General features: G+C 42.9%; 1 protein-coding gene across 1 annotated transcript; it reads right to left on the reverse strand.

Moving 5' to 3' along the window:
• Window positions 1–31,429: 31,429 nt before the first annotated feature.
• ANXA5 (annexin A5) lies at window positions 31,430–60,480 on the reverse strand (the record flags this gene model as incomplete). Its single annotated transcript, XM_034771057.1, is given in 12 exon segments — window positions 31,430–32,030; window positions 33,255–33,377; window positions 35,956–36,014; window positions 36,912–37,007; window positions 38,083–38,176; window positions 43,389–43,445; window positions 44,028–44,107; window positions 45,209–45,299; window positions 49,876–49,989; window positions 52,020–52,114; window positions 53,611–53,695; window positions 60,399–60,480. Coding segments are annotated over 12 exon segments (966 nt in total). The 3' UTR covers window positions 31,430–31,967.
• Between the last annotated feature and the right edge of the window lie 1,088 nt (window positions 60,481–61,568).

A 61,568-nucleotide genomic window follows, 5' to 3' on the forward strand; every position in this document is an offset into this window, starting at 1 on the left:
GAACAGCAATTTTGCAACTGGCTCCTGTTTACTCCATCTCACGGTCTTCTAGTTGGTAAGTACCCTTAGTTCCTGGTATGTGTTTCAGAGCTTTCCTTTATTATTTTTATTTTATATTATTTTCTGTTCCGATGGTAGTAGCCCCTGCTAATTCTCCTCCTCCTTCAGTTTCACTGAGTATTCCTAAATGGCACCCAGGGAACTCCAGCCAAGAGAAACAGCACTAGTTAGTAGACTTATGCCTACTCCCACACCATGCAATAAGTGCGTGCTCCTAGCAGAGACCATCCCTCCCACCCACCTTATTCCAATACAAACCCAAAAAAGGGGGATGGAGGAGGGCAACTTGGGCTGAATTTAGTGTTCACAGTCAAGAGGAGTAGAACCACTGTAGAATCAAAATGCACTTCATAATTCATTCAAAGGTCTATGTTCCCAAGACCTGCAGAAGAGCTCGCTGTAAGCTCAAAAGCTGGTATCTTTTATTGATCCAACTTCTGTTGGTTCTCTCACCAACAGAAGTTGGTTCAATAAAAGATACCACCTCACCCACCTTGTCTCTCTAATATCCGGGGACTGACACAGCTACAACAACACTGCATACAAGTCCCTAAATGGGCATTTTTTAAAGCCTTGCAAATTACCACAAGCAGTTCCAGTGGAGGAAGTTTGGGATCACAATAGCTTCAAGATTCCCTGCAGACAACATTTCTAATTGCCTTCTTTGGGGTCAGTGCCCTTCTCTTTGTGCCTCAGTCTGACACCAGGGCCTGAAGGAGTACCTATAGGCCCCAGGACAAGAAGCAGAGGTGTGGTATTTCATCCAACCAGTGTGTTTTTCAGTCATTGTTTCCTACTTGCTTTGTTTTTTACATTAAATCCACATCTCTGTTTTGTTATGGATTTCACTGTTTTGTTTTCTACAAAAAAGAAACTGCTTTTTGCAACATTTTCTCACACCCAAATGATACACCTCCTTTTATGTACTGTATTTTAGCAGTTTGCTATTACAAATAGTTTTTAAATTAATTTACTGAGTTTGCCCTCTCTCTCCTATTTCCCAATATAGCTTTAATTTGTTTTTCTCCATAACTTTCCTATAATAATGCTTAGTAATTACCTCTTTCCCTTCCCCTTATTGGTTTTCTTTCCACCTTTCTCCTAGTTTTTAATCTCTTTTCTCCCCTTACACTTTCTCTCTCTACTTTTCCCATTCTCACTCTATTCTTTCCTTATCACAGTCTGTCTTCACTTTCCTCTATCACTCTCTCCTTCTCCCCTTTTCCATGTCATATTTTCTCTTGCCCTCCCCATGTTTCCATGATCATATTCTCCCCTCCTGTTTTCTGTTACTCTCTTCTTCTCTCCCCACCCTTCTTCCTGGAAGATTTTTGTCACTCTTTTCATAGATGGAGTGGAATGCAGAGAGAAAAAAGGAATTAGCACAGACCTTATATGAAAGAAGCCTGTTTCTGTCTTGTCTCTCCCTCAGCACTGGACAGGAACTTTTGCCTAATCCTTCCCTACACACCAGGGGTAAGCTCTTCCTCCCCCACTCCCTGCCCATAGATGGTAGAGGCCTAATACTTCATCATAGTGGCTTAGATCACTAGGCAAGTTGCATTTGTTGTTAGCCCCTCCATATGTCTGTCTCTATCCCAGAGGGAGACAAGGTAGTTGACGAAATATCTTTTATTGGATCAACTTATACTGATGGAAAAGCCAAGCTTTTGAGCTTCACAGAGCTCTTCTTCAGGTCTGCAGAAGGTAACCAGAGTGTTACTATCTATCCCACAGGCCAGTTCAACCTCCATGGCCTGACTTTTGCTACTGAGGGATTTCCTAAATATTATACTGCACAGATGATAAACATTGGCCAAAGGCTCGTGACTTTGTCATTGTGCTTGCTTGCTTTTTGTTGTTTATCTATATTTTATATTTGTTGTAGTTTTATATAATTTTCTCAAATCAATTATGTGATTTACTGTTAAAACATTAAAACAACAGACTAACATGGCTACCCCTCTGATACTTGTTAAAACATTGTATGTTATAGATGGGAAAAGTGATTAACCCATATTCCACAATAACAACTAAGCACCAATCTTTGCCCTTTTAAAAATGTATTTACAGTGAATCTTCTTTTGAGTTATGCAAGGGCAAGAAAGATTTATACAAATGGTCTTGTAATATATAGGCCTAGGAGTAGAAAATTATTTGTAGTGTTTGTTCTACCACAGATGTCCTAGGTGACCCTAGACAAGTTATTCAACTGTGCTTCTATTTCCCTGTCTGTAAATGGGAGGTCCTGACTGGTTCTGAAGGATGTCACATAAATTCTTTAGCCTTCCTGAAAGCTGCAACATGCATCCTGGAGCAGAGGGTGGAATGTTTGAAATGAGACCTATAACACATCACATGTGCAAAAACACAACAAATATATTCCTTGTGTCTGGTTCTATGGGCTAGATTATGAACCCTTTCTCACACTAGTGGGCACTAGCTCACACAAGCAGTTCTACTGAAGTCAATGAGATTATTCATATAAGTGCTCACGTGGTTAGTAAGGGCTATAATGAAATGGTAAAAATTTCAGTTGACAATTACCTATCGGAGAGTAAATCGGACACTAGAAAATAAACACACAAATTCTTTATACAGCTGAGTCCCAACTTCTTGCTAGAATCATGGTCTATTATATACTGCCCTAATCCTATGAATCTTTGCTGCATTTGAATTTCTAATCTGTTTTAAATTACCCTTGCAATATTAAGTGTGACAGTCTCATGGCATTTTTGTTTATTGAAAAAACACCCTAGTCTCCTTGATTTGAATCAAACGCCTATGAACGTCATTGGACAATCTTCCGATGACTTCAGTGGGCTTTAGATCAGGCCCTGAATGACACTCCCTTCTCTTAATGATTTAAAAATGTGTGAGAGCTAAGACAGAAAACAAGGTAAGTAAAGGGACTAAAAGGAACTGCAGACAAAGTGGAGGAGCAGGCCTTGGCATTTTTGGGCAGGCATCTGGAATTATTTTTCCTCTTCTTTTGCCCAACATAAACCAAGTCTTGCCCATGCAAGCCCAGCCTAAGGATTCTAGTTAGGGTTAGTGGGTGTCTTCTTTGGGATACACTCCTATCCTAACTGATTCATTTTACATCAAAAGTGGCTCTGTCTGAGGGATACTTGGGTTCCCCTCCCTGGCTCATGCTGCAGATGTGGATCCCAGCAGCTTGTTCCTTTCATTTCTAACTGGTTTATTCTGGTTACATTTGAAAAGCTATCCTTGGCAGAAAAGGGGCTAGAAACTTAGACCCTAAGGGGAGGGAGTTTTGCTGAGACCAAGGTGAGGAGAGCAGATGAAGAAAAGAATGTGCCAACCTCAGTGAAGGGAATTGCAGCTGGGAGCAAAAGTGAGACAAAGTAATTCCATTTGAAAAGGAGACCATAATTCACAGCCTCCCCCTTCACTGTATAGGGAGCAGCCACAGCTGAGTCAGACTGAACAATGGTGGTGGGAGAGGCCATGCCTGCCCCTTCCAGCCATGAAGGTCTGGAACTATGAGCTTCCCAATCACATCGCACTTTATGTGAGGAAGAGGAGCTGGAGAGCCCTGACATTCACATATAGAGGTCTTCCCTATCCCTCCCCAACCTCATAGTGAGCATGTAGGCTGCAAGGAGGTCATATTGGAGAAGCAAATGCTGAGCAGGTTGGCAAGACACCTGGCCCGAGAGAAGGGTGGATAAAGGGAGGTGATCGAAGAGTACAAGAAAAGTAATGAGCTAAGAGGAGATGTACTTAACATCACATAAAACATTGTGCATGAGTTCTGTCTGGTCAATTTGCATGTCAAGCTCTTTCTGTGTGTTTGTATAGTGAGTAGGACATTTTAGGTGCTATCATAATATAAATAATAAAACTTCAGAGAGTGGCTTGCTTAACCCAGCAAAATAAAAAGTGCTAAATCACCCTAAAAAACAATCTAGCCCTCCCATTTAAGGCAGCAACATTACAATGCAATAAAGGAATTACTCTTCAGCACAACAGATACTTTATTACTTGCAGAGTCACACTAACACAAATTGACCAGCAGGTGAATGTGAAAATGTGTATTGTTTTCTCACATTGTCTATAGCCCAGAAGAATACAGCATTTCAAGCAAAGCAGCAACACAAAGACTGTTCTACAAATCCTCAGGGAACCCCAGATTATTACAGCTCTGCAACTGTACCAGACTTTAAACCAATTGGTCATCAATTAATATCTGTAAAATGCTTTGAGATCCCCAGAAGAAAGGAGACACCATAGTCCAATGATTGTGGCACTGGACTTGGAGACAGCTCTGTCATTGACTCATTGGATGACCTGGGGCAAGCTACTTTGCCTCTTCCCTCCATTTCCTCATCTGTAAAACAGAGAAAATAATGTTCCCCTTTGTACACAGTTATAGGCTATATGGATGAAAAGTATTGTGTAAATTTTCAAAGGGCAAAGTATTAGTATCCTAAATTCTTAACATACAATAACAAGCTTCTAAAACAGTGGTCCTCAAAACTGTAGTTTGTAACTTCTAGGGGATCCATAACAATTATCCAAGGAAGGAGCATCGGGCAGGTTGCAAAGGGCCCGCATTTTTCCTGTAAAATTTGTACATCTGATGTATGTATCTCTGCAACTGTATGACTTAATTATCTCTGTACTGCACTTCTAAATTTCTAAGTAGTCTGGCCATTTGCGAGTCAGAATTGATCCAGCTTGCTAAAGAGAAGATCCACGTTGTACTCTCTCCTAAGGTACGTGTACACTTTGAGCTGGGAGTTTGGTTCCCAGCTCAGGAAAACATACCCGACACTAGCTCTCATCAAGTAAACTTGATAAAAATAGAGTGTAGCTGTGGTGGCAGGAGAGACATGCCCTCCTGAGTACATACAAGTCAAAGTCACTAGGCATACATGTGGGGTGGCTAGCCCCTCCCATTGCTTGCACTGCTGCAGCTACATTTCTATTTTTAGCATGCTGGCTCTAACAGAGCTGGCACAAGTATGAGTCTTCAAGCTATGACACAAACTCCTTTCTTGTGTTGTTGTCCTGCTAATCTAGAATAAAAGTCATTCAGACTGAAAGGCCAACGCTGCTCTTTGTGTATGAAAAAAAATAGTGCATTTATATGAAGTTAAGATCAATTACAAGTCTGGCACATCCTGATACTTTTAACTAGAAAGGAGTCCTCAGCTTCTGAAATCCTAAGAAGTATTGCATTAGCTATAGTATGTAGACTTTGATAAGGTAAGCGTCAGGTCCGTAGATGGGGTTTATATCAGACACTTAGAAACAATGTTCCTTTAATGGGCAGAAGGAGGGAAACTTAGGCAGGCACACCTGAGATGCTGCAGCTTCTTGCAGGCGGAGGTCACCTTACCACAGCCTGATTTTCTCGTTGACACCAGGATAACACCAATGACTAGAGTGGAATCACTGCTGACTATAGTGGAGTAAATAAGAGCAGAACCTGATCCAAAAAGCAGCTGCCATGCAACCGGCAACTTTCTCCGCCAAACCCAGTTCACTCTTTCACTTAAGAACATGAAGAAACAGTACCCAGTCTGTTTTACAAACTCAAAATGAGCCTGGTTACATCTCCTCCACAGTGATAATTCTCTTTTCTTCCTTCAATTCTGCCCTTTCCCAGCCCATCCAAAGACCCCTCACACTGGCCATGCTTCTCCAACTCTCCTTGGTTGTGCAGCAGCCGGAGCATGGTTACCCAGTACTAACAGACTTCTGGTTAGTACAATCTGAAGGTCAGGGATTGATAAGGTAGCACTTTAGCACTTGCTTATGCGATTAGGGCATGCAATTTGTTTCTGATTCATGGGAGAAGGTTAAGCTCCATTTTGTAAGTGTTAAACGACTTCAGTAAATTTTTGTCCTTCTCAATAAGTGACAATTGAGAGAGCCCTACCCCCACCCCCCACTCCCAAGTTCCTATACCACATATTCTGAATGAATTCAACATGCTTGCTGGAAAAGCAGTGTAAGCAGTGGGATCAGTCAGTGTCACAATCCACAATCTTGCAGGTCAACATTTTATTTCTCCCAGGATTTTATTTTGAGGACCAGAGAGAGCAACACTTATATACCACACTCTGATTTTACAGTGCCAGGAAATCCTAAGCTAGGCATCACCTCAGTCCTATGGGATGTGCCCCCAACACAACATTTAGCAGAGTTTGTAACTATTTACTGGCATGGTTAACTCTAAACACACCTATCTTCCTGTAGCTAGTTCACAGTGCTTTTTCCAGCGCTGACAAGTCAAGTTTATGGAACCTGTGTTCTCCTTCCTCCCAGCATCCGGACATCCCCAAACACACTGCCCAGCATACTCTCAACCTCTGCTGAAGCAGTATGGGATATCTGCCCAGATTCTCCCTGAAAATACAAAAACATTGAAGCAGCTGTGGCAGGCAGATGCCAGTACACAAACCCATGTGGGAATAATAAAGCTGCCAGTCTCCATATTAAATATTTGGGTACGTCTATACTTACCTCCGGGTCTGGCGGTAAGCAATCGATCTTCTGGGATCGATTTATCGCGTCTTGTCTAGACACGATAAATCAATCCTGGAAGTGCTCGCCGTCGACGCCAGTACTTCTGCTCTGCGAGAGGAGTACGCGGAGTCGACGGGGGAGCCTGCCTGCCACGTGTGGACCCGCGGTAGGTTCGAACTAAGATACTTTGACTTCAGCTATGTTAGTCACGTAGCTGAAGTTGCGTATCTTAGTTCGAAGTGGGGGGTTAGTGTGGACCAGCCCTAAGTCTCCAAAACTCAGATCTTCTTTAGGGGAAAACAGCAGGATCCAAGTTTTAAGGAACTAAAAGCAGACACGTATGAAGCAATTGACTTCTGTGGGAGCTGTGTGCATGTCTGAGGGAAAAATTTGTTCATGAATTAATAAGTTCTTAGTAGGAAGACAACTTACTAATAGTGTCCTAAGGTTTTAAAGCACAGATTATATTATGAGGTTCCTAAACTCCTTACATTGTCTGAAATTCTTGGTATACTGTATAAATAAAGCAGGTTAATTCTGTGTGCCTGTAGCTTCTAGTTTATTTATCAACCAGCATTTGCAAATATTCTCAATGTGCTGATTAACTAGGAAAAATAACTGCAACTAGTAAAATGTGCAATGAATCCTTGAAAGATTTCACTCAGATGTACAACCAAAGATTTTATTTTTTCAGGGCCAGAGTGCAATTTGGGCTGAATGCCCATGCAAGAAAATAAGGTCACACACCCCAAACACACACACTTTACACTCGTATATAGGCTACCCAGACTGTGGGTCTGCATGCATGAGCATAAACAAGTGCTGCATGCCCACTTGCTCCCCCCACACCTGAAGAAGGTATCTGGGTTGGGCAGAGCCTTGGCTCTACCCCGACCTGTTGCCCAGCACAATCCGTGCTGAGGGCTGTCATAATTTGCTGCTAGAATCAAATTATTACAACTCTCCTCAGAGCAAAAAGGAAGGAGGAGAGGAATTGAGACTTAGAGGTATCACTGAATCACAATGTTTCCCAGGGCTGCTCCTGGAATGGTGTTGTTTATACATCAGCCTTTGCTCAGAGCAGTGCCTGAAGTCACAATCTAGTGATTTATAGGATTTCTGATTCTATATTTAATCTGTGTTTTTTGGATTGTTCCTGCATATTTACCCTAGCAGATTTAGCATTAATAGTTCATGTTAATTATTAGTTCTGAGTCCAATCCTGCATTCCTTTTGCCCTCCAAAAAAACTCCCATTGTCTCCTCGGGAATTTTGGATGCACACAGTGTACACTTAAACAAGTACAGCTGGCCCTGTTGTCAGCAATGGGTAATTTTCATAGTGTGGAGAAGCTTAAGTGAATTTTGCAAAATCAGAAAAGAACAAGACAGTCAAAAAATTGAACTTCCAGTGCCTCCACAAGCACTTGAAAATAGTAAAGTAATGAAGTTTGTCCTTGTCGTTGTATACAGTAATGTGAAAGACAAATATAATTGTACTTCAGCGAATGTGGCTACTGATTTACTCTGATAAACTATAGCTGCTTGTGCTCTTTTGTAAAAACAAAAGATGCCCAACACTTTTTTAAAAGGTTAACATAACTGTCATAGACCTGGCTGGGTCCGCTTAAGTGAACGGGCACCAGTCTGTTGCAGCTGGACCCAACCTTTGGATCCCACATATTTCCACACCAGCATGGTCTGGGCAGAATGCAGCCACTGGTTCTAGCTCTGGGCCTCTAAGATGTACACCTAGGTGCAGACCCCCAGTCTGGCACCTTGGGGAATGGGACTCCACACTACAACTGTCCTGTGCCCCAAGACCAGTGGTGACTCCCTCTACATCTCCCCAGTTGCTTATGTATGCAGTGTTCACCTCTTTGGCTGTTCCGCTTTAAAGTTTAATTCCTCAGAGACAACATGCCAGGTAGAGTAAGGAACCCAGGCTGTGCCCAGGAGTTTCTAAACCCATGATAACTCTTACTCGCAGAGCATACCAGAGCTATACATCTATAGAAAAAACAATAAAAGCCCTGAGCCTGTGCTCAGCCCTTTTTTTGTGAGTTTTTAGTCCCAGTCCATACATCAGGTGGGTATGCCTCCTGTTTGCCTTTTCTTGTTAGGTGATGGTCAGCCATTGAGAGAGGGAGATCCTGCCCTTAAAAAGTGTTCTTGTCTGTCATGTCACCACCTGATCAGCTGCTGAACCCCGTCGGGTGGTTAGCTGGGAGGTCCCAGCCCCCCTCAAGTCCCAATTGCAAAAAAACTGTTTCCTTGAGTCTGGCCACTCCCTGTAGCAAGACCATTGTCTTAGGGAATGGACCCCTTTGGCTGGAAGATAATCACAGTTGATTATACTTGTGTTAGCTTTGAGATCTACTAATGAAAAGTGCTATATGAGAAGTAGGTATTATTATTGACCACTTATCACTTGGTCTGCCCTTATCATCTCTAAGCTATTAGTGACAGTCAAAATGTTGCACACATTCTTCAAAATGTCAGTTATAATATCAATTGAAGGCCACAATTTGATACTGGCATGTACAGACATTTTACCAATAGTAACATTTTAGGTGCTAGCAATAATGATCTTCGTGACAGAGGAGCAAACTGCTTTTACAGCTGGCTAAACACTAAAGAAATCAAAAATGATACTTTGTAGATGCCAGTGCCATAAATGTTCTTCTTATAGCACAATGAGTAAAAAGTCTTAACAGCCACTAGTTTAAATAAAAGAAAAGAAGAAGAAAACATTTCTCTCACCTCAGGAGGTTTAAAAGCTTTGTGCTGCTGCTTTCTTGGCCTTTGCCTTGATGTCGCTGCGGGATCTGGACTTAGCTGACTAACTCTTGGAACGGGAGTTCAAAAAACTCACTCTTCAATGGTGATGTTTTAGAAAGTAAATAAATTAAATGAGCCACCTGCATGGGAACAGGGGCAGGTGACTAGAGAAGAACATTGAGTTTTCTAGCCTGTGCATGGCTGAAATAAAATCCTGAGCTTTGTCTTAGAATTTCAAATAAAATTGATCCATGAAACATTCCTGTCGTCATTTATTGAGAGCCAGTCCCTGACAGGTGCCTTTGTTTTCTGTGAGAGTTGTGGGGGCTTTGAAAGCTTTTGACAGAAAGCAGAAAGGCTGCTGATTTCAGATCCTTGTTTTCTGGCAGTGTTTGACATATTTGCAGAGGCGGGGATGAAGCCCTTGTACTAAAGTGCAGGGGAGGGTGTATCCTTCCCCATTAAATGATCTTTGAAAACTCTAGAAGTAAAATAGATCTGATCAAGGATATCTCTATGAGCCAAAGAATAAAAGTCATCAGGGCAGGGATGGGTTAGTCATATCCAGAAAGGGGGATGAAAGGTAGAGAAGAACCCCTGGCTGTATCCCCTCCTCTGTTCAAACATAGCTCTGAAAGTTCTTAGTGAGACAATTATAGAATTAGTAGGGTTACCACATTTGAACTTTCAAAAAAAGAGGACACTCCATGGGGGTAGCCCCATCCACTATCCACTCCCTCCCACTTCCCACCCACTGACTGCCCCCCCCAAAACCCCCCCCCCATCCAACCCTCCCCCTCCCCCCCCGCTCCTTGTCTCTGGATCGCCCCCTCCGGGACCTCTGCCCCTAACCACCCCCCAGAACCCTGCCCCCTATCTAAGCCTCCCTTCTCCTTGTCCCTGACTGCCCCCTCTCGAGACCCCACTCACCCTAACTGCCCCCTGGGACCCCCTGCCCCTTCTCCAACCCCCAGCCCCCTTACCATGCCGCTCCACACGGAGCCAGACATGCTGCTGCACTCCCCCATGGAGCGCACAGCTCCACCTCCCCAGAACGCTGCCAGCACGGCGCGCTAAGGCTGCGGGGGAGAGGCTCTGGTTGCTGAAGGCCCTGCGTGAGCGGCTCAATCCAGCCCAGCCGCTCTGTCAGCCGCATCGCGCTCTGCATTGGGAGGGAAATCCCGGACCTTTTTAGATTTTTACAAAGTCCTCCCGGACGGCTATTTAAAACCCAAAAATCCAGACATGTCCGGGATAATCCGGACGTATGGTAACCCGGAGAATTAGGGTGGCATGTTTTATCAAGAATAGTGAAAATGTGACATTTACATTCATTGCTATGAGTGGCATTTGAGAGGGGGAGGGAACCCACAGAAGGGGTTAATAGTCACTGCAGATACAGCTATCTCAATAATGAAGTCAGGCTTAAAGGTGCTTAAGTGATACTATAGCCGACAACTGAGCCCAGTTTAAGAAGCTGGAACATTTATTTTTTGGAGTTCCCTTTGTGCTGCAGAACAGCTGCCCCACCCTCAAGACAACATGGCCAAAGCTCACACAGAATTAAGAGCAGAGCAGCCTAGTTTGACAGGGAGAGGGGTAAAAAGGAGCTGCCCCTAAATTGCATAATGCATTGCGGGGTGGTTGGATCCTTAATTTGGTTGTTTTGTTTCAATGTTACAACAGGTGAGTGGTCTTGAAAATCACCAAATACATAATTTATGGACAGCCTCAAATTGGGTTAGGAAAAGGAAGAAATAGACTATGTCATCAGAGGGAGAGGGACACAGGGATCTGAATGGTGGTGAGACAGTTTGAGATCCTCAGAGCAGGGAGAGTGGAGAGTTATCCCCAGTGGGAGGGGAAAGATACAGCGACTCCCTACAAAAGTAAAATAGAAAGGGAGAGGTCCTGAATAATGAGGGGAAAATGGGGTCCTGTACTTGGGGACTCCTCTTCCTTAGTAAGAATCCTCATTTCTCTCTTCTTCTCCCTTTCTTCCAGACCTGAATTGAAGCCCCAGTGGTTGCTCCAGTGTAAAGAGGAATTTAATTTAATAGAGAGATGATGAACTTCCTCCCTCTTCTCTAAGGGTACGTCTACACTACCCGCCGGATCGGGGGGTAGTGATCAATCTATCAGGGATTGATTTATCGCATCTACGTGATAAATCGATCCCCGATCGCTCTGCCGTCGACTCCTGTACTCCACCGCAGTGAGAGGCAGAAGCAGAGTCAACGAGGGAGCGGCAGCAGTCGTGAGAACCCTAGGTAAGTCAACCTAAGATACATCGACCTAAGATACGTCAACTTCAGCAACGCTATTCTCATTGCGTATCTTAGGTTGATCTGCCCCGCTAATGTAGACCAGTAATTACACAGACCCCCACCCCCCTCCCACCAGGGATGGAATACACCAGGTGATAACTATAGTACTTGCTTGCATGGAGGAATAGTATTGGGGAAGCATTTAATGTACTGTTAGTTTTCTAAGTGTGATTGAGCAGCTGGAAACAAGGAAGAGAAGAGAAACCAACACTGTGTGGCTAGTCAGCTCTCCAAGCTACTCAGCACACAGGCACACAGTGGGGAAACCAATGATATATAGGATTCAGCACCCAGTTCAACAGGCTACTGTGAGCTGAGGACAAAGCAGTTGTGACAGGAGTAAAATTTTCCATTAATGAAGATAAACGGAACCACTTAGGAGTACTCATAAAAGACTCCCTAGGAACGATTAACACACAGCATCTGTAGTCCCTCCAAGCCTGCTAAAGAGAAACCAGACAGAGAGAAACATACCACAATTGTATATAACTGGTAATGGAATAGACTCAAGCAAAAAGAGGATATTGAAAGTTGTGAGTACAAGCAAAACATCATGTAAATAAGTTAAATAATTTAGCATTCTTTTTGTTGGTTTGCTTTTCATTTGCTCTAGGCATACATCCTCAGTAATTTTAATCTAAACTTCATTGTGAATGACAATTAATGCGAGAAGGCCTAGCAAAGTGGTAAGGCTATTAGACATTTCATATGCAACCTGTATTTGAGATGGAAAAAGAGAGTCAACAGAAGAGTCACTGCAGATTTACCTAGGCTTGGAAAGATTAGATTTTTATTGGTAAGTGTCAGTAAATATTGATTTCACCATACACACACACACAAATAATATTTCCATCAATAATAACTGAAATTTCCAGATAGGCAAAGAAAAATGCTGCTTGGGAACTTTTAAGAGTTTGCTTTAGGGATTTTTTACTTTGTCTATTTTGAGATTTGATGTTGAAAATTTGTGTTTTAATGGTTTTGAATCTCAGCATTTACTGTCATTAAATAATTGTCTGACACCCCCATAGCTTCTCACAACTGTGACAGTTTACATCCACAAAAATAAAAAACTATTTAAAATGCATAATCTTGCACAACTGTGAAAACATAAAATTTAAAAATGATTAAAATAAAAAGTGATTAAAAATAAACAGATATTGTCCATCAAAATGATGAAAAATAAAAATTTTATTCTGCCAAGCCTAGATATACCTAATTCAGCAATAAGATGGGTTGGTTGGTGAAGGCAAGAGAGGTTTGAAAACCTGTTGAGCTGATCACTCCACACTCAAGACCTTTGGCATCATTTTCTAAAAGTAGTGCCTAAAATTAGACATCTAAATCCATGTTTAGACACCTCAATGGCCGGATATTCAGAAGTGCTGAACACTCACAGATCCCATTATTCTACTGGGAGCTTGCTGCTCAGCCCTTCTGAAAAAAATCAGCCCAAGGACATGTCTCTCAGGCAGGCAAACTGAAACCTTAAAGAAGTCTTCTCCCCACAATTTAAGAGGTGTTAAAGACAAATACAAAGGAATTTAAACCATCTGAATAAAGATATCACTCTGGGTCTCAGTTAATCAGGTTACATTTCCATCTTACTTGTGACATCATATATTTACTAGTTATCCAGCTGTCCCAGGGCAGGGGGAGAGGAGGAGAAAGAGACCTGAATTTCTAACATAAAAAGCAAGCAGAAAAAAATGTTTAAAAATCAAACCACTGTATAAAACAAAAAAAGGGCAGAAGCACTATTTTTTCCTCTGTGCAAGTCACCTTTGATACTTTTGTGTCATGCCAAAAGGAAACTTAGGAAGTAGTGGGGGAAATTTAACAGTGGAAGAAGTGGCTGAAAGAGAGAATTAAAAAGCCCAGGTCTTAGTTCATATTTAAAAAAACAAAAAACAAAAAATAAAAAAACAAAAAAAACCACACATCTACAATATAAACTAGGCAATGTTGTTTCAGGGAAGGGGCTTAAATAAACATCTAAAACAGATTAAAACCTCACATTTGTTTACTGAACAAATTGAATAGCAATAGTGCCATTTTCTAATTGTGAAACCACCACTAACCTGAAGCAGCCACTCCCAAGTCTTGCAGTCACTCAGAAAATGAACACACCACTGTTTTTCACATTAATGTTCACTTTGCAGGCCTGGGACTAATCAAGATCGGAAAGATCCTACTAATCCCCCACCTGTCTTCATCAGCAAAGGATTTGTCCTCTAAAAGTATATATAGAATGTCAAAAGGTAAGATCTGCAGTGAAAACACCTATGTCTAATGTAGATGTAATGAAGCCTAACAAGCATCATAAGAGTAAGTCCAAAAGCACATTCAGATGGATCATACCTTCTGTGTTATTGTATTGCTGCCCATTGAAACACAAACATAGAAGCATCTGAAAAGTTAAATCACTGAACCATTACACTGATGTCAGTATATTAGGACAATAGATCAGTAGCAAAACTTAAGAGCCTTTGTATGCAGTGGAAAACAACAGCACAACATTTAATCCCTTGAGAAAATGGTACCAACTTGAAAAGTACAGCAAAACATGAGGCCATTTAGCTTACTGTACCAGCTACATGCCCACAGAGATGCAGTTCTTCTATGTGTTGTACTTGTTCACCCTCTCCATAAACTAAAATGTTATGATGGGTCATAGGTTTTAAGCAGGGGATGGTGCTGATGGGAAGAATCAGGTGTGTAATTCCTCTGACAATAAAAAACAAACACAGTGAGAAATGGCAGAAGCCCTGTCATCATAGTGAACAAGATTATTCTTTGCATCTGTCACATCCTTCCACTCTTCCATCGTCACTTATCTCTGTGTCCCTAAGAACCCTTCAATGACAACTGGCAAAGGGTTTACTATTCTGAAACCGTACCTCCTGACTAACTCATTACACCCCACACATTGCTGTCATAGTATTTATCCAAAGACTGTCAGCTGAGGCCTCTAATAAAAACTTATCCTATACTAGCCTCAAAATCACTGTAAAATGTATGTACAGATGATATTTAAGGAGTTGTGTGTATATACTGGAAAATATGTTTTAAAGTCTGCATTGAAGCAGGGTTGACAACCAAGTTTTGACCAGGCAAAGGAGGTATATTCACCTGTCTCCGTTGGTTCACATGTACAATAATCATTGTAAGCCACACATATAATGTCAACATAAGGATAAGCTTGGAGCCAGCATGCCAAGGCGGACATCCTGCCTCTGGGGACAAAACAATTAACTTTGGGGATAGAAGCAGAAGGCAAAAGGATACCTTTGTTCTTTACTGAGGAAGCAAAAAGGATGGCACTTTTTGCATTCATGAAAGAGGGATCCCAGACAAGTTGGCTGGAGCCATTGGGAGATTGCTTTAGCTGAGAAACTACTTTAGACAAGGGTTTAGGCCTGTTGAAGTTAAGTTTAGACTCTAGGAAACATACTTTTAGTTTTGTGTAACCATTTCTGTTTCTATTGTCTGTTTTTGTTATCCCCACTCACTCACTCTCTCTTAAATCCTTGGCTATGTCTAGTCTACAGAGTTAAGTCGATTTAAGTTACATAGACAATCATAAACCATTGTCATTACATTGCTTGTGCATGTTCACACAATGCTCCTTGTGCCAGCAGAGCACATCCACAGTTGGTGCTCTAGCACTGACAGAGAGAGCAGTGCATTGTGGATAGCTATCTCACTGTGCAAATTGCCACCTTTGCCACTAGGAGTTCTGGGAATGGATCGCAGTGCATCATGGGAGCGTGATCACCACCCCATGATGCAGTTTTCTCCATCCCATAAATCCAAGGGATTCTGATGACATTTTGTGCTGTTTTTCAACTGCCCCTGTAAACTTTGTGCCTGCCGTCTCTGGCTGAAAGCATGGATCCTGAACTGCTGTCCAGTGTTGTGAGAAGCATTATGAACACAACGTGGCTGATCCTGCAGTATTTCATGAGCTGCAAATCTGAACAGGAATCTGAGGTGCCTGCCCTCCTGGGTGCTATGGAAAGAAATAATTCAAGATTGATGTTGGTGGTCACGGAGCAGATACACCCGGTGGACCATCACTATTGGGCTTGGGAAACAAGCACTGAGCATTGGAAATGGATTGTGATTCAGGTATGGGATGATGAGCAATGACTGCAGAACTGTTGTATGCACAAAGACACCTTCCTTAAATTGTGTGTGGAGCTCACCCCTGCCCTGCGGTGCAAGGACACCAAAATGAGAGCTGCCCTAAGGGCGGAAAAGTGTGTGGAAGCTGGCAACTCCAGACTGCTCTCTGTCAGTTGCAAATTAGTTTGGAGCTGGGAAGTCCACCATGGGGGCTGCAGTGATGCAAGTGTGCAGGGCCATTAATCTCCTCTTGCTATGAAGGACTGTGACTCTGGGCAATGTGTGGGAAATAGTGGATGGCTTTGTGGCAATGGGATTCCCTAACTGTGGCGGGGTGATAAATGGCACGCATATCCCAACCATCTTGCAACTGAGTACATCAACAGAAAGGGCTACTTCTCTATGATATTGCAGGTGGATCAATGGGGTCATTTCCTGACATCAACACTGCGTGGTCAGGGAAGGTGCATGAACACTGGCTTGTACAGGAAGCTGCATGGAGGGACTTTCTTTTTAGACCAGAAGATTCCAATGAGGGATGTGGAAATGCCCAGAGTGATCCTGGGAGGCTCAGCCTACCCATTGCTCCCTTGGCTCATGAAGCCTTACACCAGAAACCTTGACAGCAGCAAGGAGCACTCGAACAACAGGCTCAGCAGGTGCAGGATGACCACAGAATGTGTGTTTGGCAGATCAAAGAGTCACTGGCACTGCCTTTTTGGCAAGTTAAACCTCAATGAGGAAAATATTCCCACGGTCATATCAGCCTGCTGTGCTCTGCATAACATTTGTAAAGCCAAGGGGGAAACGCTTCCCCAGGGTGGATTGCCTGGCAGCTGGATTTTAATAGCCCTGGTGTCTAGCTGCTTGAGGGGCTCAAGGGGGGGCTATTTGAATCAGGGAGGCTTTGAGGCAGATTTTGATAATGAGCCCCAGTAATGTGTATTTCTGTAGTGCATTCAGCCAGGCATTGTTTACTTGCCACCTTGAATGACCCTTGTAATGATTTCTGCCTGAGTGTTAATTGTAGTCTGCAAATGTGCTGACTGCCACTGTGTATGAATTTCTGCTGAAAACACCGTGAGTAGGTCACAAAAAGAATCACTGTCTTTATAAGACTCATTTTTTATTAAACAGCAATACACAGGTTAACATTTCTTACAAGGGACATGGACAATGAGCAGCATGCTGAAATGAGAATCTCTCAGCTGTGTGAAAGTCTAGCTGTCGTTATGGAAAATGTCCCTAGGAATGGAATGCATTCACAGTCTTGAATCATTGAAGTTTTCACTTTCCCTTGGCAAACACACAGCACAGCCAGAACACTGAACATGGTGAGTTTGGCTGGGAGAGGGTGGAGGTGCAAGATGGGACAAAGGACCTGGTGGATCAGAAGGGGATCACTGCCAGGGCCAGCTCCAAGTTTTTTGCTGCCCCAAGCAAAAAACAAAAACAACAAAAAAAAAAAAAAATGTCCTGTGCCCCCTCCCGGTCCCACCCCAACTCCACCCCTTCCCTGGCCCATTCCAAACCCTTCCCCAAATCCCCAGCCCTGCCTCCTCCCCTGGGCACGTCGCATTTCCCCTCGTACCCTCCCTCCTGTCCCAGGCAAGCCTGGGAGGGAGGGGGGAGAAGCGGAGCGGCGGCAGCGTGCTTGGGGGAGCAGGCGGCAGTGGAGTGGAGGTGAGCAGGGGGGGAGCAGTTCCTCTGCCCACCCCCAGGGTTACTTCCTGCGGCCCTCCCCACATCCCCCACTACCGCAGCTCACCTCCGCTCCGCCTGCTCCCCTGAGCGCGCTGCCACTGCTCCACTTCTAACCCCACCCTCCTAGGCTTGCTGCAAAACAGCCTATTCGCACAGCAAGCCTGGGAGGGAGGGGGGAGAAGTGGAGCGGCAGCGGGCTCGGGGGAGGAGGCGGCAGTGGAGCGGAGGGGAGGTGAGCTGGGGGGGAGCAGTTCCTCTACCCTGCCCCCGTTACTTCCTGCGGCCCTCCTCACACCCCCCACCACCGCAGCTCACCTCCGCTCAGGGCCAGCTCCCGGCTTTTTGCACCCCAAGGGGAAAAAAAAAAAAGGGAGCTGGACTGCCGCCCCAAGCACATGCTTGGAGTGTTGGTGCCTAGAGCCGGCCCTGATCACTACAAGTGCCTGGGGACACTACTCTGAACACTGGCACCTTTTTCCACAGCTGGGGACAATCGAAGCTGAAATCACTTACTGAGGGTAACCAAGGATGCAAGAGTGCATTTCCTGCATACGTGTGGTGAGATCTCTATCGGGAATTCCCGGGATGCCCCAGTGTGCATTAACAAAAACTTTGCCGCAAGACCCCCACTGCATAGCTGCACAGGCATGGGTGGCATGCAAACTGCAGGCTGAGGGAGGCTAGCCCCCTTCATGCCCCTACCGTCCAAGGCCCCACCCTTCCACCACCCCCTCTGGAGCCAAGTCCCCCTTTCCATTCCCCCGCCAGAGCCACCCCTCCACTGCTGCCACTGGCCCAGTCCCACAGCTAGCCCCCAAGCCCCAAAGGAGCACTGGGATGGCGGGCGCACGGCCCCAGCCTCCCCAGCCCCACAGGGTGGGCGGTGTGCAGCCTCCCCAATTCCAGGATTTTGATACAGTCCCACACGACATTCTCATAAGAACGTAAGAGCAGCCATACTGGGTCAGACCAAAGGTCCATCTAGCCCAGTATCTTGTCTTCTGACGGTGGCCAATGCCAGTGGCCCCAGAGGGAATGAACAGAACAGGTAAGCACCAAGTGATCCATCCCCTGTTGCCCATTCCCAGCTGCTGGCAAACAGAGGGTAGGGACACCAGGCCTGTCTATCTTGTCTAATAGCCATTGATGGACCTATCCTCTATGAGCTTATCTAGTTCTTTTTTGAACCCTTCACAACATCCTCTGGCAAAGAGTTCCACAGGTTGACTGTGCATTGTGTGAAAAAATACTCTTTTGTTTGTTTTAAACCTGCTGCCTATTAATTTCATTTGGTAATCCCTAGTACTTGTGTTATAAGCGGAGTAAATAACACTTCCTTATTTACTTTCTCCATACCAGTCATGATTTTATAGACCTCTATCATATCCACTGTTAGTCGTCTCCTTTTCAAACTGAAAAGTCCCAGTCTTAATAATCTCTCCTCATACAGAAGCTGTTCCATACCTCTAATCATTTTAGTTACCCTTTTCTGAACCTTTTCCAATTCCAGTAAGTCTTTTTTTAGATGGGGTGACCACATCTGCATGCAGTATTCAAGATGTGGTGTAATATGGATTTATATAGAGGCAATATGATATTTTCTGTCTTATTTTCTATCCCTTTCTTAATGACTCCCAACATTCTGTTTGGTTTTTTGACTGCCGCTGCACATTGAGTGGATGTTTTCAGAGAACTATCCATAATGACCCCAAGATCTTTCTTGAGTGGTAACAGCTAATTTAGACCCCATCATTTTATATGTATAGTTGGGATTATGTTTCCAATGTGCATTACCTTGCATTTATCAACATTAAATTTCATCTGCTATTTTGTTGCCCAGTCACCCAGTTTTGTGAGATCCTTTTGTAGCTCTTTGCAGTCTGCCTGGGACTTAACTATCTTGAGCAATTTTGTATCATCTGCAAATTTTGCCACCTCACTGTTTACTTCCAGAGTGTGGGAAGGCAGGCAGCACACAGCCCCAGCTCCAGAGCACAGGAAGGCAGGCAGCAGCAGCCCCCCCTCCCCCCAGCTCTGGAGCACAGGAAAGCAGGCAGCGCATAGCCCCAGTGGAGCACTTGGGGGCTGGAGCAGGAGGACTGGAGCCGCACGCAGGGAGCAGTCACAGCAGGAGGTGGGGTCTCACCTGGCTGTTTGGGGAGGCAAAGCCTCCCCCCAGCCTATGTGACCCACCACCCATGTGCACAGGGGAATGAGAAACAGATGCAAACAGTGCCTAGCATTGTTAGTTTCAAGCCCTTCTCCCACATGTACCATATAACAAAATAAAGGCCCCTCTACCTCATGTAACCGTGCACTATCAAAGAAAAATGAGTACTTACCGGCGCTCCCCTCTCCTGCTTTAGGCATGCCAGAGCCAGACTGCTGAGCCGGGCTAGACCCCTCCAGAGTCAAAAAGAGGTTCTGGGTTGCCACGCCACCTGATGAGCCTTTGTCTGTCCCATATCCTCTTCCAACTCAACCTCTTCTTCCACCACTTTGTCCTCAGGATTGACTCTGCTGGCTGCTGCCTCCAGTGCCCCCAAAGTATCCATGGGGCTCTTGGTGGTTGAGCTGGGGTTGCTGCTGAGGCTGGCCTGCAGCTCCTTGTAGAAGTGACATGTTTTCACTGCTGCACCAGAGCGATGGGTAGCCTTCCTCGCCTTCTGGTACGCCTGCCTCAGCTCCTGGCTCTTAGCATGGCACCTTTTCTGCCCCTTCTCATCCATGCCACGAGCAATCTGCTCATAGGTATCCAAGTTCCTATAGCTAGATTGGAGCTGCGACTGCACAGCCTTCTCTCCCCGTGGACCCAATAGATCCAGCAACTCCAGTGTACTCCAGACAGGAGTGTTTGTGCTGCAGAAAGCTGGCAGGGTCAGCTGGAAAGATGCAATGTGAGCTGTCCAGGCCAAGCGAACAGGAAGTGTAATTTCAAAAATTCCCAGGGCTTTAAAGGGGGATGGGTGCTTGCCCTGGGTACTTAGCTCCAGAGCAGTGGAATAGAAACTGCTTACCAGAGCGGTCAGGATGGGCATTGTGGGACACCTCCTGGAAGTCACTTAGTTCGCTGCGTTGCTCTAGCCTCATTGCAAAAAGCTCTATGCTGCTCGTCCAGGTTGTTTTACGATGTCAGCATAGCAGGTAAGTTAAATCAGGAGGAGGAGCACTGTTGTGTGTACACCTCCACTGTTTTGTCGATGAAAACTGACTTTTGTCGACAAAACTGTAGCATAGATAAGGCCTTAGTCTTTGATAATAATCTTATGACTGTTTTCACCATAAATATGTGTCAGTGCTGTAATGTTATATTGGAGCTGATCCTCATCCCAATTAAACAAGTTGGTGTGTCCCCTGTTCCTTTGGGGACAGCCTACCTTGTGATTTCTGGGAGAGTTCAGGAGTTAAGGGCTGAACACTGCAGGGGAACGCTTCAAGGGCACTAGTGTACCTATTGTTACCCCTGCAAGGCAAAGTAAGGGCTGGCAGAGCCTTGAGGAGATCATTTGGGTAACTTACAGACTGGAGTGGTCAGGGAGCGGATATCCAATTATGCAAATCTTCTTGCTGGTGGCAGGGGAGTAACAAGGTGCCTCAGAGTACAGGGCACCCCACAAAAATGTCTTAATCTCTTAGTGTGATTAACATCTTATATCTTCTCACAACCATTTGAAAGTCAGAAATCCATCTGTTCGTTCATTCCTCCCACCTAGTAGCATTTCTCAAATAATCTAATGCCAAAAGCCTTTTAGTTTCCCATACACTGCAATTTAAGCTTGCACTGAAGCTTGAAAGCTATAAAACAGCATTTATTACACCACAGATTTATTAAAGCATGTTAGTAGCTTGGCAAAGGGAAGCTGGAACAGACAGCCGTACTCACTAATGCAGGCATCAAAATGTATTCCATTGAATCCAAAGTATTTAATCACAAGATTAACAAAAACTTATTTGAGCATATGGTTGCGCAGGGGAGAGGTAGGCACAGCTGTGTACATATGTTGAGAAATTCAGGGATAAATGTTCAATAGGCATGCAGGATTTTAGGGGCATAGCTCCCATTCATGTCAATGAGTATTGAGCATCTCAATACCCACACAATCTCTCATTTTACAGTGAAAAAGAATTGATTTTAGATCAACAGGAAAAAACCTGAATGGCCCATCTGGCCCAGATTCCAGATGTGCTATAATAGATAGAGAGAGAAAAAAAAAAGGCAGCACATTAATGTGATGACCAAAGTCATTATAGCGAACAGGAAATAGTCTGAAGAGCAAGAATACTAAAAACATGAAACCAGGGACTCGAGAGAGAAACAATTCTGTATAGTTATGGGCTGACAAAGAATATGTAAAACAATAGCACCACCCACTGGCCATAATGCAAACTATGCAAGTGCTGGATTTGTGGAAAATATTTTAAATTCCGATCTAGAAAATTTAAATTTAATCTCCCTTAGACAGAAGAAGCTCTGCTTTAATATTGCAGATATTAAAAAGACTATCAGCAAGTCTTTAAAATAATACTTTGCCCCCCCTAATTCTGCAGAAGGAAAGAATGACCAAAATATGCAAAACATTGTTTGAAAGGGATGTAAGTTTGGGTCTCACAGAAGAGAGACTTCTCAGTGGCTAGCAGCAGAAGACTGGAGGCTTCCCCACTAAGCTGTCATTCATGGTGCTCCCAAAGGCAAAAGCTGTGAATTATGCCCAGCTGTGCAGTGATTTCTTGACAGTCAAATACCTAGCAGAGACAAAGGTGCAAACATCACACTTACTAACACTTGTGACCTAATCAGGATTTGAACCCAGGTTTTTCAAAAGTGATATAATAGCGCATCACTGTTCCATACTTAGCAAATATAACTTTTTAAAGGGTATAGAGTGAAGGATATTTGAGAAAAAATATTTACTGAATCATTAACAGTTAAAATGTTCCAGAGAGAAGAGAATCAGGTCCACATGCCAGCTCTGAAGATGTGGCATTATTATAAATTCCCTAAAAGCAGAGACTATGACAAAGACTATGACAAGATGAATAAACTTCAGAGTCATAATCCTGATCTTCATATACATTTCTCTCACTTTCATTTCAATACACACAATGTTATTTAAAGGGTTGGACTGGAAGGTTCAGAGTATTGGTAAACAGCATATACAGTAAGGGCACGTCTTCACTACCCGCCAAATCAGTGGGTAGCAATCGATCTATTGGGGATCAACTTATCGCGTCTAGTGAAGATGCAATAAAATCGATCCCCGATGGCTCTGCTGTCGACTCTGGAAATCCACCACGGCAAGAGGCGGAAGTGGAGTCGATGGCGGCGCGGCAGTGGTCAACTCGCTGCCATCCTCACAGCCAGGTAAGTTGACCTAAAATACACACGTAGCTGAAGTTGCGTATCTTAGGTCAACTCCCCACTCACCCCCCCGTAGTGTAGACCTAGCCTAACTCTTCACTTAACGTCATCCCAGTTAATGTTGTTTCATTGCTGATCTATTAGAGCAGCCTGTTGGAGCTAGCTGGTGGGGGCTTGGAACCAGGGTGAGCCAGCAGCCCCCTATCAGCTCCCTTAAGTTCCCTGTGCCAGACTATCAATTACCAGGCAGTTCAGGTGTCCCTCCCCCAACTGCCATGTGCTGCTCCTGCTCTCTGCCTCCTGCTTGCTGTGTGGGGGGAAGAAGAGGGGTGCTGATATCGGGGTGTCCCCCTCCCCCGCTCTTGTACCTGTACCCCATCTCTGCAAAGCAGGGTGGGACAGGGGACAACAGGGCTTAGGATGGAGGGAGCTTGCTGGTAGCAGCTCCTGTCAGAACCTGCTGATCTACTTGAAAGGGCAGTGTACGTAAAGGGGTAATGTTCATGTCTTTCTCTCTCTCAAACACACACACTGTGTGTCTCTGTCTCTCTCACACACACGCATCCCCCTGGCTCTTCGGTGCCTGTGCAACTGTGCATGTGCCATCTGGAAGAGGGAGTGATGCGCTCCAGCAGGTTAGCTTGGGTTCATCATCACGTTCAGTTTCTGCAGGGAAGTGTTTGCAGCCACCGCCGTACATCTATTGTGTCTCCTCCCTCCTACCTCAATCCAGTGCTGCCTTGTAGAGTCTGAGGCTACATTAACAATGTGTTAACTCTTGAGGGCTCAGCCAAGTGCTATTTCATCATTTAGCAGCAAGGCATTCCCTGGGAAATATCCCACCCTCTGACTCCACCACCTCAACCAAGCTTCACAATCATCATTGCTATGTACAGTATTAAATTGTTTGTTTAAAATTGTTTAAAAAACGTAGTGTGTATACACACACAGTGTGTGTGTGTGTAAAATGTCTTTTGTCTGTTAAAACAAAGTTTCCCTGGAACCTAACCCCCCCCCCCCCATTTACATTAAGTCTTATGGGGAAATTGGATTCACTTAAAGTAGCATTTTTCAGGAACTTAACTACTTAAGCGAGGAGTTACTGTAGTCCCCAGCTCATAGGCTTTAAACACATGCTAACATCCCATTGATTCAATTAGACTTAAGCACATTGTCAAGTGTTTTGCTAAATCAAGTCTATACAGCAGTGGTGGGCAACCTGCCGCCCATCAGGGTAATCTGCTGGCGGGCCACCAGACAGTTTATTTACATTTGCACAGTCACTCAACTCCCAGTGGCCATGGTTAGCTGTTCCCAGCCAATGGGAGCTGCGGGAAGCGGCGGCCACACACACACAGACACACACTCAGCAGGCACCAGTCGTCTCTCGCAGCATGAACTTCCTGGGCATCACAATCAGATTCAACAATGAAACCTTAGAGACAACTATGTATAAGAAATCCACAGATCACCACACGTACCTTGACAGATCCAGTAACCACCCAAACACACCCAGAAATCTTATCTGCAGCTAGGCAGATATCAGATCATATGTTCTGAGGAGAAAGTCCAGGATGTACACCTTAACACACTTAAAATCGCCTTAATCAAAACAAGGATACTCCACCAGAGAAGTAGATCACATCATGGAACAGACCACTCAAATACCCTGAAAGATCCTGCTTCAATGCAAAAAAAAGAAGAAACCCGTCCAACCGCACACCCCTAGTTGTCACCTACCACCCCACACTGGAACCCAGACAATTACAATGCATAGTCAATGGGGACCACATCCTGAAATAAATATTACCCTTGCTCCCTACTTTTTGCCTTCAAACAATACTCCAATCTCATCATCAGAAGCAAGCTGTCCACAGACCAGGACCCACCAACTCAAAGCAACACTAGCCCCTGCCAAAACAACAGATGCAGGGCCTTCAGACATATCTCCATTGTTACAATGATCAATACCCCACCCAACACACCTTTCAAGACCCAATGGGTCCTAAACATGCCTACTACTTCATCCAGTGCACTAAATGCCCCAACAACTATGTGAGTGAAATGCGAATTACTACGGTCTTGAATGAAGTCACATAGAAAGTAATAAAATACAATGCACCATATCACCTGTGAGCAAACACTTTTTCTCAAAATGATCATTCCATATCTCATCTCTCAATTCTTGTCCTCAGAGGAAACCTTCACAACACCTTCAAAAGACAAGCCCGGGAGCTTAAATTCATAACTTTGTTAGACATTAAAAAAAAAATCAAAGATACTGGATTTATGGCTCACTACAACATTCTATATATAACCCACTAACCCTCCTTTGTCCTATGATTGCAGCAGTGTTAACTGCCCACTTCACCTAGAATGGTCTCTTACAACATGTTAACTCCTTATGCTAAATCTGTTTAGCATAACCTTGTATTTAGCTGTAACACCCTGATTACCTTTCCCAGCATTTGCTCCAATCCCTCAGATAGAGGCAAGCACCTACAAGATCTCTATCAAGCATTCTTAAAACTACAATACCCACCTGCTGAAGTGAAAAAACAGATTGACAGAGCCAGACGAGTACCCAGAAGTCACCTCCTACAAGACAGGCCCAACAAAGAAAACAACAGAACACCACTAGCTGTCACCTTCAGCCCCCAACTAAAACCTCTCCCGCGCATCATCAGAGAGCTACAACCTATCCTGAAAGATGATCCTTTACTCTCACAGATCTTGGGAGACAGACCTGTCCTCGCTTACAGACAAACCCCCAACCTAAAGCAAATACTCACCAGCAACCACACATCACTGAACAAAACCACTGACCCAGGAACCTATCCTTGTAACAAAGCCCGATGCCAACTCTGTCCACATATCTATTCAAGTTTCAGAGTAACAGCCGTGTTAGTCTGTATCCGCAAAAAGAAGAACAGGAGTACTTGTGGCACCTTAGAGACTAACAAATTTATTGGAGCATAAGCTTTCGTGGACTACAGCCCACTTCTTCGGATGCATATAGAATGGAACATATATTGAGGAGATATAGATATAGATATAGATAGATATCTATTCAAGTGAAATCATCATAGGACCTAATCACATCAGCCATACTATCAGGGGCTCGTTCACCTGCACATCTACCAATGTGATATATGCCATCATGTGCCAGCAATGCCCCTCTGCCATGTACATTGGCCAAACCGGACAGTCTCTACGCAAAAGAATTAATGGACACAAATCTGACATCAGGAATCATAATACTCAAAAACCAGTGGGAGAACACTTTAACCTGTCTGGTCATTCAATGTCAGACCTGCGGGTGGCTATCTTACAACAGAAAAACTTCAAAAACAGACTCCAACCAGAGACTGCTGAGCTAGAATTGATATGCAAACTAGACACAATCAACTCCGGTTTGAATAAGGACTGGGAATGGCTGAGCCATTACAAACATTGAATCTCTCCCCCCTTGTAAGTATTCTCACACTTCTTATCAAACTGTCTGTACTGGGCTAGCTTGATTATCACTTCAAAAGTTTTTTTTCCTCTTACTTAATTGGCCTCTCAGAGTTGGTAAGACAACTCCCACCTGTTTATGCTGTGTGTGTGTGTGTATGTGTGTGTGTGTATATATCCTCAATATATGTTCCATTCTATGCATCCGAAGAAGTGGGCTGTAGCCCACGAAAGCTTATGCTCTAATAAATGTGTTAGTCTCTAAGGTGCCACAAGTACTCCTGTTCTTTTCGCGGATACAGACTAACACGGCTGCTACTCTGAAATTTCCCAGATCAGAAGAGCTCTGGGTAAGATGGTAAGCTAGTCTCTCCCCCTAACAGAAGTTGGTCCAATAAAAGATATTACCTCATCCACTTTGTCTCTTAACCTAATGAGTTATTCAGCAATATCCCAGGCATTTGTTGCCCATCTACTATGCACTTTTAGCTAGATTTAAGAGAAGTGAAATGAAGTCTGGGTTAAATCAGATTCGTCCCTTATTGCTTTTTCAGGAATCCCCTTTGAGAGCAATGGTTTAATCGGTAAATAAGAGCCAGCAAAAGTTCCAGCTGTCCTGGAATCAAAGGGATAAATGGAACATTGATATCAAACAGTGCTGGTTTGTTATCCACAAACCACATGCCCCACATGATCCTGCTTAGTTCTTACCATGAACTCTGAGCTGCACAGCAAGTATTTCATTCTGTTTCACTTGGTGTTCGTAGTTAAAGAATCAGTAGGAATATTTAATCTAAAAGGCTGAATTATGTCATGGAGGAATTACAACACATAACTCACAAGTAAATAATAGATCCCTAGCTTTAGTTTTAACAAGAATTTATCGGAAATCCAAATAGATGAATTCATACTTAATGCCTTATTACAAACCAATGGAGAAGCTGTCTGAATAAACTAGGTAAATCCCAAGGATTATTTCACATGTGCTGTAAGCAAATCAGTACTAAGAGTAACATCTCATTATGAAAATAGGCTATGCTGCAGTGTCTTATTTTGGTTCACAGGTAAATTTGAAAGAGAAGCCCTGAGGCACAGACTGGAAAACTTGGAATTTTAAATTTGCTTTAAAAATAAAAGTGTCCCTTGACAAATTAGGGGCCTGATTCTACCACCCTTACAGCAAGTAGCCCCTTACTGTGAGTACAGAACAAGAGATTCCATTCGGACTATTCAAGCTGTAAGTTACTCTCTCAGTAGAAGAGAGAATTGTAAAATTCGTAACACTACAAAATGATACGATTTCAGGAAACAAATAAGAAAAATGGGGAGGGAGAATAAGATTCCAGTCCCTCAGAAAATCATTTGTTGTTACCGAGAAATTTTTATATTTTATTCACTATGTAGTTTAAAATTTCTTAGCTGTGGACAGTTATGAGGAATTCCCAGTAGTTCCATCTTTAGTACTTTAAAAAAAAAAAAAAAAAAACACCTTAGTACTCATCTATTAAACCAAATACCAGAACACCTCAATTAAATAACCCTCCTCCCTCCAGTTTTATTTCCTATTCACAAAGAAAGGTGCAGTGGTCAGACTTTTTAACAGACAGAACAATTTAAAAAAAAAACATGGAATTTAAAATACCTTCGTGGCTCTGCATCTTCTGCAAATGCTTTTTTTTTTAAAAAGATTCTTAGGTGACAAACATTGCAAATGAGGCCCAACCATAAGCTGTTATGCCAGCACCATTATCTGCTGCATCTTTTAAGTGATTTCCTTCTTCATAAATCCTAGCAGTAAGACTACCTGGTTTAAATCTGCAAGTATTAGGTTTGTTATGACCTTCACACCTTGCTAGCACAGCTTCAAGTGCCACCCTTCTACCCTCAATGATAAATGGACAGTACAATGCAGGCTGCTGCTAAGATGAGTCTTTCAAACTGAGATGTTAAAAAAAATTTAAAAGAACCCCCACAAAGGTTCTGTATTGTCTCAATTAGTGCTGCTAATGCCATATCACTTGGAGTTTGTTTCTAGTGTCCCAGCCAAAACTTCTCCTCCCCACAGCCATACATGTTGGTTGCCATTGCAGTGGGGCTGTAGGCTAAGACTTTGGAAGTGAACTGGGGCACAGAAGTGTGCTTTGAAAGTTATTGGCTCACATTACTGCTGCCACATGTTGCCTTTACCTCCCTATGATGGAACACAGATAACCAGGAAGGCCTGGCAGCACAAACAGGCCATCAGCAACAAGGCACTCTCTAGAGCTTTACATAATAAATGGTCTTTTAAAAAGCAGTGGCACAGGCACAGAACAAGAATACACAATAGTGTAAAAGAGCATGAAAGGGTCAGTGGCAGGGTACCGGTGGGGAAAGTAAATTTAGATTTGAAAAGCTGTTACTCAGATTTGCAATTTCATCTTATCACACCTTCTCTGTCTTGTAATTTTACTCACAATGAGTGCTGCTCCAAGGACCAGCTACAGGAACAAACTGTACCTATTCACCAGCATCAACAGATGCCACCCTCAGGAAAGGCAAACAGTGTCTTCATCCCTCGTGACAGATTGAGAAAAGCAACAGGTTTGTCTACAGGAGAAGTTAAACTACATAATCCTTGCATTGAACACTGCATGTCAAGAAGTTCTCCATTACAGAACTCCAGTCTAACGGATATCTCAAAGAGGGAAATATTGTAGCTGTTGCTAGTATTCCCACTTTACAACAATTAAGGTTGCCTAAGCATTTCCATTCTAAGCCCATTCTGAGTTATTCATAAACTCCCAAAAATGTCTAGACTCTAATCTTTGTTCACAAGAGTTTTTTTGTTTTCTTTTGCTGTCAGGCAAAATGATTTTCACTTTGTTCTCAAACTGCTCAAACACTCATATTCCCTCCACTTCTCATTGTGACTTTTTATAGAAAACAAAAGCCAGCTTTAGCCCTCAAGCAGCTGGAGTAAATGGCTGAAGTTTGGCAGAGAATAGTCCTTATTAAGAAGTCCCTTTGAGCGTTCCAGTAAAAATTTATGGGTTTTTTTAGAAAAGCCAAACTTTGCACAAGTACTGTACTTTTTTTAAACAATAATCATGCTAAGCTTGTGACTTTCAGCTAAGAAAGACTGGGCTACTCATGGGTGGCTAACTTAGCTACATACTAAACATTTTCAAATCATACCTTCCTCCACCTTCTAAGAGCCACGCTTCATACACTGCACAGCTGTGTATAAATTAATTACAAGGGTGTTTCTAGCGTATGCATAGTACACAAAACTACATCCATATATCCAAGGGTGCAGAAGTACATAATTTGTCTTCCTTTCCTTTGTGAAACAGAGCTAGTTTATAAGCACTACCTAAGTGTTAGGTATTATACTACTGTATTACTTGTCAGAGGAGTAGCCGTGTTAGTCTGGATCTGTAAAAAGCAAGAGAGAGTCCTGTGGCACCTTTAAGACTAACAGATGTGTTGGAGCATAAGCTTTCATGGGTGAATACCCACTTCGTCAGATGCAGGTATTACTTGAGAAACATTTGCTCATGTTCTCAAACCATTGTAATGCATACAAACATACAAGCATAATTTACGTATATCCTGACTGAAAGTGTTTAAACGATGCAACCATAATGTTTTACATCTAGATTTGATGAAATACTTAGGTAATTTCTCCATTGCCCAGATTCTAGCCCAGTTGATACCAGTCTGCATCACCATCTGGTGAAGGGAAAGAGTTGTGGTTAAGGCACTTTATTACAACCCATGATATATGAATTCAATAACCAAGCTCTGCCACTGACAAAAGTTACACAGGAAGTCAAGTCACTTAATTTGTGCGTCAGTTCCTTGCCTGTAAAAATGTAGATGATAGTTCTTCCATATCCTCATGTATGGACCAAACAAGTGCCTAACTAGGGATAGTAAATCAAACTACTCCCATAGTTAACCAACAGAAATAGTTGCATTGTGTAGTATCAGTCAAGATTAATGCAATATTTTCTTAAAATTGGGTAGAGGCAGGGAAGAAAGATAAATCAAGAAAGATAGTGGAAAAAATAAAGCATCCTGGGGAAAAAAGCTATTTCAATGGATTAGACTTCAGTTTACATTTATTTTAAAATAATGTTTGAGTTTTATGGTTATGATTTCAATCCTTCATTAGAAAGTTACATTTCAATACTGAATAGATTTTGGTTTTAAAGAACTGAAGTACTCTGCTGTGAGTCAATTTCAATAGCACTTTTTTAAAAAATGTGGCATTTCTGCAGTTGTGACTGAGTGACTTATGAGCTATGTTTTGAGTAGCTGTTTATAAACATCTTTTGAAAGCTAGAAACAAATCTGTTTCTCTGGTTGTAACTTTATTCTCCATCAAACGCACACATTGATTTGATTTACAGGGTTGCTCGTGAATGCTAAGCTAATGGCACTGAATTTAAAGGTAGAACATTACATAAGAATTGTAAGGACTTCCTCCCCTCAAAAAATAAGGGAATAAAAGGATTAGGAAAGATCTGGGTGTGGAATTTTGATACGTACCCCAAGTTCCAGAAGGAAAAAAATATCACTGTGCAATTTGCTGTAAATGAAAACTGTGTTTCTGTCCATGCCAGTTCCAACATGTAAGTGGTGACTGAAAATGTGGAAAGATTTGAGGGCGATGGACAGGAGAAAAGTGAAAATTCAAGACGGAAGACTCTTGGCGCAATCACAGTCATGGAGATTTATGTGCTCTTGGCATCTGTCCTACTTGGGACATGGACTGGCAGCACTGAGACACCTCCATTGCAAAGAAAAGAAATAAAGGACTGAAGAAACTGTACATCCCTGGGATTTCACATGCAGTACCCTGTACCTTATGGAGTATACTTTCTTCCAACAATGTTGCTATCTTGTGCCTGGTTTACAGGACCAAATACACAACCTAGAAAAGCAAAAAGGGTGCCTAAAGCTCTCCCCTGACACCAATCCATCCATCTGGAAGCCACCTATCACACTATTACCTACCCATTTCCAAAGCACTATGAAAACAGAAAACACTGTGCAGGGTAGTAGGATCATTTAACCAATCTGAAGAAAGAATGGATTTTTTGCTTGTCAAAATAGATACAACTGTGTTGAGGAGGGAACAGTTTATTGGTACGTTATGTTTCCATTGATAGCTCACATTGTTGTTTAGCAGATTCATTCTAATAGCACCAAATACATAAGAAAGAATTTTCCTTAGTTCACAATTTTAAAGCTACCTTAATATTTCCATTAAAATGAGTTACCATAAATGAAGTAAAAAAAAGGTTAGAGACTAAATTTTCTTTCAATTCTTCTTGGAATGTGTGGATTTTCTCTACTTCAGAGAAACATCTAGAAAAAATTGTGCATGAATCTCCATGAAGAGGAGAACATTCACATAGTCATAAGAGGCACTTCATAAACTCCCGGGGGCTAGGATGGACAGACTTCTGCTTGGATGCCGGTAGGAAGAGAGACTGCATATCACTTCAACAACAAGATTTTCATTGCGTCTTTTTAATGATTAGGATGCTAGTGTGGCTGTAAGTGGCTATAAAAGCACTAACATGCAAAACATAGCTAGACATGCTAACTGAGGAGCTGCAAGGCGGGAGCAGGACTGAATCCTTCATATCACTGACAGTGTTACTCATCATCTCCACCGCAGAGGAGCAAGAGTGCTTTCCTGAAGTCCCCAGATGTATCTTTCTGTGTACGAAACATCGCATTAGTCACAGTGAGTCACAACCATAAAGACATTTTTAAAAAAGGGTCAAACCCAGGAAATACTCCAACAAATTACAGAGTTTCCACCGACAGGAAATCCATTTGTATGACTATCTGCTCAGGAATGACACAAGGAGATTCTCTGACTAATGTGTTACTTTTAAACATCCAGACTCCTCATTTAAATAAAAATTTCTGAAAGATTTCAAATGACAATACTGGAGCTGGGCCATTTACTGCAAGTTACGAAGTCATTTCTTCCATTTGCAAACCAACTAACCAAGGGAAAACCACCCTAACCCAAAGCATTACAAATTAAAACTTTTTAACATATTGGAGGTGACCTTCCATAAGTTAGCAGGGGTCCAACCCTATTCCACTGGCAGTCAAATGGGAAGTTTTGCTACTGACTCCAGAGGAAGGAGTCTGGTCCCTCTTGATAACTTCAAAAGCAATTTGACAAAGCAGAACTGAAGGATTGCAGTGTATAAATAGAATTGATTAAGAGATGAAAATGGAGACAATACTATATGATGATTACTTCTACAAATACTGTGCTATGGAAAAGAGTTATGGCTTATATTAAACAGCTTTTTACTTTAAAACAAATGCATGGAAATTCTGCAATATCTGGTTTTCTTACTAACTCCCTTCCCTCCCATTGAAATGATTATGATTTTGCCTTTGTCTCTGCAATTAAACTTTCTCTTGAGTAATGATGAAAAAGGAGACTAGATTGTAATTGCAGTCCAGCTCCATTGCACAAAATTGCTTTCACCGTGGGGGGGGGGGGGGGGGGAAGAAATGGGGGGAAATGATGGAACAGAATCACATGCAGGATTACAATCCCAGTCCATTTCCTTCTGCCACTAACAGCTTCTCTGAGACACGGAAAATGAAAGGAAAGGAGCTCAGACCAGGAAAGAAGTGTAAAAAATGCAAGAAAGTGGAAAAAGTGTCTCTGATTTTCTTATCAGATCTACCCCACTACTACACATTTGTAAGGAAATTTGAAGTTCTCCTTTTTAGGAAATATCTCCCTTCCAAATTACTCCGCCATTTAAGCCCTTTACAAAAATTCATTCATTCAATATTGTTCTTCAAATGTTACCTACACTACCTAAAGAAATAGTCTTACATCACCTATAAATACTATTCTCACCCAAGTATTTCTTTATCAGTGAACCTGGATTTGAGAGATTTTACCTGAATCATCTGATACAACGATTTCGCAAAATTCTTTCTGAATTCATGTCTAATGTCCAGCAGATCAATTTCGCTCCTCGAAACCATGATTCTGATCAAAGTATCATCATCGGTGCCAGCTCCCTATGTTAAAAGATATTTAAATATTATTTTAAAGCATCTATTTATGCTGTGCAGGTATTTTGATCTAGAAAAAGTTTGAGAGCCCTCTGTAGTATGGTTATAACTGATAAATACATTTCACATACAGTGAGAACGTAGATGGGTCTTCAAAGAACCACTGCATTGTATTTCTATCTTATTAGTACAAAATGTTTTGGTCTGTATCATAGGGCATTCAAATTTCAACGTAAAGTAAAGAACTAATGTTGTGAAGTGCTCTGTGCCTTGAACTTCTATGAAGTTGAGGATGCTCAGAACCTCCCAGTTCATGCCCACCAGCTTGTAGCTTCAGGCCATAAGTGCCCAAACAAATAGAAATGATCCAGTTCCCAAAAATCAAACAATATGGTATTTGCATACTATGATCAAGATCAGCATTTTACTAAACAATCCCCAATTCCACCCTAAGAATTGACTTTGTTTCACTGAAAGTTGGAGCACAAAACCCAGTGATGACTAATCAAGGCATGTGACTTGCTGTTTACGTCTGAGTCATCAGTAGAAATAACTATTTTCAAAATTATCTGACTGCTCATATGAATGGAGACTGTGGTAAATATTGTATAACTATGTGTGTACTCTGTTCAGACAGGCATTTGTTGCTTTAAAAAAAAAAAAAAAGTTTTGAGGGATGTCTACACAGCAAAATCTGTGCACAGGCAAGCCTATCCAAGCTAGTTTGATTCCAGCTAGCATGCATAACAATAGCAATGAACACAGCACAGGCTTCAGTGCAGGCTAGTGAGCTGAGCACATACCCAGCATCCATACCAGATTTGTACTACCCCAGCAAAGATGTCTGAACTGCACTGTCTTCCCTGCTATTGTTACCCAAGCTAGCTGGATTCAGGCTAGCTCAAATAGGCTAGCATGTGCACAGCTTTTGCTGTGCAGACATACCCTTAGTGAGTTTTAGCACTGATGAATGGTGCCAGATTGACAGCCCTGAAGTCCCAACCCCGTAATGATCAACCAGTCAGGTTCAACACAGGCAATAGCAATGCAAGTTTCTACCCCAATATGCCTCAACGAGGTCCCAGGTGAGCCCCCTACCCTTATTTCTAGCCCCTATTCTTAATGTCCAGTCAATCCTTAAACTTTTGGTTGTGACTGGTGGTGGTTTTCATGGTACACATTTGAATGTTTTAGATGGCTGACCTAAGGACACTCAAATTATGGCAGGAACCAAAAAGCCCCCTTTTTGACCAGGACCAAGGAATGGAAACCACCTTTGCCTCTTCCAGATGTGCAAGCGGCTCAAGTGCAGTGTAGAATTGAGCCTTGTGTGCAGTCCCTGAATGGGTGACTGTGTCAAGACACATTATATTAGTAAATTTTTCTGCTGAAGTTACGAGAAAGTGGTCTCCCTACAGACAGGTTCTACAGATTTTAATACAAAATTATAAACTTTCTATAGGTTTTTTTTGTTTTGTTTTGTTTTAAAATCAGCCTGTAGAATTTAATAAGAAATATATGCCTGCAACAGAAATCTAAAATATGGTTCAATACACCTATAGAAAGTTTTTCTATTAAATGCCACAGATCTGTAGTGTATTTTCTTCAAAATTTCATTATATTTGTATGGAACCCTATGTTTTCATCTCATTTACATTTTATAGGGCTTTTCTATAAAGGTAATAGAACAACTGTTCTTTAAAAATCCAGATATCAATTCATGATTTCCTCCAAGTAATTATTCATGCAGACATTTTATTAATATATTTTACTTCTTGATAAACCCATTTTAGATGAAGGCCTTATCTTCACTAAGGAAAAAAACTACGGGGAGCCTAGTCATTTCATGTGAAATAGCAGGTTAAACTACCAACTGCCGGCTGTCTTCACTATGATTTTAACTCATGTTGACTAATTCAATATATTAATACATCTTTTTTTCCCCCCCAAGATGAGAAGGCCTAAGAGGGAGCATGCATGTGTAGCTAAGGGGGGAGAGCGGGAGAAGTGGGGGGAGGGGGAAGCACGGGAATGAAGAAATCAGTAAACCCAGATTGGTGTTTAAGTCTCTCTTTTTGGCAGCTTCTCTCTACTTCTCAAAAATGGGATGGACTTCAAAACACATTTGAAAGAGGAACTAGAATTTTACTTTATAAAGTTGGGATATGGGTCTATAAATGGTCATCTTAAAAAAAAAAAAAAAAAGACTTTGCGGTCTGCAGATTTTACAACATAGCTTTTAGTCATCCTTGTTTTCAAAATATGTTTCACCTGCAGAAATTACAGCTTTCAGCAGAATGTGCTCCATTTTCAGGCCAGCAGAAGGCTCCTGAGAGCAAGATGGAACATTGCATACTGGGATATATATAGTCTCTAAAGGTAGTGTTTCCATATTGAAGATTATAGTACCTGCCATATTGTCAATTTTATCCAAACTAGTCACAGCCTGGCAAAATTTGGGTGAATTTAAGCTAGTCTCTCTCTCAAAAAGGACAAAGAATGAAATGGGAGGAGGAGGAGGAGGAGGAGAGAGAGAGGTTACTTGGAGGGGCGAAAAAGGGTCATGTGGAGAATAAGTACTTACCTTCATGGCATAAAAGAGAGATTCGGCAAAATAAGCAGGTACGCTTCGGACACATTTCACTGAGAAAATGAATCATTAATAATCAGTTTCTATTAAACATGTATGACAATCTGAGGGGAGGTAAATATTTTGACTTTCAAATTACACAATAAATACAAGTTTAAGCTCTGGAGTAGAAACTTTCTCAAGGCTATCACTCTCTTTCCAACATCTCACTGTGGCTCACTGACTCCCAAACAAGAATGATCAGTTTACACCCAAATATTTTTCTAATAGTCCTACTTGGGATCTGAAAGGTAGAATTCATATCTCATCAGCAATACAGATCCTGCAAACCCAACTCTACCCTCAAATTACAGATGTGCCAATGCATTCTCTTCAGTAGGCTTGCCTGGGCAAATGAAGGTAGAATTTGGTCCCACAATTAGATACAAGTTAACAGTGCTTTTGATGATGCATGTGGCTGAACAGAATCCAGTTCATTCTCCCATAGCTGATAACAAAGAGGAAATGCTTATTTACTAAATAAATAATAAGATTCCAAATGAGCTACTTACTTCATAAGAGGGCGTGCATTTTTACAGTCACCTTTTGACCAAAGTCACTAACATCAACAACCAAAATAACGTTTTTTAATCTGGGACAGACTAAATGAAACCATTTCTGGAATTCCTGCATCCTAGACAATTTAAATAGCTTTATTAAATTAGAGTTCAGCTGGATTTACACTGTGAGTCAGGATGGCAACAATAAATAGTAACATAATCCCCTGTGCTACTGGAGATTTTAGAATTTAGGTCATTGATTTGAGAAAACAGGTGTCAGCTTCACTCAGGCTGTTGATCAGGTTACTCAGCACTGTTTTAATCCCTTTAAAGGAAATGCCATGTCATCTTTCCAGAGCTCACATTATAGCACCTACAAAATAGTGTAGCAGTAGTAAGACTGTTAATTACCAATTGCCAGAAGCAGCTTCTCCAGATCCCCAGAGGTTTCACGGTCAATGGTTTCTTCAATTTGAAAACCAGAGATAGTCATGTATTTGTCAAACACTGAAAAGCCAAGGACAAATACATACTAATGCCATGTATGTAAACACTACTTCTTCCACTATCCCCCACAGTGCATGCTATTTTCACCCAAGCACCATATATTATCCACTGCGCAAACCCCATCATCCAGACACTCTTCTGCCACCTTATTTTAAAATATCTTTTTCCTAGCAGACTGTAATTGTACAATACAATTCCTCAGGGAGGAGGATGTAGTCTCCCGCGTCCCCTGACAGCAGTCTACAGTCTAGCTGGCATGAGTAGCATATTTAAACAAGAACAACATTGACACCATCTTAAAGAAACAAGCTACCTCATATCCCTAACAAAGCTCTCATCTATATTGGATTATGTGGAAGATTCTGCACTTAAACTCAATCAAGCTGCCTGCACCTCAAATCTGACAACTTTCCACAGATGTGAGACAGCCTCCCCCCCCCCCCCCCCCGCCCCGCTCCCCCCATCCAACATCTAGCACAAATGCATAGAACCCTCCCCAAGTTCAGGGATCCAAAAAACAGTTCCTTCATGGCTCCTCTCCTATGGGCTGCATGGAGTTTATGGAGGGGATATGGGATAGTCTAATTTTGGCAATTAATTGATCTTTGACTGTTAGCAGTAAATATGCCCAATGGCCTGTGATGGGATGTTAGATGGGGTGGGATCTGAGTTACTACAGAGAATTCTTTCCTGGGTGTCTGGCTGATGAGTCTTGCCCACATGCTCAGGGTTTAGCTGATCACCATATTTGGGGTCGGGAAGGAATTTTCCTCCAGGGCAGATTGGCAGAGGCCCTAGGGGTTTTTCGCCTTCCTCTTCAGCATAGGACACGGGTCATTTGCTTAAGGATTCTCTGCACCTTGAAGTCTTTAAATCATGATTTGAGGACTTCAATAGCTCAGACATAGGTTAGGGGTTTATTACAGGAGTGGGTGGGTGAGATTCTGTGGTCTGCATTGTGCTGAAGGTCAGACTAGACGATCATAATGGTCCCTTCTGACCTTAAAGTCTATGACTCTATACTGGGCACAGCTGAGATTCTGGTTTTCAGTTCTACTTGCACCACTTTACCTACCCTTCCTTAGGTGACAGACACTTCGAGTTCCCAAGATGGTGATGAACTTTTCTTCATCTGTTCCCCATTTCAGCTCTCCAGCCTTAAACAAGACCTGTTATAATTTCAAGAAACCAAAACAAGTTAGTAATTTCTTCACACATTCACTTGAAGGATTCTACGCTTCATAACAACTGCAGTTGGAGGGGAGGAAGCTTGAGTGACATGTCCCAAAAATATACATAAGGAAAAACTGGATACACCATATCAAAATGCACACCAATGCTCCATCATCACTACAAATATTTCTTGCCATCATCCTCCATCACCCCCACCTCTTTCCCTTAGTCCCAGTTTTAGTTTTGCCATCTGAGTGATGCTCTATCCTCATTAACCTGTTCATGTCCTGAGATACATGGCACATGTACAGTAATAGTCCTGCTTCATATAAACATGAGGTACCCTTCCAGCAAGTGTTTTAGAAACATACTCCCCCCCTGCGCTCCCTCCCCCCCCAAAAAAAAGATTATATTTGAAAGACCCATCATCAGCCTTCAACCCCAGTGCAATCAAGGTCTCCCCTTGACTGATCCAATTTCCACACAGCCCTATACTTAGTAAGTTTTACAACATAGCAATTTATTGAAGGTGTTGACAAGGGCAAGATGTATATAGTAGCAGAAGGCTAGACTGCTGCTCTGGCTAGGAAACCAGCACTTAAAAGAACTTAAAATGCAGCACTCCACCAGGCACCATCAAAATATACACATGCCACACCCACAAGTATTTTGCATTGGAAAGTCGAGAAAAACATGCAATCTAAAGCGCACACACACACACACACACACACACACACAGATTTCTTGAAGTAAATTTAACAAGCTCTCATATTCTTCCTCTGCCTGTGTTATATTCTTGACCTGATTTATGACCTAGGCCCAGATCTCCAGTCCTGTGCATCAAAACCACAGCTCCTAGGCCCTGGAGTCCATGTCCTCATTTGATTAAAATTTTATTTTTATATATTTTAATATAGATAATTTTATTATGTTTCTGCACAAGTTCATTTGAGAGCACAGTGATCGTCTCATTTCACCCACATAGTTGTCACTGGGGCATTTGGTGCTCTGGATGAGGTACACAACAAGTGATGCTGAAGCTTAAATGCATACTCCAAAGTTGTCTGCCAGCCACCTCATGCAGTGAAAGATCTCTGAATACAGAGACCTAGGGTCAGTTTCACACTCCTCACCAAGTAGAAGTTAGGCAAACAAGCTCTGTATTTAGGGGTGCAAGTATTTCCTGAAGAAAACCCATGAATCCAAATATCTGCCTGTTTGCCCTTATCTGCTGCACAGAACTTGCTTTGACCAGCTGCCTGAACAGAGGAATAATGGTCTTGTTTTCACAGTATGATCAAAAAGTTTTGAATTTTCTCTTTATTCTGAGTCCCACACTGCTACAGTAAATACATTGTTAATGACCATCCAGGCTCTATTTTTTTATATAGAAAATCCAGTATGTAAAAGGAAATGTGGCCGCGACAGTTCTTTGGAACACAGCAATAAATCGTTTCATGGCTGTTCATTTAAAACTGAAATATGCAAGACTCAAGTGGGTGACAACCACAATTATACAGATTTGACCAAGCATCCTTGCACCTCCTCAGACTGGATCTTGTCAGATCCCACAAGCTAAGCAAGGGCAGACCTGAGAAAACTGAAGAACAGCTCTCACCTTCAAGGAATAACTAGAAGTGTTACAGGAAGTCCTGTCAGCAATACCCTATTCCAAGTCAGTACTAGCACTCTTCCATCTGAGTCATTACCAAATCTAATGCTCCAGCATGGTGTTAGAGACACTGTGCTTTTGGAACTGCAGTTCTCTGCACACAGAGGTCCTGACTACTGGTGATCAATAAAGGTCCCATGGCATTTTATGCAAACGTAAGGTTATTAACCCCAATGTCTTAGCCAACTTTCACATGGATAGTTACATTCTGCCTATTTGAAATCCCTCTGGCGTAAAAGGCACTACTATAAACATTGACAACCTTTAGGAATGAGGTTTTCAAACTGAAGTGTGCTCACCAACCCTGAATTTCACAGAGGGATCTTGAAACTATGGTCTATGGAGATAATAGATCCCAATTTGTTCCTTCATTGTGAACATTATAAAAATTACTTCTTCAGCCAAGACTGCAGGCCACTTTGGTGCAATACACTTCATACAATGAAGTCATCTGCTTTTTAGTAAACCACAGTTTAACACCCAACAAATTTTCCTGAGTAAAGAGGTTTGCAATCAGTGACACGTAGTTATTCATGAATGAAGCTAGAATTATGGGGCGATACAAGTAGCATCCATTATATACCTTTAGTGAAGTATGAAAGGTTCATTCATAAGTGTAAAAATGGCTTGCCACATGTCTCTTTACAACCCAGTCATAGCCAGCAGCAATGCATAATTCAGCTACAATTACCCTTAAGAGATGCTGCTTTAGCTGTGATACTTGCATTAAAATCTAGACAGTCCTGAAGTTGGAGACTAACTGCATTACTTTTGTTTAAGGTTTAGCCTGCTGTGTCATAGGGAACTTATTCACAGTGTTACACTCACAGAATGCTTCACATGCACAATTTGCAATACAATTAGTAGCTACTGATTTTTTTTCAATCCAAGAGAATTCAAGAATTAAGCCTTTTACTCCTCCTTTACTATTCTGAGACAGTATAGTTACATGTATGTGCATATTGTTCCAAACCCCCTCTCCCTGATTCCTTACTGATTGTGCCATACTGAGGACTGTGTTGGAAATGCAAGGTATCATTCTGAGAGAGAGAGAGAGAGAGAGAATGAATGAATGAATGAATGAATGAATGAATGGCGGGGGGGGGAAGGGGGGAAGAGAAGTCCTGTTACTGCCTGCAGGCTAGGGGGCTCTGTGGTGAAGTGAGAGATCTAGAATGAGACCGTTTAAAGCAAGGTTGGCGAGTTGTGGCTTGCTGCCTTTGAGAGCAACTTGTTTTCTCTGTGTTTTTTGGTTCTTGTGTGGTATCGTGGGAATTCTAAGAAATAAAGTAGCGTCAGGTTGAAGCCTTCCAGCAAGAATATTTGTGTTTTTTAATCCAACTTCTTTGTGCCTAAACTGTGAGCATAACACTGACCACAGCTAAATCAACAGAAGGCACTCAAACTGACTGAAGAGTGACCATACAAGGAGGTTACACTGATTTCACTCCATCAGTTTCTAAACTGATGATTTTCATTATTTGTCTCGTGGTAGCGCCTCAGAGCCCCAGGACGCCGTTGTGCTCAGCGCTGTACAGACAGAGAACATTAAATTTAGTTTAGTTTTAGATTAACAGTTACATTGACTTAAAACAGTACTTTTTGGAGTGTAGAGAAGTCCACACAGAAGAGTAGCTGCTGGCCTAGCCTCAGTTAGAGAAGCCAAAAGAAGTCTATTTACTGAGGCCAGAAGCTTGCTACTTGCCTAGGCTAACAATCAATCAATTTAGAGACAAACCCTGACACAAAAAGTTTCAGTAGATAGGGAGACTGTTACTTGACTGACTAGACCGGGGTGGGCAAACTTTTTGGCCCGAGGGCCACATCTGGGTGGGAAAATTGCATGCAGGGCCATGAATGTAGGGCTGGGGCAGGGGGTTGGGGTGAGACGTGCAAGAGAGGTGCAGCAGGGGGCTCAGGACAGGGGGTTGCGGTGAGGGGTGCAGGAGAGGTGCAGCAGGGGGCTCAGGGCAGGGGGTTGGGGTGAGGGTTGCAGGAGTTCGGCGCCAGGCTGGCACCTGCACCCCACTTATCTTGAGCAGCTCCGGGATGGCAGCAGCGTGCAGCAGAGCTAAGGCAGGCCCCCTGCCTGCCCTGGCCCCGCACCACTCCCGGAAGCAGCCGTCACCACGTCCTAGCAGCCCCTGGGGGAGGGGGGAGGCAGAGGGCTCCGTGCGCTGTCCTCACCTGCGAGTACCTCCCCCCGAAGCTCCCATTGTCCGCGGTTCCCTGCTCCCAGCCAATGGAAACTGCGGGGGGAAGGGTCCAGAGCCTGCAGGCAAGAGCAGCGCACACAGCCTTCCACCCCAACCCCTCCCCGCAGTGGTGCCAGCCGCTTCCAGGAACAGCGCAGGGCCAGGGAGCCTGACTTAGCCCGACGGCGCCATGGGGGTGGCAATCCCATGGGCCGAATCCAGCCTGTGGGCCGTAGTTTGCCCACCCCTGCACTAGACTAACTGCCAATCTCTGATTTCTTGAGGGCTGATTTTGAAGCTCAATAGCTGGAGATGGACATTTATGGATTTCTACAGCTCCACATCAGAGGTAGGAACAGAAGTGGAAGAGCATATATTACAAATATATATATTGCCAATTCCTCTATTAATTTTGTACCAAACCTCTAGCAAGAGAGTGTATTTTATTGATCTTGTACTTTACTTTCCCTTCTTGTTTACTTTTCTGAACAATCTTTATTTTTGTTCATCTAGGCCCACAACCTGTAGGAGAAAGTTTTCAGCCCAAATCTATCTGAAACAGCCAAGATGCAACATGCATTAAACAAACTCTGCAATCAAACTGCTGAGAATCTAACCCTTACTATAATTAACAATAAAGCCAATCTGATCTGCTAAGAGGTGCCATTTCAATTATTATATTGCTCCTACTCCTGCTTTTCCTGTTTGGAGTGCAGTTCTAAGAGTTGGAGGCAGAGCTATGGAAAATATAATTCAACTGCAGTATTTCACTCCCTGGGAAATTATTCAGACAGTCACCATATCAGCAGTGGCAGCTCTGGAGCTCCCATGTGGTTACAATAAAGCAACATATTTGGGCCACATACATGAGTAATGCTAATGTTGCATTAACTAGTAAATTGCAGGTCCTGAACAAGTCCTTTATGTAGAGGTTGGCCTGTTTCAGAACATCAGATCTGAATGAATGAATCAATGAATCTGAATGCCCCCAAATTTTGCAGGTGACAAACACCTGAACATCCAATGTTGGAAACATCCATTTCTCTCAGATATTTGTAATGCTCCCACTGCCATACTATTTAGGCTTCTCATTTTATAACTGGCAAAACTGGGGTGAGGAAGAGGTGGAACAGAGGGGAAGAGAATCCTAAAACTTGTGTTTGAAATCTGGATCTGAATGTTGCAGCTTGCACCACCTCTGTTTTCACATCACTTGCAACAGAAAGGAAGCAACAGTTGTTTCCAAAACCAAGTATCTCTCACATCTGGGCCCCACCTGTGCACCCATTTTATTTGTATATTAACCAGCTGAAACACACTAAGGAAATTATTTTCACTTACCTGAGCATCTTGCTCAACCAGACCCTCATCAATTCTTCCATCAGGGTCTCTATTAGCCTAAAAATAATATCCAACGTTTAGTCCAAAACAATGTGGTCCAATATAATGAGCATAAGATTCAATGCCAAATAATCAGTAATCTATGTTTTTCCACAGTCTTATTTCCCTTCCTTCAGCAAAAAAATGCTAGCACACAGCAGAGTGAATTAAGTATTCTGCCCTCCCAATTATAAACAAAAATGTATGTATCAAGCTCTCTGTTATCTAACAGCTTCTCAAGAACACCATTGCAAATTGGGAGTTACACCTGTCACAGGGGGTACCAGATCAGAACTGGATCCTAAAACCACCATAACTTCCAATCCACTCACTGGGATCAATTCTGCACCCTGCTACAGCCCCTCCATGCAGCTCTGGTGTAGACCAGCTCTCTGGGTGGAATAAGCAAGCAACTATACCAATCTCCAAGATCTATGTCTATAGAAGTATGAAAATAATTCAGAGTGGCCTCTATGTAAAACAGATTTAGATTCGGAGTTATCCTTAACCAGTAGTGAAATAAGCAAACACTGCCCTGAATTCTGCAGTCTAATACTCCAATCTCTCAGATGCTCACGCACATACAAAATGAAGACTTACCTGAACAAGGACTACTAGCATCCTCTGATAGTAACCTGTTGTGTCTCCTGTGATATGATCTTCTAAGTTGGATTCATATTCTGCAAGAGAACATCACCTTACAGAATTTCTCAGCTCTTTCTAATGGAAAAAAGTGATGCCCTCACTAGTCCCCAAGAGACAGAGGAAGTTGAAGGCTCACCTAATCTGATTACCATCATCTGTCTAATCAGCCTCAAGGAGCCTTATAGGCAAAGGGCTGTATGCGGTCTTCATTTATATCTGCATAACTCAATGGCACTGCAAAGATGAGCAGAAGGTACAATCTGGTCTCTATCAGCATAAAATCACTAAACCAACTATTACTCAAAGTCAGACCCAGGTTCGGTTCTCATTTCCAATGTCAGGGCAGGATCTGCAAGCAAACAGTACTGGAGAATTCTGCACTAAGCAGGAAGTGTCTGGTTATATTCAGATGTGAAACGTTCCCTCCAATACAGGAGCCTGGATGCATACATAGTTAATTTAGTAGTTGCCTTTGTTTTTAGGAAGTCCCCCTAACCCTGGAAGAAAAAGGTTTAGTCCCTATGAATCAAAGGAAGAGCCACCTGGAGATGGGAGAAGACCCATCACTCTTATTGGGGATGCTGTACTCTCTGTGGCTCATCTCATCCCTAGAAACATAGAGGAAGAGATGCATTGGCTTTAGCATGAATAGCCTTAGATTGCTCAAAAGGAAGATAGCCCTAGGTGGTGCTCAGATAGCAAGCAAAAATCTTAAATAGCTGATTTTAGATAAGAGTTTCAGTTTGTTATGTGGTGCCAATTTCCTCCTTCCCCATTATTGGACTCCCTCACACACTTTAGAGTGAATAAAATCAACAGAAAAGGGCCAAATTTAAATGAAATCCCACTATAAAAGGAAAAAATATTAAACGTTGCATCCCAACTACAATTTGGTCAAAAAGAAAAGTTAGACTGTACAGCTGTGCCTGAGCACTAGCCTCTGGCAGTGCAGGAGTCCCAAACCCACCAGAATAAAATTCTAATTGTAAGACAAGTCTTCATTTTGCACTCCCATCCCCATTTCTTCCCTCAGCTCTCAAGTACGCAGTGTTAACACAGACATTAAAAATGTTAAGAGGGAAAAATGTTAAGAGGGATAAAAAGAGGAGACATTTTAAACACTGACTGAACTTTACCTTCCAGATAAACTTGTTTTATATTCCGCAGCTCTGCAGTTGTTCTGGAGGCAAGAATTTCAGTCAGCACTTTCTCGTTGGTTCCTGCTCCCTACATTAAGAGCACAAATACAGAGCAATTGACACAGTAACTGAGAGAAAGATAATTATTTCTTACAAACCCAACCGCAGTATTCTACCTAACAAACTTTGGGGTGGGGAGAGCACAGTTTTCTTTCTACCAGCTGCGTACTTTTCTTCTTGAAATAAAGTCAGTTTTTAAGGTTTGGTTTGACTTTAAATGGGGCCTAACTGAAAGCTCAACAAAAACAATGGAAAGACTTCTATGACTTCAATGAGCTTTGGATGAGACCCTCAGTGCTCAAGCACACCAAGCTCTATTTCATTTAGGTAACATGATCTGTAACATTAGTGCAGTTGAAATGATGTAACCGTACTTCCTAGGCAACTCTCTGGTGCTCACCTTGTCTTACAATGTCTCAATAGGATCACTCGCATAACTGAGTCAACCCAGGAACTATGGCTACATCACTTGAATTGCACTACATTTACAACCAACCTTTTAGTCACCATGAACACACATTTTTTAAATAAAATTGCCTACTCAGGCAACCAAGTATTTTAAGTCAACGTGCTCTAATTACAATGTGCACAACAGTCACTTTCCACTCCTTTGAGTAGAATATTTATAAAAGCCAAGGTTTTATAAACCTTATAAACACCTTATTTATGCAATCCTGGATTGGCTATGCCTCTAGGGGGATACAAAATGAATCCTAATCAGCCCTAGCTCAAAATGGTTTTCTTCAAACAAGAAACAGTCAGCCACCTGGCCCCAGCAGATATTTACAACTCTTCTGAAATGAGAAAATTCTATTAATAAATTACTTATAAATAATGAAGTCATTCAGTTTATCCACCATCATCTGAACACATACAGCTAGATTGACAAAGGTGTGGGGACTAGGGTGACCAGATCGCAAAATAGAGGGACACATGGGAGTCAGCCACAGGCTCACAGTCCTAGGAAGCTGTGAGGGGGGCGCAAGGCCCTGGCTCCAGGCCCCCGCCGCAAGCCAGGGTCGCACGGCCCCAGCTCCAGGCCCCGCCACATGCTGTGGGTCAGAGGCTACAGCCCCCAGCGCATGTCGCAGGTCAGGGGCTGCAAGTGGGGGGGGGTCTCAGGGCTAGGGTAGGGGCAGAGGAGCAGGGTGCTGAGTTTGGGTGCGGGAGGGGGCTCAGGCCTGGGGCAGGGAGTTGGGGTGTGGGAGGGGCTTCAGGTGCAGGTTCCTGGCGGCGCTTACCTCAGGCGGCTCGCTGGAAGTGGCAACATCTCCCTCTGGGTCCTAGGCGGAGGCGCAGCCAGGCAGCTCTGCGTACTGCCTCCGCTCACAGGCTTCGCCCCAGCAGCTCCCATTGGCCGCAGTTCCTTGCCTATGGGAGCTGCGGAGCCGGCACTCATGGAGGCAGCAGCACACAGAGCCCCTATGGCTCTCCTCTGCCTAGGATCCAGAGGGAGAGGTCGCCACTTCTGGGGAGCTGCACGGAGCCGGGTAGGGAGCCTGACAACCCTACTGAATATCAGGACAAATGGCATCCCGATCATGCATCGGTCGGGACATGAGACAGAGTTAAATATCGGGACGTCTGGTCACCCTAGTGGTGACACTCAGTGCCTAACTTTTAGCCACCTAGAAAAATCACTGAGATTCACAAAACCTGACTTAAGCACATAGGCTCTCTATACAATGAAAGTGGAAAGAGGCGCCTCAGATTGGGATGCACAAAAGCCAGCAGCTCCCTGCCTAAGCAGCCAAGGCACCTAAGTACAAGGCAAGGAGATGCCAAGGTGAGGGGTAGGTCCTAAGACACACACACACACCCCAAAGTGCTCAGCACCTAAGTCTGGGCTACAAGGAAGTGCCTCTCTCTGCTTGCGAGTCTGACCTGCAAACCCTGTCTTGGCATTAGACACCTACACCCGTTTTTGCAAAGAGTTCTCTTATAACCTTTAGCCCAGAGGTGAGGGCTTACCCGGGATGTGGGAAACCTCCGATTTAAGTCCCCCTGCCACCTGAGGGGGAGAAAGGATCTGCCACCTCTCCAGTGAATGCCCTAGCCAGTGAGCTGTGGGATATTCTGACATTGGGCTCCCTCAGTCTCTACTGTTGAAGCTGTTCAGCTGTGGATAAATAAAAACAGTCACTGGAGCAAGGGGACTGGATCCTGGATCTCCCACATGGGTGTCCTAACTACTAGACTATAGAGAATGCACGGTCCTGAAAAATGACACTCTCTCTCTTCCCCACCAACCCCATCACTCTCATTATTTATCCAGCTTAAACAGGAGAGACTGAGGGATGCCGTCCCACCACCTATCAGAATATTCTACAGGACAGTGGTTACGATGCTTACCTGAGAGTTCAGGTTTTAGAGGGGTAGCCGTGTTAGTCTGTATCGGCAAAAACAATGATGAGTCCTTGTGGCACCTTAGAGACTAACAAATTTATTTGGGCATAAGCTTTCATGAGCTATAACCCACTTCATCAGATGCACCTGAGAGTTCAAATCCTTTTCTCATTAGGCAGATGGGGGACTTGAATGGAGGAGGCGGGGGGTGTCTCCCACATCCCAAATAAGTGTTCTAACCACCGGGCTAAAGGTTACAAAAGGAAAGTCCTCCCCACTCATTTTATGAGCTCACCTATGAGGGCCTAATCCAGCAGGTGAGCTCTGAGCATGCTTACCAGATCAGGCCCTGCAAGCGAGTCAGGCGAAGGAGCACTTGTCTTCCCCCAGTTCATGCATAACACTGGAGCTTAGACATCCAGATGCCTAGGGTGAGGCAGCAGAGCATATGCAGAGAGGCAGAAATATAGGTGTCACGTGAACTTTTACTGCAAAAATTTAGGTGATGAACAAGTTTAGGTGCCCACAGGTCTCGGTAGCATCTGAGTGAGGATTTGGCAAATCCCAGCGATGCCTAATTCTGGGATTTAGGCACCTAAAGTGGCAGTTGGGTATCTAAGTCCTTTTGTGAATCTAGCCCACTTATTTTTAAAAAGAAAAAATGTTAACAACCTAACCATCTTTGTTTAATATCATTTATTCTATTTTAACGTTGAGTGTTAGAGGGAAAAGAAAAAAAAAAAAAATCTTGCTTCACTATTCATCCCTGCTCTCCTACAACCCTCCATTCTGCCCATTTTTCTTTGCCCTTTTTTAAAAACAAAATTAATCGGGGAGGGACAGTTTTTTTGCCTCTTCTCAGCCAGGCTTCTACTTGTTCCTATGTTCAATGTCCCTTCTCCTTCCCTCTCCAAATATTATTTGAGACGTTACAAAAAAATCCCAGACTTCAAAGTCAATATTTGGTTAGGATACTATTCTCAGCAGGAAGGTCCTTGGAAAAGCAGTTTACGTAGCTAACCTATTAACCAGTGTGCTAACAAAGGTCTTGGGAATTTACCTCTCCAGGTCACTTGACCGAGCACTAGATAGTACCATGTCAAGTTCAACGTTCTCTGGTTTAATTAGTAAATTCTACAAACAATTCAGAGACATTCATATTTTAACCCCTGGCCTTCAAAATTGATGTCATCAGGGACAAATAGCAACAGTGCTTCAGAAAAGAAGTCAAGGCACACTGAACAACATGCTCAAACTGTAGGACTAGATAGATAGCACCAGTTTCCTATTTTATCTGCTTCTTTTTCCCCCCAAAAAGGGAGCAATGCATTTAGCCAAAAAGAGAACTGTTACAAATTTACAAGAGTTTAATTCTTCCTATGTATTAATAGTACATTTTTAGACCTGATTCAAAAGGGATAAACACCTGCCCATAAATTTTTACTTAGAGCACCAATTTACAAGAGCATGTCATTGACTAACCCATCTCTATTCAAGGTACCACTTCATCACACACTGATGTAAATTCACCCGTTAAACTTTTGACCATACTAAAAATGGAAAGGGGGGTGGGGAGGGACGCATGGAGGTGAACATGACCAAACTACAGAGGGACCTGGAGAGATTAGTGCAGATCTATACAAGGAAAACAATACAGATACCCAATGAAGGGATAAAACCAATCATCAACCACTCCTGATACATCGGTGCACAAGAGGATCTCTCTCTTAAACAGCGGTTAATAACAGAAGTTTGGAAACCACTGCACTAACTTATCAACTGCCCTGAACAATCTATGGACCTTGTGATTCCTAGTATGATGTGAGTAAACTGTCTTTTCTGTGTGCTGCACAATAAATATTATATTGAACAATGCGGCAAGGAGTAGTTTTTTTAAACAAAAAACACACACAAAAAACCCACTACACTGAAATTAACTGCTACTAAGTAAGACAAGTCTCAAGGTGCACACCTTTTAATGCCCAACTCCACAGACACTGATCTTTTAACATCTAGTGTTTCTTTGAAAGCAGACATTTTTGTAATTCTTGATTTCTAACCTACCTATCTCTGATGATCTGTTAATAACAAGTCAAGTCATGAAAATCAATGTTAGAAACATGAATGTAATCAGTATAGTATGTTATTAGCATTAAAATGAAATCTCTAACTCAAAGGAAGCAAATCATTCTTAAAGCGACAAGATTGGAGCAAGAAATATTTCTTTCAATTGTTTCATTTTCTCCCACTCCTTTTACCTTAAGGGCATGCTTCAGTTCATGGGCATCAAAAAGTTGTGCTGGTCTCATCAAAGCCACCATCAGGGTTTCAAATTTGCCAGTCAGTTCTGATTTCAGGTCATCTACAAGATCCTAACTCACAGAATAAACAGTGCTACAATTAGGAAGGAAGCCATTTCAAAAGGCATGCACATAGCTGAGACGTTGCTAAGTTTTTTGAGACGGGGGAAGTGTAGCTGAAAGTCTAAGGTAGAGAACGCATAGGTATTTGTAATACAGGAATACATTTTGGTCTGTGGGTTATAGAAAATACTTTGATGAACCTCATTTGAGGACTAAAATTATTAGATGAAAGCAAAAGCAGGATACTAACAGGATAAAAGTAATGAACTAATACAACCTCAGCAAATGAAGGAGTTTTTTGCATATTAAAAAATAGTTTTTAACAGTTAAATGTCCACCCAACCCCCTTTGTCGTCAGATGGCCACGGGTGTGGTGCTCTGCTCTGTTCAATGTTGATATCAGTCGGCTGCGTGCGTGTGTACCCTCTGTGTGCTGCCCCAGCTCTGCGCAGATAGCTGGCACGGCAGACCCCAAGAGAACCCCCAATGACCACAGACTCTAGTAAGGTACGAAGGCTCCCAGCCAGGTTTATTGTCGAAGAGAAACACTGCCTCTAGCTCGCTGGATTAGATATCGATGGGTCTGCTAGTACATATGTGCTCCCTGACAATGGACCGGCTCAGTCAGTGGCGGAACTTTCCACTGCCCCCTAGGCCAGACAAAGACGTCCACTCAGGGATGCAGTCTTATACACAGGCACAGACAGGTTACGCATCGTTGAATGCACTGAGGTACAGCCCCTCTATGCATTACGGTGTTGCCTCTCTTATGGTGCAGGACAAATAAGTATCCATCATACTGTCTATGCATCGTATTGTCCTTTCATACTGTCTTTAGGCTGGGTCTGCCTGTTCCTTGTTATCTGTGTGGGATGCGTTCATATCAGGCTGTTCTGGTGCCGTTCTGGCATACGTTCATTTTATTAGTGCTTTCATACGTGCTTTTAGTAGCCTTCCTCTTGCCAACTTCTGTGAGCAGGGCCTGCCTCTGGCTCACAGCCTAACTTCGCTTTACGTTAGCAACATCTTGACCATTACATCAGTTCAGGCCTCAGGCCTCATACCGGGCTCTGATACCAAGGGTTTATGTCTCAGGGCCTCATCTTACTACACCCTTCAACTGAACTATCTTATTCATAGGGCTTGTCTACACTTACATTTTATAGCACTCTAACTTGCTGACTCAGGGGTGTGAAAAATCACCCCCCTGAGCACAACAAGTCTGAGCGCTTTAAAGCGCTAGTGTAGACAGGCTCCGACCTGCACTCCCAGCACTCGGAGCTAATCCCCTCGTAGAGGTGGATTACCAGGTGCACTGAGAGAGCTCTCTCGTGAGCGACCACACTCGTACTTCAAAGCACTACCGCGGGAGCATTCCCATGGCAGCGCTTTGAAGTTTCCAGTGTAGACATACCCATACTGAACACAAGAACAATGGTTGAGATTTTCAATGCTAAGTCTAAATCCCCTAGACAGATTTGGAAATCTCTATCTAGATTTGGAGAAGACTTCATATGCCAGGGCCAGATTTTCCAAAGTTTCAAGCACCCATAATGCCAACTGAAGTCAAGTCACAGGCACTCACCACAAGCACGGGCACTTTGAAATTTAAGCCCACAACCCCTTCTCTTTAGTCACCACCAGTTGTTTGTTTCATTACTTGTATACTGGTTTTCCTGTGCCACTAGATCAAGAATCACCTCTGGCATCAAAATACTTGTATGTCTCTGTATATCAGGAATGAGGATCAATCCTTGAAGCACACAAAAGAGTAGTAGGAAAGTGAAGATGCCGTTTGGACTATACTGGGTCAGAAGACTCCACAGGAAGAGCACATGGAAAAGAAAATGTAATGTCTATGTGATAATCTAAACTGAATATTCTTATTTCATTGGGGATTATGATATATTTTTAAAGGAAAAGTCAGACAAACAACAGAACCACATATTCTCATTAAATGAACATTCTACAGAAGAGCAGATGGACTGTGAGAGTGTTCCATTCAACTGATTTTTAGAGTACTTTCTTCCTCCTCTTACCCTGCCAAATAAGGTTTTAAAAGCAGCTGCAATTTGTTGGCGTTGAGCATTGCTTCTGCTAGTAAGGATCTTCAGGACAGCCTCTTCATCAGTACCTGAAGTTATTTGAAAAGGGGGGGGGGGGGAGGAAAGAACATTAACAGTTATAAAAACTTTTTTAGAAATCTAATGGTGTAAACTTTGAGAGGACTGAACGTTATGAAGTGTCACTAAATCAAAGATAAAAAGCAGACAGCAGTTTAGTTAAATAGCAACACTGATGAAAATTTCCACCTCAAGCCATGCCATTAGATTCTGACACACTGAAAATAAAATGGATGGAGTTCTAACATGCTGCTCTCAGGCAGGATACCACTGCAGGCTCAGCTCCCAACATGACAGACAGCAGCTACAGAAATTAATCATACTTTGTACTTCTATAAAACTTCTCATGTGTGACTCTGTGATTTACTTCAGGCTGAATGCACCCCTGGAGTTAACACCAGGGATGCATCTAGCCATTAACCCTGATAGGATAGCTATATCCTATTCTTACTTTATGTGCACCAGATGGCAAAACCCTTATTCATACAGAGCAGTTACTATTTCCATTAATGATGCAGCATGAGTAGGGGTATCACAGTGTGGTCCTACATGGATAAACTGAGATACAAAAAGTATACCTATGCCTTACCCAAGCTCAGAGAGGGCTAGATTCACATAGTCCTACCGGCCCTTTGCTCTGGTTATACTGACGCAAAGGGGCCATAGGGCAGAGCTAAGTGCCCCCGAAAAACAGCACCAGGAAAGGGGGCTTCTCTGTAAGACACAGAGCTGGTTATTCCAGCTCTGCATTACCCCCACAAAAACTCCTGATGTGGAGGTCTGGCTAGAGGAGGTAAAGGGTGGATTGCAGTAGAAGAAGTGTAGCAAGGGACTCCCTAAACCTCCACTGATTCCCTCCTGCTGCTAGCCTCACTGAGGCCAAGGCAGTAGGGAATGCAAGCTAGGACAGCAGCTTTTGAACAGGGCCGTGCACAAAGGGGGGGCAAGCATGGGCACAGACACACACCCCAGTAATTGTCAGGGGCATAGGATTCCTCCAGCCCCAGCAGCGAGGATGAAAATGGGGGAGGTGAGCTCCTGCTGGGGCAGGCAAGAGGGAAGAGCAAGCTCCTTCCAACCAAGGGAAGAGTTAGTTCCTCCCAGGAGGGGGGGGGGGGGGGGGGGAGAGACGGGCAGGGGGGGGGGGGGGGGGGGAGGGAAGAGGGGGAACAGAATGTGCCCCTGCAAAAGGGGCCAAACTTGAATTCCTGCACACACACCCCTACTTTTGAATAAGGGAAGTGGCTTGTACCTCCCTGGGCTGGGCTAGGGGTGAACTTCCTTGAGAATGGCAGAACCAGAATTGGAAGAAACCCTGACTCTTGTGCTCACAGGGTTAATTCCATCACACATAAAAATTAAAAATCTCTTCTTATCTTTGTTTGCTTTAGCTAATGTAAAACTTCAGTACACAGCCATTGTATTGTGTCAGAAAAGGAAAACGAAAAGCTTCCCATCTAGATGATAGAAATAACTACCTCTGAGCGGACATATCCATAATTCTTACCCAATCCTTTCATTGCCTTACGGAGAGTCTCAGCATCAGTTCTGGCATCAAAACCAGGGAAGTCCTTCACGGTCCCTCTTGCGAACTACAGGAGAAAAATGCCATGAAGCAGCAGATATCCGCTTATTTAATGAGTCCACTGCACATCTGCTCATATTAGGATCACAGCTGTGACTTGGGACTGAGATTTGAATGTTAAATTTTTTTGCTAGAAAAATGCTGTTTAAACCAGTTCTTGCTACAATATCTAAACACAATTCTTACCAGATAGGTGCTAACTTGGTTTCAATTCAGTGTACACAGGAGCTACCAGGGGCATGGGTACATTTGCATGAAGTGGCTTGCAAGACCAAGGCCTTAAACATTAGCACCTAAAAGCAACGTAGTGACATGGCTCCTATAACGAACCATACCATTTGTGGCTTTACATTTACATACAGGACATGTCCTAGGAAGAGTTGTACACAGAATCCTAGGGAGACTCGTGCAGTTTTAAAAGAATTGACCCCAGACATAGAATGCAAGAGGTATATCACTTATCTGGAGAACAAGGTATTATAGATCTGTCACACAGCACCACATTTTAAGAAGTTTCATGATACTCTTCTGAAAAACAATATGACACTTTAAAATTCACACTGGCATTCAACTTTACTTCCTGTTTCCTTTGACATGAGCACCTTTTTATTATTGAATGGCCCAGCTAAATTTGGTAAGAAGTAAGTCACAATAGGCAATATAGGTCACAACGTAAGAATGAAAGGGTCAGCACATGGGCATGTGCGCGCGCACACACACACACACACACACACACAATTACACTGTTTTGTACATCACCTTCAGAAGTTCTCTTTTAGAATCAAATACATTAAAATTAGCCACCCTTATGGTAAAGTCCGATAGAATTTAACAGGAGTTACTAGGTAGCAGTTCTCTCTCTTATTGGATCCTCTAAATACTGCAGAGCAGGGCCCCATTGTACTGTGCTAGGTAGGCAAAATCCCTGCCCCAAAAATCTTACAATTGTAAGACAAGTGATATACTAGGGATGGGAGAGAGGAAACACCAGAGCAAATGCAATTTATATATAAAATTATTATTATTTTCCCTTTTCCCCTCTACCCCAAGCCTAGCCATCATTCACTGAGATTTCTTGTAGGCACCACAGCAGAAAGGCAGTGATCAGCACGACGACAACGTCCCACGTATAAGGCATTTGTTGGAGAAGTGGACAGTTGAGACTGGTACTGCTGGCAGAGCAGAGGTGGATGTATCAAGAAACAGGAATGAGTAGGTAGAGACGGGTAGAGCTATAAAGGGCCCTGAACGTGGAGGAAACCAAAAGGAGAGTCTAGAATTTTCTCTGAAAACCAATTTGATTAAAAAGAAAGAGACTATGTCTGTTCGGTTTTTTAAGTCTGCCTGTACATGACTATCTTCCAGGATTCCACAGTAGGAATATAATTCTCTGTTAACCCCCACCGGATGTTTAAAACACCGATAAAAACGCTGTACATTTTCAATTAAATTTTTTAACACTTTTACTCTCAGGGCAAGTATTTATGTTGTCCTTGCTCTAGATGTTCATTTCACATAACTGCAGCAATGTACTGAATAATCCCAGGGCCTTTTCAAAGATATGGTTTCTTATACCAAATTCTGTTCCTCCTATTCTAGCCCAGTCTGTCAATAAGCTTTCTGTACATCAGTTGAATATTGCGCCCCCGTCCCTTCCCTCCCCCCCCCCAAAAAAAAATTCCAGTTAACATTCAGGTACAGTTCAAAAATACCAACAAGGATATATGCAAATACAGTAGAAATCCTGAAAATAATTTGTTTATTTCTCTTCAACCATATTTTACAAGCCACCTGGCTTCTGAAAGGAAGTCCTGACCTCAGCTTGGCAATTTCAATTACTCAGTGCTATTGTTACAAATCGGTGGAAGTGATTTTGCATGGGGGGGGGGGGGGGGGGGGGGGGGGGGGAGGAAATCGGCCAGAATGGAAAGGAGAAAGCGTAGAACTGACATGGGAGCAGTAACCAGCATCAATGCACACTGGAAGTAATAGTTTCTCGAGCCAAGTTTGCATCATGCCCTAGTGGGAGCGTTGCCATGTGTCTCAAATTAATCTCATCTCACATTCTGAGAAGCACTAAAGGTAAACAAACAAATTAACCAGTATCATATCAGCATTTAAACATACACATAGCAATACAACATTTCTAATAGATTTCTTCAGTTCACAACATACGTGAGGGATGAGATACTCCCCTTGTAACATTTTCTTTTTCCATTTCAAACAATGGGCAGTGTTTCTACTATAAGCCTTACAGCATATATTCATTGTCTTTTCTCAACAGCCCTTGGAAATAAGTCTCTACTGATCACATTAACAAACAGAACTTGATTTAGCAAATCAGATAGAGATTAAAAAAAGGCCTCCATCAGGTTACCTTGTCCATAACCCTTGCCAATGCAAGGTTATTCAACAGAATATTCTCTAGGACTTTACATAGTCTAGTTTTAGATAATTCAAGCCATGGAACTATCACCATTTCCCCTGGGAGACTATTCCACAGTCTCTAAAGCCTCACATTTAGAAAGTGGTTTCCAGCCTCAGGTTTTCCTTTGCTTATCCACTTAACTGGAAACACCCTGAACAATTCATAAATTTCCTTTCAATGATCCTAAATTACTTAGTCATCTTTTAGCCAAGTTACTGCATTTACTGAGGTTGCCAAAAGATTCCTGAATTTTTTTGGCATAGATATAAGCTAGAAAATCATTCTGGGTATTAGGTTTCAGAGTAGCAGCCATGTTAGTCTGTATCCGCAAAAAGAACAGGAGTACTTGTGGCACCTTAGAGACTAACAAATTTATTAGAGCATAAGCTTTCGTGGACTACAGCCCACTTCTTCGGATGCATACTTCGGATGGGTATTAGGGTTCATTTGCATGCTACACATTCCACTCTGAAGCAAAGTTGCTATAGCCTATACTGCTACTGTATGTATTTATTGGACTTATAAAATGGCCCTGCCACATAGCTCATATCACAGCCTTTTAGACCAGAGCAGTGTTACCCTTCCACATAGCTTATTTATACCAGTCTTGGGAGTATCTGCTCTCCCTTTTGCAGCCTGTCTTGACCTTGGCATTTCCAGTGAATGCTGCCCCAGGCACCACAGGATCACACATACCCCACACTGACAAAAGTGTGGGTGTGTATGCATAATTTTTTTAAAGACACATATGAAAAATGACTAGAGCAGTATTTTATGTTGGCCATCTAGACACATAGGTTTAAAGGAGAAAAGCTAAGCTCCAGTTAATAGACTCCAACATGGTTGTGCTACTAAACTTAAACTTCTGACAAAGGAAAGAATTACACAGCATCCAAGTGGGAGTCAATGAGTCAGTTCCTGGACGTTAGCACAGAACATGTGCAGGCTGATCATGACACCAGTTGCCCAGAGAAACAGAAGAGGAGAGAAACCTAAACATGCAATCATTTAGGGGCTAACCCTGAAACATTTGTTCATGTAGACTCCTTACACAAGTAGCATCAGTGAAGTAAATGAGACTACTCAAGGCTCAATTCTGCAAACACACATGTAGTTAACCACATGAAAAATAATCTCATTGAATGATATTGAGCTCAATGAGATTACCCATGTGCTTGAAAGTAAGCATATGAGAGTTTGCAGGACTGGGACCCAAGTATATTGGGATTGTCAGATCCAACCATTATTTTATAAACAGAAAAGTTTCTTACTGCTCCCTTTTTTAAAATTATTATTTTAAAATTAACCCACATCAGTAGGCACAGTTTCCAATGCAACTAGGTCAACTGAAAATTAGGAAAATATTTCTGGTGTACAATGCCATAAGAACGGTCATACAGCCCAGTATCCTGTCTTCTGACAGTGGCCAATGCCAGGTGCTTCAGAGGGAATGAATAGAACAGGTAATCATCAAGTGATCCATCCCATCGCCCATTCCCAGCTTTAGCAAGTGCAGCAGTGTGAGGAAAGCCAACCCTTTAGGTCAACAGCATTCCTCCAATTACAAAGGAGACTAGTGAACAGGGATGCACAGAGTTCAGTCTAGAAATTGTACTACACTATAGTGTAGCTATGTCGTTACAGCTATTTCACCAGCTAAATAAACCTTCCTCTGCTGGAAGCGTAGCATGCAAAAATGCTAGTAACTACAATATTTTTTCTGCCATTACTAGGCATAACCAAATATTTAAAGGATTAGGTGAGACACTAAAGAAAATATATTACTGAACCTTTTCAACAATTTATTTGTGATTAAACATATATACACTTTTAATAAAAAGGTGACTATGTTGCACTGTATAACTATTCAAACTCTGACTCTTCAATTCAACACACATACAATATTAGATGGCAATAGTTTTATTTACATTTCATTTTTACTCTGATTTGCATTTTAATTTCATAGCACTGTTTCAAAAATGCTATGAAGTTATCTGGGCCAGACACTAAGAAAACTGTGTGCATTTGTATATATATACACATATGAATGCGTGCACAATGAAACAGAGCTTATTCCACAGACTTTCTAAAAGGTTCTGCCTTTCTCTGGGATCAATTATGGCTAAAAATGTTGAGACACTTCCAAATACAACCCTCTATGGCTGCATAAACACACACAGAGAAAAAACAGCAACATAAACATATTAAACCAGTAGTTCAAGCCTCTGTTCCAAGAAACATTTCTACAAAATGAAACAGCTTCAAAAAGGAAGCAGAGACACACTCATTCCAGAATAGCCTATATAGGGCTGGTGATTATGGCACCCTCATAGGAGGTGCATTCAAGTCCCTGCCCCAAAACAGGCAGAGTGGAGATTCAAACCTGGGTCTCCCACATACCAGGTGAGTGCCCTAACCACTGGGCTATTGGGTAAAATAGGACCAGTATCCCAATCAACCCCAAAATTCCCAACCTGCTCACCCCTGCTGTCTTTTGTGTGGTTAGGCATGCTCTGAGCACACCTACTGGATCAGGCCCTGCAAGCGAGGTGGGCAGGGGAACATCTAGTTTGAGAAACCTCTGGCAGTTGGTAGTGAGCTAGGGCAATGAGCAGCTTAGTGGCAGGATTCTGGTGGCTTGTGCACATTTCCCCCTCTTCACCCCCTCCCCACAGAAATGTAAGCATCTATACAGTCAGTAGCACCTGAATAGGGGTTTTGTGAATATCAGTGGTGTCTAAAAGCTGGATTAGGGGCCTATCTGCCACTTTAGATACCTAAGTCTCTCTGTTAATCAGTCTACACTGGGGAAGAGTGAAATATTATTTTCACAGAGGTACTGTTTATTAGAGCACAGCAAAATAAAATGTAGTTTCCATTTGAAGTAGACTGAGGAAACTGAATGGCCTCTTATGGCTTTTTAAAAAGGGAAAAAAGAAAATATGGTCCCAATGCTAAAGGCAGCCTGCACAAACTCAGTGGGGTTCTGTAAAGATACAAGAGATCTGTTTCCACGATCAGGGTACCAAGCCTACATGTGCCTATCTGGACTATCATGAGCAGAATCAGCATCTTGGAACCATTCCGAACTCCTGGGAAAACGGGGTTTATAACAATAAAAGCCTAAGCATCCAATCTTTAGCAAACAGGTAAAGTTCAGTAGAATAATGTTTAAAACAGTAACAATTTCCCTTAATTTATGTAAATATTGAGGGTTGTTAAAAATGCATATTGAGGCTAAACGCTACTGCTAGAAGTTTCATTAATATAAGTTCAACTTGATGCATAATTAAATACTTCCACAGACTACACCCCTGGAACATGCTCATACGTTTAATAACTTGTGTAAACAGTTGGAAGATATGGACCAGCAGTTTTAAGTTTGTTTTTTTGGCTTCTCAGACATTATGGATTATTTATGTTTGATGTGATTGTGTAAACATATAGGGAGATTATTGTTATGTTTGTTTTTCAAACAACCATTTAGCCTAAAATGTTATAGAGTCAACTAATCATTGAAAATGAGAGTGACCAATAACAAAATAAAAAAATAAGAAGATACTGGAAAAGGCATAAAACTTTCTGGGGGGGGGGAAAATGGCTGAAAAGGCATTAGAATAGATTAGCAGTTTATGGATCTATCTGAGGAGTTTAGCATAAAAAGTCTGTGTTGAGAAGCAACACAGATTAAATGGCGGAAGAAAGTAAAGAAGAAAAAAAAAATTTTTCCTTCTCCTTACTCCAGCAGAAAAAGGCTACACCCACTCACAGCACAAATATGCGCTACAAAAACCTTGGCTAAATGAAAGGAAACTGGGAGAAAAAGTTGGTCTGATGTTTCTCTCACATGATTACGATGAGTTGTCAGAGTTTCTGTTTCAGCATCTTTGGAATTTGGGGTGAATTTATTAGAGATAGGCTAAGAGTTTTTAAAAAGGGAAAAAAGGACAGTTTAGAAAGAAAATTGCCTAGCTTTGGAGGAGTCCAAGAAAGCCCACGTCATTCACTCCTGCACTTTTACTGTGTTTCCACTATACTAAAATGGAGCTGTGGTTAAAAACAGCAGCTGCAACAGAAAACCTTGGCAGTGAGGAATAATTAAATAAGCAGCAGCCAGGAAAGAAACGCCAGAATGGATTTAAAGCAACGGGAATCATCACCACATTTGGTCTAATGCCCCTCCAGAGTGGGCTTGCCACGCACACAAGCACTTACCACGGCAAAACAGAAGCTTTTTAGCCTTTAGAAAGCACAAAATAAGGAGAGCTGCGAAGTGACTCACCTTTGCCATGTCTCCTGAGGCTCAGTGGGCAGAAAGCGAGCGTGCTCCTTGCGAGAGAGACCGGGCGTGTCCTGTGTTCCCCCTGGGCAGCTCAGCCTAGTGGAAAGACAAGTTATGTGGAGCCCGGGGCCAAGAGGGCAGCAGCCCGCTGGGGACCGGCTCCGTTCCACATCCGGAGCAATTTTGCAAGCCAAAAACTCGTGACTTGGGGAAGCTGGAGTTTGTGTCGGGTGAAATGAAGCAGGAACCCCGGGCCAACGCCCATCCCTAGGCACCTCCATCGCTCCCGTCTTCCCCGCGCGAAAGGGAGACGGAGGGCAGCCCGCTGCCACACAGCCTGCAGCTGCTCCTCGCCCCTCGGCAACCACCGATCCCCTGCCTCGGCCGTTCGCCCCGTTACTCACCGCGGATGTCCCCGGGTGCAGACACGAGCCTGGAGCGCTGCAGCTGCTACGAGTTAAACGGAGCAATGAAGAACCCCAGCCCTGCTCTGCTCCATCCAACGCTGGCCACGCCCGGTGCTCCGGTCACATTCCCGCCCTCGCTGGGCCGAGCTCGGCTGAGCAGCCCGCAGCCACGCCCCAGGCGCCCAGCGCTGGAATCCCCCGGGGTCGGGGAGCTTGCCTCAGGCCGGCTTCTCTCTGCGGCCTCTCCCGTCCCACTCCGCCCTGCTGGGCTCCGACAGAGAGCGAGGCCTCGGGAATAACACTGGGTTTGCTTTTCTCCGTATACAACTAGTAGCAACCGTACGCAGCTGTCTGCTTTAGCTAAAGGATGAGGCACACAAGGGCAAGATATCAGAGGGGTAGCCGTGGTAGTCTGAATCTGTAAAGGTTTCAGAGTAACAGCCGTGTTAGTCTGTATCCGCATAAGAAGAACAGGAGTACTTGTGGCACCTTAGAGACTAACAAATTTATTAGAGCATAAGCTTTCGTGGACTACAGCCCACTTCTTCGGATGCATAGTATATATACTATGTGGGCTGTAGTCCACGAAAGCTTATGCTCTAATAAATTTGTTAGTCTCTAAGGTGCCACAAGTACTCCTGTTCTTCTTATGCGGATACAGACTAACACGGCTGTTACTCTGAAACCTTTACAGATTCAGACTACCACGGCTACCCCTCTGATATCTTGCCCTTGTGTGCCTCATCCTTTAGCTAAAGCAGAC

Source organism: Trachemys scripta, chromosome 5 (assembly GCF_013100865.1).
Source record: "Trachemys scripta elegans isolate TJP31775 chromosome 5, CAS_Tse_1.0, whole genome shotgun sequence".
NCBI lineage: Eukaryota > Metazoa > Chordata > Testudines > Emydidae > Trachemys > Trachemys scripta.